General features: G+C 35.5%; 5 protein-coding genes across 6 annotated transcripts in view; 4 read left to right on the top strand and 1 right to left on the bottom strand.

Moving 5' to 3' along the window:
• Positions 1 to 885, bottom strand: part of LOC113704384 (upstream activation factor subunit UAF30-like) — a 2095-nt gene extending 1210 nt beyond the window's left edge. Inside the window, exon 1 of the mRNA XM_027226270.2 lies at positions 497 to 885. Within this exon, the coding sequence (XP_027082071.1) occupies positions 497 to 736 (240 nt within the window). The 5' untranslated portion in view covers positions 737 to 885. The remainder of the gene's footprint in view (positions 1 to 496) is intronic.
• A 22501-nt stretch (positions 886 to 23386) lies between these two features.
• LOC140012644 (zinc finger BED domain-containing protein RICESLEEPER 2-like) lies at positions 23387 to 24020 on the top strand. The gene is made up of 2 exons (XM_072060920.1): positions 23387 to 23897; positions 23983 to 24020. Exons 1-2 carry the CDS (start codon positions 23387 to 23389, stop codon positions 24018 to 24020), a joined length of 549 nt encoding a protein of 182 aa, XP_071917021.1.
• Positions 24021 to 25934: 1914 nt separating this feature from the next.
• LOC113703467 (uncharacterized) lies at positions 25935 to 30963 on the top strand. Its single transcript, XM_027224837.2, has 4 exons — positions 25935 to 26016; positions 26249 to 26478; positions 29970 to 30101; positions 30541 to 30963. The coding sequence occupies exons 2-4, from the start codon at positions 26257 to 26259 to the stop codon at positions 30625 to 30627; spliced, it is 441 nt and encodes a 146-aa protein (XP_027080638.1). The 5' UTR covers positions 25935 to 26016; positions 26249 to 26256; the 3' UTR covers positions 30628 to 30963.
• Positions 30964 to 37280: 6317 nt separating this feature from the next.
• On the top strand, positions 37281 to 41007 carry LOC113703384 (chitinase-like protein 2). Its single transcript, XM_027224726.2, has 3 exons — positions 37281 to 38065; positions 39628 to 39787; positions 40325 to 41007. The coding sequence occupies exons 1-3, from the start codon at positions 37675 to 37677 to the stop codon at positions 40737 to 40739; spliced, it is 966 nt and encodes a 321-aa protein (XP_027080527.1). The 5' UTR covers positions 37281 to 37674; the 3' UTR covers positions 40740 to 41007.
• A 3613-nt stretch (positions 41008 to 44620) lies between these two features.
• On the top strand, positions 44621 to 54850 carry LOC113703582 (polyubiquitin 11-like). 2 transcript variants are annotated; one of them, XM_027224985.2, is made up of 5 exons: positions 44621 to 44759; positions 45393 to 45626; positions 47747 to 48223; positions 53695 to 53709; positions 53877 to 54618. In XM_027224985.2, the coding sequence occupies exons 2-5, from the start codon at positions 45393 to 45395 to the stop codon at positions 54552 to 54554; spliced, it is 1404 nt and encodes a 467-aa protein (XP_027080786.1). In that variant the 5' UTR covers positions 44621 to 44759; the 3' UTR covers positions 54555 to 54618. The 2 variants fall into 2 exon arrangements, with proteins under 2 accessions (XP_027080786.1, XP_027080785.1); XM_027224984.2 differs by lacking the exons at positions 44621 to 44759; positions 45393 to 45626; positions 47747 to 48223; positions 53695 to 53709 and adding an exon at positions 53007 to 53277 and having other exon boundaries at positions 53844 to 54850.
• The last annotated feature ends 17071 nt before the right edge of the window (positions 54851 to 71921 follow it).

Below are 71921 nucleotides of genomic sequence, written 5' to 3'. Positions count from 1 at the left end.
TCCCTTCCTGTTTTATGGATAGCCATTATGCCTACAGACCTTGTATTTACAGTACTTAAATATACACATATGCATTTAAACAGACAAAAAGTAAATAGTTGCAAACTACCCAGGCACTTCTCTTATTATACTTTTTCTTCTTCTTTTCCCCGAATACACATACTCTATTGCTTCACAAGGACATCAACATCGTTGTATATTTGCCTTTACATTGACATTCTTAAAAGACAGAAATTCACAAAGAAAATTTTAAAAAATCAGTCTCAATAGACTACAATCATGATATCTCTGCACGTCTTTGTCCAGAGACATATTATTGCCTGATTCCGTACACAATCAACAACCAACAGAAGTTGAGCCAATAAACAAAAAAAGCAAATGTAAAAAAAATTAGTCACAAATTAGAAGGTAATGAGCAGATAAGTTAAACAATCATCTAAAATTTTTTATTAAAAAAATCCACTGAAATGGAAAAGCTACTCGTATATTATTAGACCTGAAGCTTTTTGGATTTGACGTAAACCCAGACTTTCTTGACGGCGTCAGTGCGGGAAGTTTCGGGTGCACCAACGAACTGGCGGAGAGCAGGGGAGACAGGCTGCGTCTTCAGGATGCCATTTCTGCGGCCAGAAGTTTTGGCAGCGGCGGAGCCGGCAGTGGTGGAGGTGACGGAGGTCTTAGCGGCTGCCATGAGTGCTCTGCAGCGGTTTCCGAAAACCCCAGCGGTCGACGCCATAGCGGTTGCTCGATTTCTCTCGCTTCGGTAATCGGAAAAACCCTAGAAAGAGAAGAAAGAGAGTGGAGTGAGAATGTGAGGGGACTGGGAGAGTGAAGAAGGCAGAGTGGAGGGAAAATGTGAGAGAAGACAAAAGGGCGAGTCTTTCGGGCTTTTTTAAACTGTTTTTCAGGTCTCAAATTTGTACTTATTAGCTAATTTTAAATGTTTGAATTGAGAGTTTTTGCAAAAAAAAAAAAAAAAAATCTCGATAATTTTTTATTTACTTTTTCATTCAAATATATCAAATCGTTATTATTTACTTTTTTAGCTTATGTAGATCAAGTCATTATAATATATTTTTTTTTTTTGTAAAAACTCTATGAATTTTACAATCCAAATGGGCTTTTGGTATTTTGTGTTGTTTTATTTCTTAGAATTTGCTTGGTTTTTATTTTTTCTCTCTTTTGTTTTTGGTATTTTAAGAAAGAATTTGGGCATTCAAAGGTTGAGAATTTTGAATTTGGTTGACCCTTTTAGGAAAAGAGATGATGAGAGTTTTTGCCAAAAAAAAAAATTTCTCGACAATTTTTTTTATTTACTTTTTTACTTTATATATATTAAGTCATTATAATTTATTTTTTTAACTCATGTATATCAACTCAGTATAGTATATTTTCTGTAAAAACTCTACGAATCTTACAATCCAAAGGGGCTTTTTGATATTTTGTTTTGTTTTATTTCTCAGAATTGGCTTGGTTTTTATTTTCTCGCTTTTGTTTTTGGTATTTAATTTTTAAGAAAGAATCTGGGCATTCAAAGGTTGAGAATTTTGAGTTGGGTTGACCCTTTTAGGCAAGAGATGAAAAGTATTTTACAATGTTGGTAGAGCATGTTGATCATATCATCTTTATTTTAGGGTTAATTTCAATAAAGCCCTTGAAAAATACATTTTCTACACATTACTCCCTAAACTTAAATTGAAACAATTAAATTTTCCAATGAGGTACAATTGGGTTGGGTATTCACACATGATTTTCGTACAGTGACTAATTTATCCCCACAAGTTCTTAGTTACCAAGGCTCCGTTTGAATTTGAGAGTTTTTGAAATACTTGTTTTTCATCTACAATGCTACAGTAATACACAAACAAAAACAACTCCAAAAATACTATATCCAAACAATATATCAAAAATAACTTCAAATATACAAAAATATTTTAATATATATATTTATATATAAATAATGTATACAAAAAAATATATTTTGTTTAATAATTATATATATTTATATATAAATATTAATCCAAAAATTAATATTCATATTTTGTTTAAAATAAATATATATACTTATAAAATTAATAAAATATATACACAAAAAATAAATATATATTTATATATAAATATTAATATATTTTGTTCAAAATATATTTATATATATTTATAAATCTATTTACATATATATTTATGTAAATATATAAATATATTTATTTACATATATTTATATAAATTTATAAATATATTTTTTCAAAAACTAAAATTAATAAAATATATATACAAAATATAAATTTTTAAAAAAAATAAAATTAATGAAATATATATACAAAAAATTAAATATATATAATTATACATAAATATTAATATTTTGTTTAAAATATATTTTTATATATATTTTTGTATATATTTAAGTAAATATATATTTATTTATTTATATATATTTATATAAATTTATAAATTTAATATTTCAATTTTTGTATAATACGTATATTAATATATATTAATATGTATATTTCAATTATGTATATTACATTATATATATATAAATTATAGTAATATTAATATATTTCAATTATGTACATTAATATGTATATTATATATATTATATCAATTGAAATAAATATTATATATTTATATATAAATATAAATATTTTGTTAAAAATATATTTATATATAAATATATAAATATATTTATTTATATAAATATATTTATTTATATATATTTATATAAATACATAATATATTTATTTCAATTTTGTTTTATAATATGTATGTTAATAGATATTAATGTGTATATTTCAATTATGTATATTATATTATATCAATTGAAATAAATATATATATTTATATATAAATATATATTTTTTGTTAAAATATATTTACATATTATTATAAATATATTAATATATATACATTTGTATAAATATATAAATATATAAATATATTTATTTATATATTTATATAAATATATATATTTCAATTTTGTTTTATAATATGTATATTAATATATATAATATGTATATTTATATTATATATATTAATATGCATATTATAAAATAAAATTGAAATAAAAAATATTATATTTATAAATAAATAAATATTAATATATAGAAACAGAGCCAGTGTATATTTAAAAAAAATTCCAAAAAATTGTAAATTATAAAAATACTCAGTATTTTTCATATATTTTAAAAATACCTCTAAAATCAATCCAAAAAATATCTACAGTAAATTTTTTTCATATACACAGCTATAGTAAAGTTTTTAAAAAATACGTCCGAAAACAGCTAATTCAAATGGGGGCCAAAGTTTTGATCACTTATGCTTGATAAAAAAAATTCTAAAATAATCTAGTTATTCCCCATATCACCAAAAATACAAATTTTGTACAGTTTTTGGTTTATTATCATTATTGTGATTTATTTTAATATGTATTAGTATATGACTTTATCATTTTTTGTGCATTTGTTACAACTACAAACATATTAAAAAATATACAAAAAATATTAATCACACTCTACTTTTTATTAAGGGATAATATCAGAAACCTCCCTTCAGGTTTCTCTTAATATCACTTTACACCCTTGAAATTTTAGAAATATCACTTACCACCCCTAATAAATGTAAAAAGACTATATTAACCCTCATTTGACACATAATTCACAACATATCAAATAAATGGAACTCAAAAATTTAAAAAAAAAGAAGCAAAAGTCGCTTTCTTATTTTTTCCCTTTTCTCCCTCATTCTCTCTTACCCATTTTTTTGGATGACTATGCAATATTTTATTTGTAAATTATAATAAATTGAATTTTATTTATCTTTTATTTTTTGTGATTGTGATAAAATGAGGTATGATTTATTTCCTTATTTTGAGTTGATTTCTATAATGAATGGTACAATTTAATCATTTGAGTAAAGGTTGAGAAGATGTTGAAAAAAATATAAGTTCATAAGAATGGATTTTGAGCATATAAAGTTAAATTGATGCAAGTGCATTTCTTTTCAAATATATTTTTTTTCAAATTTATATTTTTATGGGTTATAGCATTATGATGTGATAATACTATAAGAGATTGTTTTTGGGGTGGTGGTTTTCTTGAAGTGAATAAAATGATTTAGGAATATTTTTATTTAGCAAGTGAAAAGGGTAGTTTAAGAATTTAAAAATTTTGTGAAACAAATAACAAAAGTAAGGGAGGTAAGTGATATTTTTAAAATTTTCGGGGTGCCAAGTGCTATTAAAAGAAACCTCAGGGGAGGTTACTGATATTATCTCTTTTATTAATCGCATTCCTACTATCATTTTTATTATATAATTTTCATGTACTAGATTACTATATAGTAAAATAAATGACTAGTGCGATTAACTTTTCCCATAATATAACTTTTAGGTACGATATGTAGACACCAGATTTTTCTTAATCTCAAGTCTACTATTATTTTTTTGTTTTTACTTATAAATTTCTTAATTAATCATATTAACTTTGTTTTTAGGTTTGTGCAGAAAAAAATGGAAAAAGAAAAAAAATGAAAGTTCAAAATTAAGAAATAGTAGAGGTTTGTTTTCTTTTCTTTTCTTTTGCTTCTAACCCAATAGAAACCCCAACAATAAACCCAACACTAAATCCACTCAAAACCCAATTCCTAAATGAACTCACTCGAAACACAACAAAAGCCCACCCGAAACCTAGCAAAAACCTGGAAAGAAACCCATTTTTTCCCCTTCCCTCAATAAATAAATAAAAAGAGTGCAACTCTTCATGTGCACGCGCGCCACTTCTTCTTCACGTTGCAAACGAGAGACCAGTACAAGCTTGGTGCGGGAATTTGCTTTCTTGGTAAGAATTTTTTCCTTTCTTTGTCCTTTCTTTTTTCCCAAGTTTGTTGGTACAAATACAGCTCTTCATATCCAAATCCTATCTTTTAACACCTAACAAAATTTGATCAAAGGGTAAAAAAAGGGACACATCATCCCACTTCATCCTAACCCTCATTTCTAGGTTTTAGGGTTTTTGTTTCACATAAATATGTAATAACAAAGGTTTGGGGTTTCTAGAGAGGGGATTTTAGTGAAATAAGCAGCCACACAAGATTTGTGATGGGAAGCAAAAGAAAAAGAGCAAGAAAGAAAAGAATTTTTTCTGGAAAAAAGAAGACATAGGGCTAATGAACCAACCCTGCTCATCCCTATTTTTCTACTTCATTTGAGGTCTTTGGAATGACATTTCTTTTTCTACATTTTCTAAGATCATGGTAGAATGATTTTTGTTTTGAGAGGTTTCAGGGAAAGCAGCTCTAAGGCCTTCAAATTGCGGCTTGAAGTCACCCTCCTCATAACTCTTGACATCAATATTAGTCACTTGGATTTGCTCCACTTCAAAACTTGTATGTTTTTCCTAGGAGTTTCCACGCTCGATCTGATTCCATAAGCATCAGTGGTAACTGTGAGGACTTGTAAAATCCCTCATATTTTCTTAAAATTCCCTTTTATTTTGAATCAATTACTTTATGATAGTTTTACAACTCATTTACTCCCTCAATAGTTGGAATAAAGAATAGAATTAAGAGTTTCCCCTTTACTTTCATCGTTAGGGTAAATTAGGGTTTTTGCGTCTTTTGGTAGTGTGATTAATCGGTGCAGAGTGTGTACTAAATTTGGTGGTTAAGAGTGAGTTTTAGATAAGAAAAAGTGTGTGATTAGAAGTGATAATAATAAGTTAGTGAATCATAAGTTACAATACTAGTACGGGCGAGTTAAGGAAAATCGATTTGAACCGACATGTACCGGTTGTTACTGATTGAATACACCACTTGAACACTACTTTATTACCTTAATCTCCTTGCTATTATTTCAGAAATATCAGCCCTTCATTAGCTTTAAGTGGCCGAAAATGTTGACCAAGAAAAGAGGAAAAAGAAGAAAATTTTGAGCTTTAATCTCGCGGTGACACTTGGCAACCATCCATCCAACTTTGACCAAACAAATTCCTATTTTCTTATCTTTCTCTTGGCTTTATTTCTTCTCCATTTCCTTCATGTTGGCCGAGCTTGAGGAGAGAAAAACAACAAGAGAGAAAACTCCAACTTTCACCTTGAATCCATCCTTATTTGAGTGAAAACAACCAAACTAAACCGATTAAACTTCTCTTTTGGTGGTTGGAAAATTTTGTGTGGTAAAAGTTTTGGAAGAAAGGGGTGTGATTTTCACTTACAAGCAATTATTGGAAGGTATCATGACTGCCTTTCCTTTTCTCTTCCTTAATCTTGTTTAAATTTGGATAGAAACTTATGTTCTTGGCTTATTATGGTTAATGATTCAGTTTTGGATGATATAATGGAAGGGTTAGCTAGGGTTTACATTTTTAGCCTTGATTATGATTGTCTACCTAGTAATTGATGGTATTGAACTAGTAATTGATGGTTTTGATGATATCGTACTTGATAGTAATGAGCTAGAATATGAATTTTTAGAGTAGAAGTGAATTTCCAGCTTTGATGATGAATCTGCCATGTTTCTGACTTGCATATTCGTCCATGATAGAGGCTGAATCAGGTCTTTCTCAAAACATGAAAGTTGTAGGGAATGGAGTTAACTATCTTCCTGTAAAATTTCAGCTCAATCAGAGTACTATATCTTATGAAATAACTAAAATACCTCTGACTGCCAAAAGCCTTATTTCACCGGCAGCTTTCTGTTTTCACTGAGATGTCACATTTTGACCATGAAAAAGCATGAACTAGGTGTTGATGTTTTCATAAGAAATGTATCTCTCTATCTTAGTTTCGAAACGTCATAAAATATACCCCAATTCGATAAGCGTAGCTTCAGCTGTGACCAAAACGCCAGAAGGTGTCAAACCTGTTACTTAGTTATTCTTCTTTAATACTAGTTTCCAACTTTGATTTTAAGATTACATTGCTAGAATTGCTTTGTATTTGGATGACATTGAGCCTAGTTGAAGGGATATTGTGTTAAAATTGTTTATGTGTGAGTTTGGGTTGAGTTGAGGAAAATAATGAAGTCATAAATGGCTGAAAAATAGATAAATATAAAGGGCATGCCACCCAAATTTTCACTCGAGAGTTTGGCGTGTGTACTCGCGACTTGAGCGAAGATTTGAGGTCGAGTTGAACTTAGACACTCTAAGGTATTCGAATCTTCTTTCGTAGAGGTATATAAACTAAAATTCGGCCAAAACTCATACCCTTGCAAAAGTGAAAATAGCGACCACTCGGAATATGTTTTCCTCGTCCTTTAGCCCACTTTTCGAACTTAAACGTTTTAACCGCTTCCTTACCAAAACTAAAAGAGCAAGCATGAGTTTTATAGAGTGTGATAAGTAATATGAATATTACCCAAATGAGTTTCAGTTACTTGATTTTCGTTAAACGAAACGTTTAAGTTTCGAACCTTAATTGATTTCAAAGTTCTTAAACAATGTTATATCGCAGATTTGGACTCCAAACAAGGAGTAATGCGTGAACGTGATCCGAAAAAGCACTAAATCTTTGGTAAGTGCTTCTAATTACATGATTGAATTTGACACTTGTTTTCAATACTTGACCAATGTGATCGAATGATATTTAATTGGTATGGTAGGGCAAGGGTGTACTTTATCGCATTTGCCCTAATGTGATATATTGTTGTTCATTGATTGCAATTGAATCGATATACATGTATATGATTCGTATCTTGTCTGAAATTCCAGAAGCCCTGTGGCTAGTTAATCGAGTCGAGCCGGTAAGGGTTTAGTCGATTAGATAACGAACCCTGGGTCTTTAGTTTTGTCGAGTGGAATGTTATCTTCTCGACTAATCGGTATACTCGAGTATTACCACCAATGTTTATCTTGGACTTCGGCCCGACAAGGGGTTTGGTCGGTGGACGGAGATTGGAGTTAAGTGGTGTACTATTGAACTAGTTACCTTACTTGAAAGTTGACAGAGTGTCAACTACTATTTGATCAAGCTATGGTGAAGCTAGTTTGCAAAAGCAGCTGTATCTTTTTAATTGAAATGTTGAATACTTAATGTTTGGCCATTCGAAGCGTTATTGCTCATTTTCTTGACTTGTGATGCTCGTTACTTTGCCACTTTGATACTTTTACTTTAAATTAATGGTCAATTTTCTATTTAGAACCTCACTGAATTTTAGCTCACTCTATTAGTTTTATTTTTCTTACAGGGGGTACGAGTGAGGCGTGAGACTGGTACTGGCTAACGTAGCCTAGTTTTGAAAATTTTGTAATTGTACTCGCACTAGTCGCTCGATTAGTGTTGAATGTATTTAGAACTCAAATCTTTTGATGTATATGGGATTGTATGGAAGTTTGAGACAGAAATGAATGTATTTGTACGTTCCAAACTTGAAAATTGTTGTTTCATTTATGTTCGAGGTTGTGAATTGTTTTATCCAAAATAAGTGAGAGAGTTCTGGCGAGAGTTGGACAGACGGTCCGCTAAACTCTGGGGTACGCCCTAGGGAGAGGTGGGGTCGTCACAGGTGGTATCAGAGCCTAGATTTGAATTGATTTGGGTAGATTGAACAATTTATACCTGATATAACTTGGTTATGATAGTCTAGGGTTTCACACTCGAGAATAGGTGTGTAGCCTCTATTTATTTATCTAACTTGCTCATTCTTGAGATGTTACTTGTAATGTAGGTTATGGAGGGTAAAGTTGCAAGTGGGGGTACTAGGCCATCTCAGCCTGTACCTACCGGTCAGGAGCACCTTGAGGGGCCAATATGTCGTGTACTTACTTATCAGGAGCATTTCGGTGGGCCCGTATGTCGGTGGCCTCCAGCACGTAAGATCCGACACTGCGACTGCTGGAAGATTTATTCCTACCCTGATAGGGTCGTACTCGCGATTGCCGATGAGAGAAGACGATTTGATAGCGCCAATCGTAGGTGCCAGACGGAGATAGAGCGACTACAGGCAGTCCTCCGAGTCCAGGGTGCCAGGATCCGAGAGCTTGAGATTTCGGTTCTTGAGGAGCAGGAACGGACTAATGCCTTCAGAAAGCAGGCTCAAGCGGCTAATGATCGCCTTGTTCAGGTAGTTAGAGACGTGAGAGACCGGACCGACCATATCTTGACAGAGTGCGGGGCCTCAGTAGAGGATGTGGTGCAGAACTTGGCCGAGGAGGGTCAAGGGAACGTGGTTCCCAGTGATCCCGAGGAGGAGCCGGCTACACCCGCGGAAGAGGCAGAGTCGGTTGGGTAAGTGATTGACTAGACTAGGGATCTAGGATTTGAGGGATTTTGTGAGGTAGTTAGGGACATAGTGGGATGACCGTCACCTTTTGTTTTTGAATTTGACGTGTCCAAATTGATGTATATAGGGTTTGCTTTTGTTTTATGTCCCTTGGTTTGTACAGTACTTTCTAACTTGTTATGTGACTTATTTTGCTATGTATATGAAGGGAATGTTTATTTGAAATGTATTTTAGTGTCCTTCCTTTATGATTGGGAAATATTTTATTTGAGTTTAATGGCTACTTTATACTCATTTTATATTTATATAGTCTATTATTCAAGAAGCATGGAAGATAGAAGAAGTCAGGATAGTGGGACTACCCGAGAGCGTGGTTCTAGCCGTGGCCGTGGGGTAGACAGGCACAGGAATCAGTGCGAGAATTGAGAGAGGAAAGAGGTGCAATGGTTGAGCCGCAACCTGGACTCTGAGCGGAAGGGGGGATCAGGTGGCAACGACAATTCAACAAATGACTAATATTCTTACTCGACTAGTAGAGCAGCAGGGTCAATCCCCTATTAATCAACCCAAGGATCCTGAAATGGGACAAGATAGGGACCTAGATAGATTCCAAAAATTTCTCCTCCTAAATTTCTGGGAGGGGCGGATCTTGAGGTAGGTGAAAAGTGGTTAGAAACAATGATCAATATATTCGCTGCTTTAAACTATGCGGAGCATAGACAGGTGCATTTTGCTACCTTTCAGTTTGAGGGACCAGCCAAAACCTGGTGGAATGTAATTAAAGTTAAGTGGGAGAGAAAGGGAACTGCATGGACTTGGTTGAATTTCGTGCGGGAATTTAACGAGAAATATTTTTCACCGATAGTCCAGAAGAAGAGGGAAGATGATTTTATTAAATTTCTTCAGGGAGCCCTAAGTGTAGCTGAGTATGAGACTTAGTTTACGAAACTATCCAAATTTGCTTCCGAATTGATAGCTACGGAGCAAAGGAGGGTAAGGAGGTTTGTACAGGGACTCAATGTGAAAATACAGGAGGCCTTGGCGGCGACCCAAATTAACACTTTTACGGAGGTTTTGGAGAAAGCCCAGAAAATAGAAATTGCCAGGGCACAAGTAAGAACTTTCCATGCAAAACAGAGAGGGACGCCTGGTGGGAATCAAGGGCCGGCACATAGTGATCGGAACATGCCACCTCCTAAAGCCGATCAAGGAGTTGGAGGTGGAAGATTTACGGGTACATCGAGAGGAGGTACTCCGAGGGGAGCCCCAAGTGGAAGGGGACAGGGGAGAGGTGTCTCGTAGGAAGGCCAGACATCCGTCCCCCGAGTATCGTGTGGGTACTGTGGGAAATCTAACCATACCGAGAATAATTGTTGGAGAAAGGCTCAAAAGTGCTTAAGGTGTGGAAGTATTGAGTACCAGATCGTCAATTACCCACTGATTGGTGATGCCCAGTCGGCTGGCAAATCAAACCCTAAATCAACCAATGTAGGAGGGACCAAGTCAAGGGTGCCAACCAGAGTGTAATTTTTGGACCAGTAATCGGTACTTGAACCATCGGAGGTAGTGAAAGGTACGATTCCTGTTTTTCATCGTTTAGCCAAAATTTTAATAGACCCTGGTACAACCCAATTTTTTGTTAGCCCCGCATTTATGTTTGAAATTGATGTGAAAGCCGAAAGACTACCATATGACCAAGAAGTGAAAACCCCTACGGGTAACCAATCTTTTCTTGCCAATGAGGTGTATAGAAACTGTGATATTTGGGTTGGTAAGCAGAAATTAGTAGTTGACCTTATAAGTCTAGCCATTAAGGGGTACGATGTTATTCTATGAATGGATTGACTAGCTCATTATCATGCTCGGATAGATTGTCGTATGAAAGTGGTTGAATTTTACATATCGGGTGAGGCAACTTTAAAACTAGACGTGAGAGGTATTCTAGGTTCATCTGCTCTTATTTCGAGAATTAGGGTTAGGAAATTGTTAAGTAATGGGACACGGGGATATCTGACGTTTCTAGTTAACACCCCAAGAGAAAAGTGTAAACTAGAAGAGATGCCGGTGATAAATGAGTATTCAATGTGTTTCCAGATGAGTTGGTGTCTTTGCCACCCGAAAGAGAAATTAAATTTAAAATTGATTTAATACCTGGAACTAATCCCATTTCAAAAATTCCTTATCGAATGGTGCCCGCCGAACTTAAGGAGCTAAAATTTCAATTGCAAGACTTGTTAGAACGAAAATTTATACATGAGAGCGAGTCACCTTACGGCGCTCCAGTGCTATTTGTCAAAAAGAAGGATGGGAGTTTAAGGTTATGCATTGATTATCGAGAGTTGAATGCAATAACCATTAAGAATAAATATCCTTTGCCAAAAATCACTTTTAACACTCGATATGGGCATTTCAAGTTTGCGGTAATGCCGTTTGGCTTAACCAATGCCCTAGCGGCATTCATGGATTTAATGCATCGAGTGTTGAAACCCTATTTGGATAGGTTTGGAGTGGTGTTTATTGATGATATCTTGGTGTACTCTAAGACAAGGGAGGAGCATGAGCAACACTTGAGAATAATATTGCAAATCTTGAGAGAGCGCCAGTTGTTTGTTAAGTTTAGCAAGTGTGAATTTTGGCTAGAGAAAGTGGCGTTCCTAGGCCATATAATTTCAAAAGATGAACTTACTGTAGACCGAGCTAAAGTGGAAGCTGTTGCCAAATGGAAACGGCCGGAGAATCCTACTGAAATTCGAAACTTTTTGGGTCTAGCGGGGTACTACCACTGGTTTATAAAGAATTTCTCAAGAATTGCGGGACCCCTAACTAACTTGACAAAGAAACAAGGAAAATATATTTGAGATGCTAAATGTGAAAATAGTTTTCAATAGCTTAAGAGGCAATTGACCATGGCTCCAGTATTAACTTTGCCAAATGGAAAGGATAGCTATACAGTTTATACCGATGCTTCGAGAGAAGGATTAGGGTGTGTCTTAATGCAAAATAGGAATGTGATTGCCTACGCTTCTAGGAAGTTAAAGTCTCATGAACAAAACTATCCAACCCATGGCTTAGAACTTGCAGCAGTTGTGTTTGTTATGAAGAAATGGTGGCATTATTTATACGGGGTGACCTTTGAGGTATATACAGACCATAAGAGTTTTAAGTACTTATATTCTCAGAAAGAGCTAAATCTGAGACAACGTCGGTGGGTGGAGTTCTTAGAAGACTATGATTGTACCATTAATTATCATCCAGAAAAGGTCAATATTGTAGCTGATGCTTTAAGTCGAAAAGCTCAATTAGCAGGTTTAATAGTGGGAGAGTGGAGCTTGTTAGAGGATATCTGTGAATGGAAGCCCCATCTTGAACCAAACAAAGTGATTTTTGAAAATATTGAGGTAAAGTCGATGATGTTGGACAGAATTAAAGAGGGCAAAACAAAAGAGCCAACGGTACAAAAGTGGGTGGAAAGAGTAAAGAAAGGAGAATTGTCTGATTTTAACCTAAGTCTTGATGGGATTCTAAGGTTCCGAAATCGCGTCGTTGTATCCAATGATGAAGAACTGAAAAGGGAGATTTTGGAGGAATCTCACCGTTCTAGGTACACGGTGCATCCAAATAGTGGCAAAATGTACCAGGATCTCAAAAGTCTATATTAGTGGGATAATATGAAGGTAGAGATTGCTCAATTTGTACAAAAGTGCCTTACATGTCAACAAGTGAAAGTTGAGCATAAAAAACCGTCAGGTCTATTATACCTTTTAAAGATATCTGAATGGAAGTGGGAGCACATAACGATGGATTTCGTATCAGGGTTGCCACGAACTCAAAAAGGTCATGATGCGATTTGGGTAATAGTGGACCGATTAACTAAAACTGCACATTTTCTGCCAGTTAATATGAAATACTCCTTGGAGAAATTTGCCAAACTCTATATGAACGAAGTCCTGAGATTACACGGGGTACCAGTAAGTATAGTATCCTATAGAGATCCTAGGTTTGTATCTCAATTCTGGCAGAAGTTGCAAGAGGCTCTAGGAACTAAGTTGAGCTATAGTACAGCGTATCATCCTCAAACCGGTGGACAGTTTGAGAGAATCATTCAAACTCTTGAGAATATATTGAGAGCCTGTATAGTAGATTTTGGAGGGAGTTGGAACCAATATCTAATACTGGTTGAGTTCGCGTATAATAATAGTTGTCACTCTTCTATTCAAATGGCTCCATATGAAACATTGTATGAACAAAAGTGTCGATCACCTATTTATTGGGATGAAGTAGGAGAGAGGAAGATCACAGATCCGGCCACAATAGCATGGGTTGAGGAAGCCTATGAAAGGGTAAAAGTAATTCGTCAGAGGCTTCAAACGGCCTAAAGTCGACAAAAGAGCTACGCTGATCATCAGAGGAAGGATTTGGAGTTTGAGATAGGAAATAAGGTGTTTCTTAGGGTTACTCCATTGAAAGGAAAGATTAAAACAGGAAAGGGGAAAAAATTGCAACCATGATACATAGGACCTTTTAATATACTCCAGCGGATAGGAAATGTGGCTTATCAACTAGAGTTAACCGCTAGTTTATTTCGGATCCATGATATTTTTCATGTTTCTTTGTTTAAGAAATATCACCCGGATCTGACTCACATTTTACCACCAGAAGATATTGAACTGGACGAGTCTTTAACCTATGAGGAACGACCCATTCGAGTACTGGATAGGAATGTAAAGGACTTGAGAAATAAGCAAATTTCACTGGTTAAGGTTCTATGGAAACACCATGAGGTGGAGGAAATAACCTGGGAGCTGGAAAAAGACATGCAAGAGAAGTATCCTGAACTGTTTACGACTAAAGGTATGAATTTCGAGGTCGAAATTCTTTTAAGGGGGAGAGAGTGTGAGAACTTGTAAAATTCCTCATATTTTCTTAAAATTCCCTTTTATTTTGAATCAATTACTTTATGATAGTTTTACAACTCATTTACTCCCTCAATAGTTGGAATAAAGAAAAGAATTAAGAGTTTCCCCTTTACTTTCATCATTAGGGTAAATTAGGGTTTTTGCGTCTTTTGGTAGTGTGATTAATCGGTGCGGAGTGTGTACTAAATTTGGTGGTTAAGGGTGAGTTTTAGATAAGAAAAAGTGTGTGATTAGAAGTGATAATAATAAGTTAGTGAATCATAAGTTACAACACTAATATGGGCGAGTTAAGAAAAATTGGATTCAACCGACGTGCACCGGTTGTTACCGATTGAATACACCACTTGAACACTACTTTATTACCTTAATCTCCTTGCTATTATTTCAGAAATATCAGCCCTTCATTAGCTTTAAGTGACTGCAAATGTTAACCAAGAAAAGAGGAAAAAGAAGAAAATTTTGAGCTTTAATCTCGCGGTGACACTTGGCGACCATCCATCCAACTTTGACCAAACAAATTCCTATTTTCTTATCTTTCTCTTGGCTTTATTTCTTCTCCATTTTCTTTATGTTGGCCGAGCTTGAGGAGAGAAAAACAACAAGAGAGAAAACTCCAACTTTCACCTTGAATCCATCCTTGTTTGAGTAAAAACAACTAAACTAAACCGATTAAACTTCTCTTTTGGTGGTTGGAAAGTTTTGTGTGGTAAAAGTTTTGGAAGAAAAGGGTGTGGTTTTCACTTACAAGCAATTATTGGAAGGTATCATGACTACCTTTCCTTTTCTCTTCCTTAATCTTGTTTAAATTTGGATAGAAGCTTATGTTCTTGGTTTATTATGGTTAATGATTCAATTTTAGATGATATAATGGAAGGGTTAGCTAGGGTTTACATTTTCAGCCTTGATTATGGTTGTCTACCTAATAATTGATGGTATTGAACTAGTAATTAATGGTTTTGATGATATAGTACTTGATAGTAATGAGTTAGAATATGAATTTTTAGAGTAGAAGTGAATTTCCAGCTTTGATGATGAATCTGCCATGTTTCTGAATTGCATATTCGTCCATGATAGAGGCTGAATCAGGTCTTTCTCAAAACATGAAAGTTGTAGGGAATGGAGTTAACTATCTTCCTATAAAATTTCATCCCAATCGGAGCACTATATCTTATGAAATGACTAAAATACCCCTTACTGCCAAAAGGCCTATTTCACAGGCAGCTTTCTGTTTTCTCTGAGATGTCACATTTTGACCTTGAAAATGCACGAACTGGGTGTTGATGCCTTCATACGAAATGTATATTTCTATTTTAGTTTCGAAACACCATAAAATGTACCCCAATTCGATAAGCGTAGATTCAGTTGTGACCAAAATGCCAGAAGGTGTCAAACCTGTTACTTAGTTATTCTTCTTTAATACTAGTTTCCAACTTTGATTTAGGATTACATTGCTAGAATTGCTTTGTATTTGAATGACATTGAGCCTAGTTGAAGGGCTATTGTGTTAAGATTATTTATGTGTGAATTTGGGCTGAGTTGAGGAAAATAATGAAGCCATAAATGGCTGGAAAATAGCTAAATACAAAGAGCATGCCGCCCAAATTTTCACTCGAAGGTTAGGCGTGTGTACTCGCGACTTGAGCGAAAATTTGAGGTCGAGTTGAATTTAGACACTCTAAGGTAGTCGAGTCTTCTTTCATAGAGGTATACAAACTGAAATTCGGCCGAAACTCGTACCCTTGGAAAAGTGAAAGTAGCGACCACTCGGAATATATTTTTCTCGTCCTTGAGCCCACTTTTCGAACTTAAACGTTTTAACCGCTTCCTTACCAAAACTAAAAGAGCGAGCATGAGTTTTCTAGGGTATGATAAGTAATATGAATATTACCCAAATGAGTTTCAGTCACTTGATTTTCATTAAACGAAAAGCTTAAGTTTCGAACCTTAGTTAATTTCAAAGCTCTTAAACGATGTTATATCGCAAATTTGGACTCCAAACAAGGAGTAATACCTGAACGTGATCCGAAGAAGCACTAAATCTTTGGTGAGTGCTTCCAAATATCTGATTGAACTTGACACTTGTTTTTAATACTTGACCAATGTGATCGAATGATATTTGATTGGTATGGTCGGACAAGGGTGTACTTTATCGCATTTGCTCTAATATGATATATTCTTGTTCATTGATTGCAATTGAATCGATATACATGTATATGATTCGTATCTTGTCTGGAATTTCAGAAACCCTGTGGCTAGTTAATCGAGTTGAGCCGGCAAGGGGTTGGTTGATTAGATAACGAACTCTGGGTCTTTAGTTTTATCGAGTGGAGTGTTATCTCCTCGACTAATCGGTATACTCAAGTATTACCACCAGTGTTTATCTTGGAGTTCAGGCCCGGCAAGGGGTTTGGTCAGTGGACGGAGACTGGAGTTAAGTGGTGTACTATTGGACTAGTTACCTTACTTGAAAATTAACGGAGTGTCAACTACTACTTGATCAAGTTATGGTGGAGCTAGTTTGCAAAAGCAACTGTATCCTTTTAATTGAAATGTTGAATACTTAATGTTTGGCCATACGAAGCGTTATTGCTCATTTTCTTGACTTGTGATGCTCGCTACTTTGCCACTTTGATACTTTTACTTTTAATTAATGGTCAATTTGCTATTTGGAACCTCACTGAGGTTTAGCTCACTCTATTAGTTTTGTTTTCCTTACAGGGGGTACGAGTGAGGCGTGAGACTGGTATTGGCTAGCGTAGCCTAGTTTTTGAAAATTTTGTAATTGTACTTGCACTAGTCGCTTGATTAGGGTTGAATGTATTTAGAACTCAAATCTTTTGATATATTTGGGATTGTATGGAAGTTTGAGACAGAAATGAATGTATTTGTACGTTCCAAACTTGAAAACTGTTGTTCCATTTACGTTCGAGGTTGTGAATTGTTTTATCCAAAGTAAGTGAGCGAATTCTGGTGAAAGTTGGGTAGGCGGTCTGCTAAACCCTGGGGTACGCCCTAGGGAGAGGTGGGGTCGTCACAGTAACTCTTACTTCTCTTCTCCTTTGATTCAAATTTGTATGAAAATCTAAGTCCATTATATAGGAGTTCTAAGTTCTTGCTTTTGACTAGGCTAGATGATCTATGTTATTCTCTTGTTGATGCCCACTTCATGATTACCAAAGCTTATAATGGCCTCTTTAGTCATCTGATGCATTTCATTTATACTAGGAAAATGCCAAAACTAGGAAATTGACTTTTCAAATCATAAACTAGGGATTTTCTTTGTTTTGCGAATTTGGGGCTGATTTCATGTTTTATGTTCCTCTTATATGAACGTTTTGGATCCAAATATTGACAAGTTTTGCTCCTTACCATCTCAGTAACCCAATCATGTAGTTTCCATTGACCTTTGTTTGGTTTTAAGAAATAACATGGGAGTGGAATCAATGTTGTGGTTTTGAAATTTAGATGTTATTTTGCATGTTTTATATTATCTCTAGATCTTGTTTGATGTTTCACATGCTTTCATGAAGTTGTAAGGATCATGTTCATGCCAAAATTTAACCTTAGAAGTCTTTGACAAATTTTTCGGCGAGAATTCCAGCCAAGTGCCCGGAAATTTTCCAGTTTTCGATAGAACATTTCTTTTTTTTCATTTAGTTATTGCCTGTCCTTTTAAATTTTTTCCATTTTGTCTTTCTTGTTTTGATCTTCCAAAATTACTTAGTTGCTTATGGATCTTGTTTGAAGTAAAGAAATAGGCCAATGTTAAAAATGGGGCCAAGCTTTATACCATTTTAAATTAGGCTTGTTGATAATATATCATTGGGTTTGAATTCTTAGTGAGCCAAAGTGTGGTTCTTTAGTTTGGGTTTACTTTCATCTTTGAACTAGGCTCTCCATTGAATTTTTGCCTGGGCTAAGACACTAAAGCCTAGACATCTGGCCTAGTTAATATGTGATGGTTTGGAAGTTGGCTTATTTTATTGTTGGCCTTTTCTCATTAAACCATTTTCTAGGATTTTCTTTCAAAAAAAAAAAAAAAGGAAAAGCAAATGAAGAGGATACTGTTCATTCATGTTGTTGTAAAATTTTAGTTGTTTTTATTTTGAATCGGTCACAAGAAATTTGCATTTTGGCCTCCTAACTTTTGAATAATTATACTAAAGCCCAAAAAATTGTGAAAATGAATAAATTTCTTCCTTTTAAAGTCTCGATCTCTTTTATATATTTTATGCATGTTTTGGGTGAATTAATTCTGTTTTTAAGTATAATTAGGGTTTAAATAAAATTTGTTAAATTTAGATTTTCAATTTGGCAACTTTAGAAATTAATGCAAATAGTTTTGGTTTGATGGCTCCAAAATAATTTTTGGTGGTTAATTAGCTCAAATATTATTATATTATGAATAATAGGATAGTAAAAATTATTTTTGCAAAATTTGCATTATAGCCCCTAATTTTTAATAAATTAATACTTTTACCCCAAAAATTTTTAATTTTTTCATTTTAGTCCATAAGAATATTTGTTGCTTTTATTATTAAGATTCCCTTGGTTCTTTGATTCTTCATGCATTGCTTGGAGTGTTAATTTATTAGATTAAATTTTTTATTTTTAATAATTAATTGTCAATTAAATTGGTACATTGACTTGTTTGTTGATTTTAAAAAATAAACAACTCTCCCTTTCCCTCACTTAGCTACTACTTTAAAAGGGAGGTACCACTAATATCCTTTAAATTTCTTTTATATGTTCCTATATGCTCCTATGTGTTTATATATTTCATGTGTTTTTCTTTTATTTATTTATTTTAAGCTTTTATTCATTTTTATGTTTGTTAAATTTAAGTCTTATGATTACTTGGAGGGTATTTAAATGCCCAAATTGTAATTGATAGGTTGTATCCTCTTGTGCAAATGTAATGAGATAGGCAATCTAATAGGTAGGTTTTATTTTTGCAAAAAATATAATTAGCAAGATAAATATAATAGGTAGGTTAGATAGGTTTATTATCTTATATTTCCCCTTTTAGATTGTAGTTAGCACTCCCAATGTAATAGTTAGATCTTATGTGCTTGTGTGCTTATATGTTTATGTGCTTATGTGTTTTATTTGCTTTTCCTATGGTTTTGCATTTAGATATTATGTCTACGTGTTATATGTTCTACATGCTCTATGTACTTATTTGTTTTAATTATACTCCATATGCTTTATTTATTTATAATGAGTGCATGATGTCACCACACTAGTCCAATGCTAGTTGTGGCTTTTCTTCTCGATTTTTCACTAGTCCAACGCTAGTGAGAACTTGTAGAAATAGGCTAATCCAATACTAGATCCTTAAGCCATCTATACATTAAATTCATACTTTGGTGTGATATTTATTGCATTTCATGCATTTTTTTCATTTTTATGTTATTTTCATTTGCGTGATATGTCCTCTTATATTCCCTTATCCCTATATGCGCAAACCATATCATTTAAACTTGCATTTCATTTAGCTAATTAGAAAATAAGTTAATCCATTTGTTTTTCTAGATTAGAAAAGTCACCCTTCAAATATGGAAAATGGGTGAGTATAGCTTCTTAGTCTTAGCATGTTATTACCTCCTTTATGAGAAAGGAAAATTGTGTCATAAATTTTTGTCTCCCGAACCCATTATATTGCATTCCTTTCTTTTATACCATGTTTGTTTATCTATATATCATAATTTTCTTTTCTTCGAATTTTATGTTTTGCATTTTCGTGACCTTTTCAAGGAACCATTCTTGAGCTTCACAATTAATGTGATTGATACTAATTAAACTTTGAAAAGACATCTCATTCCTCCTGATATCTATAGGTATAGGTTTGCATCCATATAGAAGTATTCAAATGTGATAAGTTTAGATATTAGATTAGGAAAATTTTTGACTAAATCTCGTATCTAGCTCTGTTTAGGTTGAAAAAATACCTTAAATTTGAGTCAATCAAATCTTTGCCTTTCTTTTTTTCAACCATCAACCATGACTCCTAAACCCTTTTCTCTCATTTTAAAAAATCTGGAGTCGTCTAAAAAGGTTTTATTTATTTTCAATTGTTTAATATTTTTTTGGGTGACTTGATACGCCTAAATTTGATACCAAGTGACAACTCTCCTTTTCTAAAAACTTTTTTAGACTATTACTTTAGGGCCAAACGTTTGCATTTTCTAAATCTCATTTTAGACCCTTTTTTATTTTCTAAAATTAAAAACTCATTTTTTAATACCTTTCCTTTTATTTCAAAAGACAAGGTGTGGCACGATGCATTATGCTTTACACTTTTAGTATTTCAAATGTATTTTTTATCTCTTTTTTCTTTGAAAAAGTTCACGAAATCATGTGCCTTGCACATGATTAATTTAGCCTAAATTTGGGCTCCGCCCAATTGTATCAAATTGAAATGGTTGTTATAGCATAAGAATAAATTGGTTCAATCAAATATCCATCGGGGCAATATGCAAAAAAAAAATATTTTTTAATAGAGTTTATTGGAATTAACCAAGTAATCTATTGTCAATCTTTTGTGCTCAAACCTTGGCAATTTACTTGCCTTCAAGAAAAGAATAGGGTTAATTACAAAACACACCCTTGACAATGACATAAATTTTACTTTACCTCCATGCAGTGTCCAATTGGATAATTTTGCACCTTAGACCTTTTCAGTTTTGCCACAGTTATATGGTGAACCCAGCAAACCCTCAAATAGAATCCAACTTTAGCATCTTAATATGCATATTTTACATAGATGCATATGTGTCCTCAATGAAGGGAATAATTTGGCAAAAAATGTGATCCCAAATGTACAAAAATGAGAGGGAAAAAAAACCTTCAAAAAAAAAGATTAGAATCATGATTGGAAATAAAGTAGCTGTCGAGCTTATATTTTTGCTCAAATATACAAATTCTTGACTTGATTGAAGGTGTTTTGCATTCTCTTTTCTCAAATATACAAATTCTTGATTTGATTGAAGGTGTTTTGTATTATCTTTGCAAAATGTGCACCTTGCATGACAAGATCAAATTTAATTTATGGTTGTATGCATTGTGAATAAACTTTGGTAGAAGGTATAGATTTACCTGCTTTCCTCAAAGTTAATTGTAGGCATATCAATGGATCGGGTCTTACCTACATCCAACCCAGATCCAATACATTTGGGTAGGGTTTGGATTTAATTTTCAAATCCAGACCATTCTCAGACCCAGACCCTGTGAAAGAGTCATGAGTTTGGATAGGATCTTGTTTTTTAAAATCCATATTCAAACCCAAACCCATATCAAACCCTACCCAGATCCAGGTATACTTAATTAAATAATAAATATTAGTAAATTTATAAAATAATCTAATATTCTATGGCTATTGGATGTAAGACTTCATGACCGTTAGATTAAATGATTCGCTCTTAACCTAATAAAATACTAATTAGTTCCCCCTATGCCTATCTATTGTGTGCCTCCATTGTCTTTCTCTACCTCTCTATTTCGTTTCTTTAGAAATCTTGCAAACTATTTCTTTTGCCCTACCATATCTCAGTTTGTCTTTATTGTTTTACTCTACTAAGTTCAAAGATTGGTAAGTTCAAAAAATATTTCATATGAATATATGATGTAATTTGGTAGTAACGAATCTATTGTAATGTTCTCAATTCGTCTATGTACACATTAAATAGTTTGTGCACGATATGTTAAAGTAATAATAAATGCATGATATTATAAAGCATTGGTTCGTTTTGCTTTATGAAATAATAGTCATCTACTGATTACTTTATTCATAGTACTTGCAAATTAAGGTATATTACTTTTATAGGCATTGAATCATGTTAATAACCAATCTATTATTTTTCTAGAAAATGGCAACGGATCCCACTCTTAATATTGGAGATGAAAATAAAGTGGTCATCTTGGGAGATGAAGAAAAACACATGCCTGTTGAAGGGAAGAAAAAATTAAATTCAAAGGTATGGGATGATTTCGATAGAAGTAATGGTGTTGCAACATGCAAGCATTGTAAGCAAAAATTTGCAGCAAAAACTACTTCTGGTACTAGCCACTTAAAAAAGCATATTGAAACTGTTTTGCTAGGAAGAGAAAAAACCAATCGTTACTTTTTACAGCAAAGAATGTTAATGATGGGACTGTAAAACTTGAGCCTTACAGATTTGATCAAGAAACTAGTAGAAGAGACATGGCCACGATGATAATTAAGCATAATTATCCATTTAATATGTGTGACCGTGAATTTTTTGACATATTTTGCAATGGTTTAAACCCAAATTTCAAGGTTGTCAGTCGAAATACTTTAAGGGTAGATGTGATTAATTTGCATAAAGAGGAAAAGAAAAGGTTGTACAACCACTTGGATGACATCGATCTCTTCTAAAGTTACTTGTACTACTAATATTTGGACATCAGACCACTCAAATATTGGGTATTGTTGCTTGACTGCATGTTATATAACTGAGGATTAGGAATTGAAGAAGAAAATTATTGCATATCCCCATGGTGGTGAAAAGATTGTTTAAATAATCTCTGATTTGATAATAGAGTGGAATTTGGAGAAGAAAATTTTTTCAGTAGTAGTTGACAATGCAACTTCAAATGACTCTATGGTCAAATACTTGAAATCTTGGCTTGTTGACAAGTCTATGCTATCTTTGGAAGGGGAACTACTGCATGTTTGATGTAGTGCACATATATTAAATTTGATTGTCCAAGATGGATTGGCTGAAATTGGAGGACTGCTTAGCAAGATTCGAGGAACAGTAAAATATTTGAAAAAGTCTGCTTATGTAAATCAAAAATTTGAAAATGCAATTAACCAATTTAAGTTGAAAGGTAAAAGGAAAGTGGGTTTGGATGTTCACAATAGGTGGAATTCTCGCTTCACAATGCTTGATACTGCATTACCACTAAGGGAAGCTTTTGATCGTTTAGACCAAATAAATAAGAACTATAAGTATAATCCATCTCAAAAGGAGTGGGAAGTTGATGTTGTTGTTCATGGTTGTCTAAAACACTTTTATAATGCAACTCATCATTTTAGTGGTACCAAATTTCCAACAGCAAATGTGTTTTTTCCTGATATTTGTAGCATTCAACTTCAATTGATGCAATGGGAACAAAGTGAACATGACTTTCTTAGACATATGGCTGCTCCAATGAAAGAGAAGTTTGAAAATATTGGGAAGAGTGTAGTTTGGTGTTAGCAATAGCTGTAGTGCTTGATCCAAGGTTTAAGATGGATTTGGTGGATTATTATTATAGACAAATTCATGGACATAACGCTGAAAAATACATTCAACGGGTTCGTAGTACTTTTGTTGATTTGTATATGGATTATGGAGGTGAACTTTTACCATCATTAGATCTTTGGAACAGTGAAAGTGTTGAGAAAAGTAGTTCAAGTAATGATGCATTGAGTGACTTTGATGAATGGTACTTCGAGTCTTGCTCATCTAGCCTTCATGCAAATCAAAATTCAGAATTCGATCAATACTTGGAAGAGCAAAAGTTTCCAAGAAAGGACAATTTTGATATTTTAGAATGGTGGAAAGCTAATTGTCCAAAATTCCCTATTTTGGCAAAAATGGTAAGTGATATATTCGCTGTTCTGGCCACTATAGTTGCATCAGAATCTGCATGTAGTGTTGGTGGTAGAGTGATTGATGAGACTCGTGCCAAATTACTTCCAGATGTGGTTGAAACATTAGTGACTATTGATGATTGGATTGAATCAAAGAAAAAAATGAGTAAGTATATATAAATATTCTTATTCTATTATTTATTTGCTATCGGTTTTTAGTCAAATGACTTTTGTCTCATTCACTATTTTAGGGCTCGATTGCGAGACATCTACCAATATTGAGGCTTAAATAAGAAAAAGAGGTACAAAATTACATTTTTTCAATAAGGTTGAATATTTATATATGTTATGATTGTTTTCTTTTTTAAAAACTAATCGTAGTTGTAATTGGTGTAGACTTTTTCAGGAAAAGGAAAAAAAGGTAAAAGCAAACAAATGACAGATTGGATGTAGATGCTATTAAATCTTTGAACATATACACAAGTAGTCAATTATAGTTCTTTCTTTAACTTCATAATATTGCATTCAACTTGTTAAATGTTATTTTTATTATTCGAAAACAAAAATTGGATGATATTTATATTATTTATGAACTCGATACATTTTTAATATATTTTTACTTTAGTATGTTCAAAAAAATATTTATGGATACCCAGATCCATGAGGGTTTGGATATGGATTTACTTTTTCAGATCCAAAAATGTTTGGATCTAGATGGGTCTAACTAAATTAAATGGGTTTGGATTTAAATCAAAGGAATCTAACCCAAACCCTACCCATTGACATGTCTAGTTAACTACACATAAGGTATAAATGACATAGTAAATGTAAAAAAAAAAAAAAGACAAAGTAAATATAATATATTTTCTATTACTAGACACTTGCTCCACCAGAATGTAAAGTGCAATATTTTCTCCCCATTCACTTTCTCTTTTTTAGGTCTGATTAAATAGACAACCAAAGAGTCTCAAGATGGTTTCTCAGCAACTGTCATGGACAGGAAATTTTAGAAACGTGACAAAACTCATGGAGAAACATTATATATGTGTTCATTTTTACATTTATAGAGTTAATATTCACATATATTATTTCAAAATTGTAATTGCTGAGATTGTCCCATCTGTCCCAACTTATGTACAAAAAAGTTTTGAAGTAAACATGGGGTTAACTGCACTAATCCTCAGTCAACTATGCGTTGAATTGCAGTTTACTCATTGAACTTTATTGCACTTAACACTATTTTTTGATTTGTGCAAACAAAAGTACTCCTACTATCTTAGCTATTTTCCCTTTTTTTCCCCAATTTTTTCCTCTTTTAATCTCATTTTCTACCTTTTCCTTTTCTTTATGTACCATTGTCTCACGCTACTAGCTATTTCCACCTTTCTGCAAGACACTTTTTTTTTCCTTTTGCAAACTTACAATATTTACTTAAGTCATTCTTTTTTATCTTTGCAATTCTTTTTTGGGTTAATGTCAAACTCTATATTAAAATAAGATATATGGTTCATATATTGCAAACCATATCCAACTAAAATTAAATTATTTAAATACATAAAAGGTAACTAAAGCCTGCAATTAATCAACTATTAATGATCACATGTAACCAATAAACATATGAAATATGATTTTTATCCATGTTATAATTAAGCTTTATTTTTATTACAATGCATGTATATGGTACTTTTACTATTTATTTATTTTTCTTTAGCAAAATGTAATTACTATTTTCTTTTAACTTTTATATGTGCTTAAGTAATTTAATTGTCAGACAAAGTGTAAGAAACATATTCTTGTTTGGACTTACATATTTTAGTGACCTATTAATAGTGCAAAATCAACAAATTACTAAACTAAAACACAATTTGAAGAATGATTTGAAAACTTAAAATTGTTCTGAGCATATAAATCATAACAGCACAAGGAAGGAACGTGCTGTTGGTTTGCAGGAAGGAAAGAACAAAGAAAAAGTAAAGGAAGAAGGAGAAAGGGAAAAAAATGGGAAAAAGGAACACACTAAGAAAAGAAAAGAAAACCAAAGCAATTAAGATATTAATTTCTTTGTAAAGAAGGGGTTAAGATGCTAATTAAGATAGTGGGGCTAACGTTATCCCAAGATACTTATAAAGAAGGGGTCAAATGCTTATAAAAAATGGTCAAGAGGGGAAAACTCCAGTGTATAATATAGGGGCTTGTAGTGCAATTAAACCCCAAAGGTCAATTGCACGAGATAAGGCCACCCCCGGCTATTTTCCTGGCTCTTTTTCTTCTCCCTCTGACTTGCTGTAAGATTTTCATTGTTCTTTCTTCCATTTTTCTGAAGCAAAAGAAAGAAAAAAATCCCATCCTGGTTTTGCAAAGTCTTCCAAATTTCCATCTGCATTCTTTGCTACAGTGTTCCAACTGCCATTTTATTATCTAAAACCATCATTCTTCAACTTCACGTCACTGTTTTTCTGTCTTTTACGGCAGTTCATTCATGGTTTTTTTTTTTTTATTGTCTTATTGTTTCTGCAGGGGCTAAGATGATGAATTCAACATTTTTGAATTCGCCTTGCAATGCTGGACCGATCAAGTTTGACTGTGTCGGTATCTCATTCACTCCAGCTGGCTTAGCGGACTGCAGTTTCTCCTGTTTAAGGCCATCTTCATCAGTTAGACTAAGACGTCGAAGCTATAAAATCAGAGCAAGTGATGCAGAATATGAAACTGCTGTTGTGGCAGGAAACATGCCCGAGGCATCCCAGGTCTCACCCAAATTTTGTATTTTATCCCTTTTCTTTTACTTTTTCCCAGAAGGGTTTTAAACTATAATGTGCTGCATGAATTGTTCTTATGAATGCTTGGTCAATGCTGTTTCAATGTTCTGTTGAATTTCTGAATTTTTCTACTCTTATATTATGGCAAGAGACTTGATATTAGCAGCTACATCTCCACTTAAGTTGTAAACTTGTAACTGCAATAAATAGAAAAGGGAAGTGCCATTAACAATTACAGCAGTGTGTGTCAATATCAGCTCCCTTTAGATTAATTTGCTAGAAATTGATGCCATGTAGAAAGTTGAATTGAATAGAATTGAGTTGGGATGAATAAGTATTTGGTAAAATTATGCGAGGATGATGTTGCCTGATGAAAGTGGTAGCTGAGGAGGAGAAATGTTGAGATTAGTATGATGAATCGAGGTTTCTGATACAAGATGGATTGAGAAGGTTTGTTTAATTATTTTAAACACAAATATAAATAACTAGTAATGGGCGATTAATCACGTCCCAGGGATTTTTTGTAAATTATAGGTGAAAAGGATGGAATTTTCTCTTTTGAAAATGAAAATTAGTAAATTACTGTTAATGGAGCAATGTGATGAAAATGAATCTGGTTTGCCTTTTCCAAGAGAAAATTCTACACCAGGTGAATTTGGAGCGATTGCGTTGAAATTGCTTTGGATTACTAGTTTCTGCCTCCAAACAAGGCAACAGGTAAAGGAGGACTAGCAGTGGAATTTAGAAAATGGTTCTAATAACGGTATAGAGTGGAAAAACTTTAATTTACCACAAATACCAAATCATTTTCAGCATCTAGTTCATTTTGCAAATCTTTTCTGCTTGGGATGGAAAAGTAAGAGATGTGATGCTGTTTTTCTAAGGGCAACCTCATGCTATCTAAACTTTTTGGACAATGGTTTAAGGGAAAGAAACAACTCTATTTCTCAATAGTTGGGAGTTACAAAATGCAAATTATGCACCTTAATTGAATTAAAAATGCAGTTTGTGAGCTTCTGTCAATCATCAGAGAACAAACTATTAACTAATTAACCAACTAAAGAGATATATGGCAACTGACAACGGCAAAATATTATGCGATTCACGTAGGGATTGAGGAAATCGTTTAACAAGAAGTAAGCTGTGTTTCAGAACTTACAGACTAATTAGTGACTCTTGATGAATATCAAGGTTGTCCACTTTGAATCTAGTCTGTCCAGTTCCCCGTAGTAGGGACTGAAACCACTTCTAGTAGTGCTTCTTTTTGAGTTTTAGCATAATCTGTAGGAAAATGCTTTCAGCGTTAAGTTCTTTTAATTGAAAAGCTAGCTTTTAGTATATGACTGGCAATATCCCCATAATAGACTAACTATCAAGGAAATTCAAATCTGTAGGAAAATGCTTTCAGCGTTAAGTTCTTTTAATTGAAAAGCTAGCTTTTAGTATATGACTGGCAATATCCCCATAATAGACTAACTATCAAGGAAATTCAAATTAAAAAGCAGATAAACATAATTCTTGTCCAATTCACCAAATTAAGTATACCATATTGAGGAGCAAAGTCACTTGAGATCATCAGTGGAAGGCCCGTAGTCCATTATGAACTAATTGTGAAATTTCCTTTGAACTTGATTATATCTTAAGGCTGTGAGATATTGCATTACTGTGCATCCTTTCAGCTGAAGGGTTTTCCTGGTCTTCTTACAACTAGTTTCTGTACAAGGGAGAGATGAAAAGATGTATAATCCCCAGCAAGGTCCCCATTTTGTTGTCTTAACTACAATGCAAGCGAGATCTACGAGGGGCTTGAAGTATAGCTTGACAAATTTTTAATCCTTGATCCATTCTTCATCCTTCATACTTGTATACCTAATTACCATGGATGTCCTTTAAGTGCTATGGTTATCCTACAGCTGATCCAAGTAGTCTCAAAGTAGAAGATGAGAGCAGTGGATAAAAAATGGCTCAGTAACTATACCTGAGAGCAAATGGACTATGATTAATGTGACTTATTGTTTTGAACAAGGCTCTTTCATTCATTCATTTTGAGGATAATATTTGGGTTTGTAGGTAATAGAATGCCAGATTTCAACATTGTATGCTCAAAACTTTCTGATGTAAGCATGAAATTTTCCCGAATATTAACCTAGACTACAACCTACCAGGGGAACTAGAGGATATTGAATTAGAGTACTCAATACAAATTTGTAACTTGAGTTATAGCTTCAGTATAAGACAAAAATCTATAATAAATTTAGAAGGATAAGCAGATTTTCAGAGATTATGAACCCTCTTCAGTCTAACATTTTCAATTATTTATTTATTTGGTTTGTGAAAGGGGAAGGGGCAGGAAGAAACTTTTATTAGGTGGTAACCTAAATCAATAAAAAAGAAGTTTACGGCTGTAATGTCATTCTTTAGTTCAGGTTCATTGGTCCACTTCTGTGTCATTGTGCCTTTTTCTGCTTCAAGCCAACCTGGTAACTGCCTGAACTTGGATTTCTTGTTTATTCTGCTTTAGGGTTTTCGCAGAAATAAAGATGCTTTTAGACTTTTAGAAAGTTTAGCAAGGTGAAGCAGAAGCTTTACTAACCTTACAGCCCTAAAGTTCAAATTTAGTTCCATTAGTGAAGTATATTGAATCCAGCATGTCACTTCAAAGAATTGGGAGACAGAAAATTAAGCTGGTTAATACTTTTTCAACTAGTGTATTAATACCTGCTGCTGAGCTTCCTTGATCTAATTTAGAAATGTAAAAGGAGATTTCAAGTGTAGAAAAGGTGATTACTTTGGCTAAAGTAACATGCAAAATGGCATGGAATTGAATGAACATGATGTAGGCTTCTGCAAGGGGAAAGAGGTGAGGAGACTTCCTGGTGGTTTCCCACAGGGTAGGCAGTAGCGAGGAACAAAAATGTCCTCGAGACCTTTTCTCTTGGCAAGTAAAGTTTTCATACTAATAGGTAAGCTAAGGTTTTAAAAGCATATAGTTTAATATGTATACATGCAACCAATTTTTTGTGGGACGTCAAACTATTTCCAAAAAATCCACTGTCATTCAGTGGGGTACGAGCCAAATCAACCATCTAAGATATCATTCTATATGTGCACCTCTTTTCTTAATATTTTGTCCTTTTGAAAGCTAAACTGTTGAGCAACATGTTGAGTTTGTATTCCTTGTAATGAGGAACATGAGTAAAGAACAGTCTAAGATGTTCTATCCTGGCTGTATCTCTTTCTCTACACACAAAGATTCTTGGCCACAAAACCAGCTACTATGTAAAGTAAATATTAGCTGCATTCACATGATGGTGTGGACATTTGAAAGGAGATACTTTTTAAGCAGACTTCTTGCTTCTTTGAGGATCTGAACTGGTTGTGTTTTTTCCCATCCTTTAACTTAATGATACTGTAAATTTCAGTTTTGCTGCATCTTTCAGCTACAACTTAACTCTTTACTTGTTTCATTTATCTAATAGGATGAGAGGGGAATTATGTGTGAACCTTGCGGGGGCAGAGGATGGTTAGTTTGTGATTTCTGTAAAGGACAGAAGACTAATGTCAAAGCGGAAAATAGGAGGATATATCGGCGATGTCCATCTTGTAGAGCTGTGAGTGCTTCCATTCCCAATATCTCGTTTCTTGCACCTTAATTTTTCTGCTTCAGAAGAAAACAAAGTTAATTAGGTCATGAACTTAAAGATAATAATACAATGGCATCAAATTTGATAGTGGGAAGTAGATTTACTTCTGCAATCATTTGAGTCAAAGGTTTCGAGTATTAATTTTGTACATGTCAGTTCTTAGTATTCAAGTTCATAGATTGTTATTTTGACAAAAAAAAAAAAAGTTCATAGATTGTTATAGGTCCCTTAACTTTGCATGCAGCCATTGCATCAATAAAGCTGTGGAAGTTCTGTGTTGAGGGGTTATTGTTCAGTTGACGGTCGAACCTTTTTTCCTCTCATTGAGGTTCAAATTCACAGGTTCAAGCAGATTCAAATTCATGATACTCTGATTATCTGCTGAGTATATTTACATTTTTCACAGGTTGGATACATCCTCTGTTCGAAATGCAAAGTTTTCAAGTGTGTCACATTTCCAGATGCTAGTGATGGTGTGGATCTAGTTCTGTGACCCTAAAGTTCATTCCAATTTGCTGGTGCCATTTGGCATACTTTTCCAGTTAGATTCATTTAGAGTCATATTCAAGAACCACAGATTCCACTTTAATTCTCTTTTACCACCTCACTTCAGAAATTTTTGGCTACCTCTATTTCTAGTCCTTTATAAGTGGTTTGAGGGATTTTTGGGTGGGATATTATGTATATTGGTAGCAATGTCTTGTTAAAACATATTGCAACTATTGTATAGTCTTTGGGTTCTCTGCAGTTGTGCAGATAAGCCATGATAGACTCCTGATCTCCTGACTACATTAGTTTTACAAGTAATTAGCATTTGGTCTTTTTGATAGATGGCTTGCTCTCAAAAAGAAACACAACTCTCTCTAGTTTGCCTGATATTTATCTGTTTACTGCACTTATCTTCTATGGTAATGAATTCATGATTTATGAGAAGTATTGTATCATTAGAAGAAAATTTTGAAGTTAATTTATTTACTTACTAGTTTGAAATAAACATGATCTGTGGCCAATTGCAAAAAGATTGCCATAAAGAGAAAGAAGAGTAAAGAAAACTTCAAAACTGGTATATGTATGTACAACTGTCACTTGGGCCTTTTGGACCAAATAGGAAACCTCAATTCCCCGGGTCCAGTCACCGATTCATCTACCAAGTTTGTCATCTTATACCTTCGGGCTGGGGTTGATGGGGCTGAACTCAAGTTTTTTATGTTTGTCATGCTTTTAAAGGACAACTTACTCATAGTAAAATAATACAACTAATTAGAACAAAAGTTTAAGCTTTGTTTATTTTGAAGGAATAGGAGGAGAAGGAAAAGAAAGGAGAGGAAATGGAGAGATAAGATTTTTTAATGTTGGATTGTTCTTTGAGAGGGGAAAAAAAATAGAGAAGGAAAGGAGGAATAAAATTTAGTTATTTTTCATTCGGTTTGTCTAACGGGTGCCCACATGGCACTCATTAAGATATATTTCAGGTGTTAGATGTTTAGAAATATAAGATTAATTAAGAAAAGTATATAAATTCAAGGGAATTAATTAGAAAAAATGTATAAATGCAAGAGAAAATAATAATTGCTAGTGTGCATATATACATGGTAGGTTAGGTGGAATGTAGGTGTGTTAACGTGTGCCCATAGGATATTCGTTAGAAAAATTCTTCATTCCATCTAAAAGTGGGTAGAAATGGAGGGAAAGAATACTTAAATTAATGAAATTTTTAAAATTTTCTAATACATCTATTTTTTTAAAATTTAGACTTTTCAATTATGGATAAAAACTTAACTAACACTTAATATTTTCCCTTCCTTCCCTAATCCAAACAACAATAGAGAGTGTGTTTGGAGAAACTTTTTTGTGATTCATTTGCAATAAAAAAAGATGGTTGAGAAGATGAAAAAAAAAAAAGTGGATTGAAAAATATAGGGAAAATTGTTCAAAATGTTCCTCACATTTCGCCAAATGAATTTTTTTGTCCTTCACCTTTAAAATAGTAACTTTATGTTAAAATTAAGTCGGTAAAATTTAGTTCCAACCTAAAATTTTATCTTTCGTACATAAAAATGACTACATATGGATTACATAGTGATTTCAAATTAAAAAGTTATCTGACTTAAATTGGGACAAATTTTACTAACTTGAATTCGTAAGGGACGTAAAATGAATATTTTAAATGTAAAGAAAGAAAAAAATTATTTGACAAAATGTAAGAGACATTTTGAACAATATTTCCAAAAATATATTTCTAGTGCAATCAAATAAGCATTCATCTCAAATAAACACTCATCTCAATTCTCAAAAGGAAATGATTTGAGAATCAGGGGAAAAAAAACTTCATGTTCACCTTACAAAAATAAATAAATAAATAAATATTTGCAAATAAACACTCATCCCAAAAGGAATGATTTGAGAATCAGGGGAAGAAAAAAAAACTTCATGTTCACCTTACAAAATAGGGATAATTTCAAAAACCTCCACTGAGGTTTCTGACATTTTCACTGGCCTCCCTTGAGGTTTTAAAAATTACACTAATCTCCCTTGAATTTAAAGTTTTGGTAACAAATCAGTCCAATTCAGAAAAAGTACTATTAAAAAGTATTTTGAGGAGTGAGATGATAATTTTCTTCCATATATGCCCTTTTCTAATTGTCCTCAAGTTGTATTAGTAAAGAATAAAATAATTAATATAAGTCAAGGGATATACGTAAAATTTGGAAAGATGTAGCAACAATAGTCTCTGCACATAGCTAGTGCAAATTGTAATGGCCATAACTTTTTGTCATTGGCAACTACATATAAAAGACACAACTAACTCTATAATGCTATTAAATTATTAGTATAAGCATCCAAATTTGGGTAAAAAAATAATCTTTTTATTTTAGTTGACGAGGTAAAAGTAAAAGTATTGGTGCAAAAAAAAAAGTCTTAGTCAACAAATCAACAACAAAAGGCATGAATAGTTTTGTCTTAACACAAGATTCAACAAAATAAGTCAATCAGAAAATTCTTTTATTTTTCTTGCTCATAAGATCTATCTGTGCAGATTATATAAGGTTGTCTGTCCTGCCCATTGTCAAGTGATATTAATCACTAAAATAGCACCATCTTATAAGGATGGGATAATTTCATAAACATCCCCTGAGATTTCTAACAATTTCACCAGCCTCTCTTGAGGTTTGCAAAATTACATAAACCTTCCCTGAACTTAATGTTTTAGTAACAAAATTAGTCCAAATCAGAAAAAGTGACATTAAAAAGGTATTTTAAGAAGAGAGATGAAACTTTTATCCCATAACTACCCCTTATACATGTATATAAGTTGTATTAGTAAAAAAATAAAAATAATTAAAAATTAGAAACAATTAACACACACGCATTTCATTACTTATAAAGTTCATATTCAATACATTAGATAATACAAATAAGTAATAAAACTACACTAATGATCATAAGATTCAGTAAAATAGACCAATCATTGCTCTTAACATTAGTTTGCTATGATTCTTGTGATTTTGAACATAAAATTTTTTTGACTTTTGCTTTTCTTTTCCCTTCTTTCTCCTTTACTTCCACAAAATTACTTTACAACTATTATAATTTTAAGAGTTTCAAAGAAAAATTTCTCATGAACAATCTTCTTTTGCCATGTGTTTTTTCTTTTACTAAAGTTCTTCCTCTCATATTGTGTACAACTGGTTTCTGATCGTTATCAAGTTTTATCAATCATAAAATAGTGCCATTTTGTATATCAATTGGTCTTATTTTATAATTGCAAGTCACCGTTCATCATCAAAGATATTCTCAATAGTTATTTTCGTTAATTAGTTATTAATAGTTAATTAGTACTCTAATTACTCAATTGTTATACATTACTTTCTATAAGACATAATGTCCTAGGGTATATGAGTAATTTCTCCCCATATGGTGTAAGTAATTGGGCCCACAATTCTACCAAAAGAGGTAAGTGTAATTTTATAAATATTAGGGGAGGCTAGTGAAATTATCAAAAACCTCAGAAAGAGGTTTCTGAAATTATCCCTCTTAGGACAGCAATTGATGCCCTTTTTTTATTGTAATTATCGTTGCTAATTTGAGATGAAATAATCATTTTTTGGTTTAATTAGTTTATCTTATTTATTTAGTGCCCTAACCTTTTTTTTTGTCAAATATCTATTTGTAATAATGCATAATGTCTTAGGGCAAAGCAGTACTTTCACTATATCTTAGATAAGTAACAGGTGGGTAACTTTAGAAACCTCCCTTGAGGTTTTTGACAATTTTATTCAGCTCCCCTAAGGTTTCAATAATTACATAGACCTCCCTTGGTCTAATCAAATGACTAAAATATCCTCCACTTAATAGTTAATTCATAAAGGGACATTTAAAATCGAAAATAATCCTTATATTCTACTTGTCATTTCCTAATCTCAAAAAACAATCTCCATCAATTTCTAATTTTCATCTCTTCTTCCCTCCCCCTTTCATATTATTCTCTCTTTTTCTCCTACGATCGCTTCTCCCTCTCACCAAATATCGCGCTCCATTATTACCAACCACACCACTATCAATTTTTTACCATCTCTAAAATTTATTTGTATTTTTTATCTTCCTGTCTCTTTATTATTATATAAATTTTAGACCCTTTCTTTTTTTTTTTCCCAACAGTTTTACTCTTTACAAATGTTAGCCAATTGAAGTTACCAAATTAGCAAGGTGCAAACTATGGATTTTATTGTCAAACTAGGGAAAGATGAAAAAGGTGACAGTGATATAGGGAAAAAAATGAAATTGAAAGTTGGAACATAAAGAAGTTACTACTATGTTTGTTAAGCAAAAAAGTTCAGCAATTACTCATTGGTTCTCTCTTTTATTTATTTATTAATTGTGATTTTACTATAAATGTAGAATTTTGTCTCTATATCTAAGAGTGCTAGAGCAATGATGAATTATGTTCTTAGGGACATGGGGCATTTTTTAGTTGGATTAATCTTTTATACATTGACAGTATATATTATCACCATTGGATGCATGACAACTTATCTGAATTTAAATTTAAAATCCAAATTTTACTCACGTGTCATGCATCCAACCGTGATAGTGTATACACTATCAGTGTATATAAAATTTAGGGATAATTTCAGAAACCTCCCCTGAGGTTTCTGACAATTTCACTGACCTCCCCTGAGGTTTCCACAATTACACTAACCTCCCTTGAGGTTTCTGATTTTGTAACAAAATCAGCCCATGACCACAAAAGTAAACATAAAAAAGTGTTTTCAGGAAAGAGAGGAAATTTTGTTCCCATAAATGCCCTTAAGGTAGGTGTACAAGTTATATTAGTGAATTAATGAAAACTAATAAAAATCAGAAATAAATAAGAAAAAGTGAGGGGATGGGTATGGGAATCATAAAATTTTACTTATGGATATAAACAATTGGGTAACGCAACCGACCCAATTAACCCATCTACCACCACTCAGGTCATTTCACAAATACATTCATCAGACAAAGCTTTCCTCTTGTCACAAAAATTCAAAGCAATGTGGTACATGTTCACAAGCAAGCAGGTTAAAATCCCGCCTGCATAATAACGTTGAAACCCGCAAGCGGGATTCTGTGTTTTTTCTATTTCAAGGTTAGCTCGCATGCGGGTTAATGTTATATTTGAGCGCGAGAAGAAAAAATTGGTAATTAGCCTCTTTGGGCATTATAAGTAAATATTTAAATTAATGGCAGTTTTATTACACCAATATTATTGTATTATCATTATTATGATTATTGTATTATTTCTTATGCAAATATAACATTTAATTATTTAAATTTGATTTTATTTTTACAATTTATAAAATTTTTATCACTTATATAATATTTTTAAAACCCTAATACATCTAAATTTGATTTTATTTTTCAAATTTATAAGATTTTTATTTAAAAAAATGGGATACGGATAAGATATCCGGTTGGTTCGATTTGCATAGGTGCATATGAGAATATCCGAATACTCTTTAAACCCGCATGCGGGTTTAAGGAGATTATGGCAACTCTCTGACACACTAGTTACCCGTCCAACTTGTGTGTATTAAAATATATTTAAATATTATATTTCATATTTTTGTTATTTAGAGTTTAACAAAACATTAATATTGGGTAGATTTGAGGGATATGCATAATTTTGCATATTTGTAGGAATATTAGAAAATGGAAAATTTGGGTAAATTCCCAAATTTTGGAGGTAAGGTGTAATCCAAGAACTAAAACAGTCATTTATAAAACATTAACAGTAATAAGGTGCAAACCAAAACTGCAATCCAAGAGTAATATCATTACAAATTTCATAACCATACATTAAATAAATAGAAATGCAATCCAATACTATCCAAAAACACCATCTGCCTTATCATATTTTAGTCCTATAATAACACAAAATGTCTTGGGTATAATAGTAATTTTGCATTATATGATGTCAGCAATTGGGTCCCAAGTTCTGCCAGGGGAGGTCAGTGTAATTGTGGAAACCTCAGGGGAGGTCAGTGAAATTGTCAGAAACCTCAGGGGAGGTTTCTGAAATTATCCCTAAAATTTACTCTTCTTGGTTTAGTATTGGTAGTGGTGGTAGTAATTGCATAAAGCAAGAATTAGCAAGTAATGAATTTTGAGATGAGTTGGAGCGACTGGATTTTGTTTGTTTTAGTAAGTATGACACGTACATGAAATTAAAGATTAAAACCTTATTTTGTTGTGTCTTGTTCTCTGAAGAAGGGTATTTTAGGATATTTAAGAAAAATTATAGGCTATTGGATCTATATTGTTATGTAAATCTTAAAAGCGAGGGAGGTAAGTATAATTTTTGAAACTTGAGAGAAGATCTCTGTAATTGTTGAAAATCTCAAGGAAGGTTTATGAAATTATCCCAAGTAATGGATCCAAATTTCTAAGAAGGAAAGTTAGTGTAATTTTTAAATCCTTAGGAAAGGTCGTAAAAGTGTTAGAAACGTCGGGAAGGTTTTTGAAATTATCCCTAGAAAATAAATACAAATGTACCTAGTAGCGTAGTAGCAGTGTAAGACTCCAAAACGTAAATGAACATTCTTAGCTCATCTTAAACGAGTTCAAGACTTTCATTTGTCGGCACAACTCTGACTCCGGATTCCCATATCCGGATCCATAAAACCAAAAAAAAAACAAACCCCCAGTCTGAAGAGTCCTCAGGACTCAGGAGCTGTCGGTGGAATTACTGAATTAGTTAGTGGGTCACTCCCTCACCATCTCCCCTTTGCTTGATTCCAAATCCAGCCTGGTACACGTTCACCATCCACCCTCCATTCCCCAACCCAAACCCCATCTCGACCGTCCATCTCTCCATCCCCAGAAAACGACACCGCATCTAACCACCGCTTTCCTTACCTTGCATCACACTCTCTATAGTCCAAGGCCCCTTTCCAACATCATTCCAGCTCTTCTTTCCCTTTCATTTCTTCAATTTTATAGCTCCAAAAATCCCAGCAGAAAAAACCGACCGTTTTAATCCCTGCTGCATTGTAAAGAAATGTTGAATTTCAAGATGTTTTTGCCGGTTATTTGTCTAATTTTGATTCTTTCACCGGCGATTTCCTACGCCGACGAGTCGGCGGTGCCGTCGAAAGTGGTGAAGGTTGTGAAGGGGAAGAAGTACTGTACAAAGGGGTGGGAATGTTCGACCCCATCTGTTTACTGTTGTAATCTGACGATCTCGGACTATTTTCAGACTTACCAGTTTGAGAATCTGTTCTCCAAGAGGAATTCGCCGGTGGCTCATGCCGTTGGGTTTTGGGATTACGAATCTTTCATTCACGCAGCTGCTCTTTTCCAGCCTTTGGGATTTGGTACCACTGGAAACAAGACTGCCCAGATGTTGGAGCTTTCCGCATTTCTTGGTCATGTCGGTGCCAAAACTTCTTGTAAGTTCCTCTCCTTTTTTTTGATGGATTTAAAGTTTTGTTTGTTTTTATATATATGCATAAGAATTTACCATCCATTTTACCTTTTTTTTTTGGTTGTCGGTTTCGAAGGGGTTAATTCAAAAATGGATGGCTAGTACTTAATATCAAATATAATATCATGTTTGAAAAGGTAAGGAGATGATATGGAATTATAGCGTGTTTTCCCTAATTTAGTTGAGTTGCGTTTGGTTCTTCATGAGATTTGGAAATGGAAATTTGTTGTGTTTTTTAGAAACTCTATTCTTAATTTAGAGAATATGACTCCATCTTTCATTTCATTGATTCCATTTCTTTCAAAGAACAATACACGAGCTTGTAGGGATGCTGTCTAGGTTGGACATGTTTGTCGGTGGATGTAGATTTGTGGCTAGAATTATTGGTTTTAAGAGACTTAGTGTATCGTGTGGAATTACTCAGATTCTTACTGATCTTGGAATGCGTATTACCTAGATTGAGTGTATGGATAGAAGTTCTTTCTTTTTTGGGGCCAGAATTGAGATCTGACATGATAGTTTGTGATTTAGTGCTGTTTTGAACTGATTTATTTGGATCTAAAAGTTTCATTATAGGAGGTTTATATCTGTTGTTTTCTTTGCATATAAGCAAAAGATGGATGTGATGGTACAATCACTGTAGTTTTCTTTTCGCTGTGAACATTCTTTTGAACGAGTTCTAGTCAAAATAAAAAAGAATCTCAGATTAGTTTAGTCATTTCTTATTCAGGTACATTTAAGACTCGTAAAGTAGCATGAAAACAGAGTATGCAAGTGTTACCATATTTTGTGTATGTGATGCAAATTATTTTCAGCATTGTTACTGAGCACAAGAAAATTTTTTAATTCTTGATTTTCATTCTCCTATATATGTAATGTGTCGTGACTTTCAAGGAAATATATTTCTTTTAGAATTGTAAGATTTAGTACTGAAATCCCCCCCCCCCTTTTTTTCTCTTTCTTTCCATCCCCATTTCTTAAATCCCATCCTCTCCCTTGCTAAAAAGGAAAAAAAAATTAAAAAAGGAAGTGCAAAATTTAGTTAGCATTGCCCATTTTTTAACACTTTCATTGCTCGCCTATTCTTAGCATTGCCCATTCTTAGCTCGCCTATTCTTGCATTTAATGCTCCTATATCTCACCTTCTTTGCAAGTACTATGTGTGTATATATGATTAGTATCTCTATCTATAATACTATTATAACTAAGTCCTACTGTTATGTGGATATTTTTTTTACCATCCCTACTGTTTGCTAGTATCTGTGAAGACAGACTTAGAAAATGTGTAACAATGAATAAAGTTGGAAGTGTGGTGAAACAAATAAATCCTTAGGCAAATAGCTTTGTCTATCTAAACTTATGAGATAAATTTCTCCAATCAGCATCCAACTAAATGGTGCCTTGAAGCTGAAATTGAGATTTGAGGAAGTTGCTCACGAGGGAGAAATTTTCTTTGATTTTTGGTTGCATTGACTTCATTTTCTTGCTTAAGTCCATTTAAAGTTGATGCTTCTGATAATGGTGCAGGTGGTTATGGGGTAGCCACAGGGGGGCCCTTGGCTTGGGGTCTATGCTACAACAAGGAAATGAGTCCTAGCTCAATATACTGTGATGATTACTTCAAGTTAACCTATCCATGTGCTCCTGGAGTTAGTTACCATGGTCGTGGTGCACTACCTCTTTATTGGTATGTGGTGGTGTTCTTTCTTCCCTTACTTGATTGTTACTTTTTACAGGCTAAGTGAGGTCTTTGACATGATCAGAGAGAGAGACAGTGAGAGGGAAGAAAAAAGCAGTACCAGTGATTTAGATATGCTATTTATGCCTCGAAATTTCAGTTGGATGTGGAACTAAATGCCATTTGCTTTCTGCAAGCTTTGTTGATTGTTTTATGGAAATAGTCCTTAATTATCATCTGCCATAATTTAGTTCACTGATTCCTACTGAATCAAGCTTTCTTAACAAAGACTACACAAAGTTAATTTGTTTTCCATTCTAACTGTCCCTGTTTCTTAGAATTGTAAAGTCTGTAATGCTCGCATGATGATTATAGATATTGAAGGGCTCCATGCTTAGAATTTTTTTTTTGTGCGGGTTTTTTTTTTTGGGCCGGCCGGGGCCGGGGGGGGGGGGGGGAGGGGTTCGGTATTTTAACTCTATTGCATTTTAGTAATTGCTTCAGTCCTGCATATTTTTCTGACTGTATCCGTGTATGTTGTCTTAGGAACTACAACTACGGGCCTGTTGGTGAAGGCCTCAAGCAAGATCTTTTGAACCATCCTGAATACATTGAACAAAACGCGACTCTGGCTTTCCAGGCTGCAATATATCAATGGATGAAACCCCAGAAAAAGGGACTACCTTCTGCTCATGATGCATTTGTTGGCAACTGGAAGCCCAACAAAAATGATACTGAAGCAAAACGAGTTCCTGGTTTTGGGACAACCATGAACCTCCTCTATGGAGATTCTGTTTGTGGTCAAGGTGATATTGACAGTATGAATATCATTATCTCCCATTATCTAAACTACCTTGACCTTTTGGGAATTGGGCGAGAAGAGGCAGGGCCTAATGAAGTACTCAGCTGTGCTGAACAGAAAGTGTTCAATCCTTCCTATACCCCCTCAACTTCTTCTTGAAATGTAATGAATCTTAGCAGCCAGTGTCATTTTGTGGACCAAATTATCTCTGGCAAAGAACCATATAATAAAAAGAACAATTATGATTTGCCTTGATTGTGTGAAGATCAGTTAGTTGGAAACAAAGCATGTTAAAAGCTGTTTGATGTGTTCTTTATATAGACTTTTGGCATAATTTTTGTCCTGTAATATTTGTTAGTATAAGAGATTTGTTGAATTCATGTACTGTATCATGTATACTGTAATATAATCATGAAAGTTTGTGAAAGTTGTGAAAGTTTCAGTTATTTTCCGTCTCTAGCTTTGCCTGTTGTGCAGAAATATGATGTACCTAGGAAAGAGCTCTGCAATTAGTTTTGATAGGAATTTCCCATTATTAATTTTTTCCCTACTATTTGTCAATTCTGCAATGCAGAAAATCAATCACCACTCATAATATAAGCACTTATCATTATGTAATATCAATACTATCCTTGTTGAGTACCGAAGTTTACCCTAATTTTAACCCCTATTCTTAGCTCTCGTTATATCCCATCCATTTCCAACTCCTTGAACCGATGGGAGTATTTCTTGGGGACGTCAAAATCGCCTTTCTGAACAGCAGCTCCCAAGGGTGAAATTTTTGTGGACTTAACAGCCGTAGTCCTACTTCCTCTTGCCAACCCGGGGCAGCTCTCGTCGTTCAGGATTTGTCTAGCGCGTTATACCTCTCTGTGTGGTTAACAAGTTATTGTATGGATGGAATTTATCCAGCGTGTACTCTTGGGTAGCGGCTACGAATTTCCTTGTCAACCCAAAAACAAAATAAATAACGGTCACCTCTATCCGTTGCATTTGGCAGAAATCGAATTATCTTCGTCAATGACATAGTTATTCCTTACATATGGAGCAAAGGCAGATGTTAGAACCAAAGATGGTTTCCTGCCGCTTGAGTTGGCTCTTGAGTCCTTAGCAGAAGCGTTTCTTGGAATATTCATGAAGAATCAATTTATACTCTGCTGTTTGATATTTGTGGACTTAGATTGCATGCTTGGAGTGTTAAAGCTTGTTCGTAGGCTTGTAAACTGTTCATCTGCCGCTGAGTTTTCTGATTTCATAAGCCGTTAAGGAATGAAAGGGGAAGACAATTGAGTTGGCCACTTTGCTTGTTATAGCGCCTAAAAAGTCTCTTTGGATTGAGAATGTGCACGTACCCTCTGATTCGGCTGCTAACCTCTTCAAGAAGACGATATGACATTATGTTCTTGATCATATTTTATCACTTGCAAATGAGGAGCAATTATTAGGGCTTCGAATCCTCTTGCAAATGACCAGATCATGTATGATCAACAAGACTCTTTTTTGTTAAAAGGAAAATAAATTTTTTTTTTTGAGTTATCTATTTTAATTGATTTTGAATAAACTTATAAATCGATTATTATCGGTTTATTTAAATTTGGATTAATAAAATGCTAGAGACACGTGGTGGCTATACAAACAAGGGACAGTGGGAAGAGACTACTTTGGGGACAGGGATTCGAAGCCAATTATTAGGGGGCAGAGGACCTGGCCGGCTAAGCACAATTATAGTAAGAAACTGCTGCAGACTACAATGTTATTGGTTTGTTGCTTGAAATTTTTCCCAGGATAGGGGCTGATGACACTTTCATCGTCAAGGCTGTGGTGCAATTGCTTCTTCTTGCAATATTATTTTAAGAATTAGCTTTTTATATACCATCAGTGATTTTTTTGCGCTAGAAGTTTTGAATGTTTTTAGACGTATGTTATATGTGCATGAGTTGAATTTTAAATTTAAATTTATATTGTGTGACATAATCTAAATGTGTTAATCTAATTATACCCTCATGATATATAAAAAGGTTATCCCTGTTTTAAACCAACAATAATTCTGTAGAATGGTATATTGGTTTGTACCAACTCATTGTTTTAAAACAGCATAACAATTCTGCAGAATGGTACAGTGGTTTGTACCAACCCCTTGTTTTGGAAGAAGCACGTGAGCTGTAAATTTCACAGTGAACACTTGTCCGGCGGCAGTATGCCTGTTCCCCCCAGGAGCCAGGAGACGTTCAATGACACCCTACTCCCGGTTGCCTTGCTATTACAGCTAAAAGAGACGTAGAAGGAGTTGCTCCGGATATACAAGTCTCCTGTGTTTTTGTTTAATGAATTGTTACCATTGGGATAGCTTCAGGAACCTCCCTTGAGGATTTTAACAATTTCGTTTAACTCTCTCGAGATTTTTAAAATTACGCATATCTTACTTGTTATTTAAAATGATAATACTATCTTTAAATATTTTAATAAAATTCTCTTGTTTGGTATTCTTATATTTAGAATGACTTTTAAAATTATTTTTTCATTCTTTTTCCTTCTCATTCCTTTTTATTTTAATTTTTTTACCAATAAAACTGTAGAACTTTTACTATTATTTCTAGTTTCTATTATAATCAAATGTCGAACTAGTGATTTTTTTATGAGTTAACTTTATATGTAATCCAATATATTTTTTTTACTAATCTTTGTTTTCTATTTTTTGGTATTAAAATTAACAATAAATCAAAAAGAAATGACCCAAAATTAGTGGTGGGCAAAATTATCCGCTAACTCGAAAACCCGTCATATCCGATCCGATCGGATCCGAAAATTAGGATATCCGATTTTTATTATTTGATCGGGTCAAAAGAGGGTCGGGTATCGGCTAAGATGCGGGGCGGGTTAGGGTCACATAATTAAAAATCCGCGGGTACCCGATCCGTCCCGCATATATATATTTTTTATTTTTATACACACACTATAAAATAATAAGTTAGAACTAAATAAGTAATTTTATTGAACAAATTGCATTACAAATATGAGATACTATAGTTTATTTACAAGATTCATTTGTAAAGGCCATGATCTTATATTTTATAGAAAAAAGTTTAATTAATGTGGAACATATATATTAAAAATTGTGCTACTTATTTCAAACTTTTATTGATTTTGAATTCTTTTAATTTTTTTCCTTTATCTTATATTCTCTTCATATGCTTGTTTCTTGGTGGGAAACCTTTTTTTAGAAAAAAAAAATTATTAAATCTTAGATGAATGTGTAAAATATAAAATTAAATTGGTATAAATTATTTTTTTAAAAAAAATTAAATGATAAATGGGGCGGGGCGGGTACTCGCTGATCCGACCCTATCTCACCGGGTACCCGTTATAGGGTACCCACTGATATGCGGGGCGGGTACCCGACCCGCGCCCACCCCTACCCAAAATCACTACTAAATTTTGATAATCCTACTATTCGAAAAATTCATAAACTCTAAATCAATTATTTCAAAATTTTCTTTTCTATCTTATAAATCTAGATCTATAATAAAATACCTTCAAAAGTATCCTATCATAGTGATAAAATTATTATTATTATAATTGTTTATCAAATAGTAGGATGAACATGAAAAATTCGACACTTTTTTCTTATATTTACACTGGATAATTTTATAATTGTATAGAAAAGTAAATTAAAACTCATTACACAAGGGCATTTTTGGGTATTCATTTAAAAATTTGACTAAGTCATTATTATTTTAAAGTTTTATTACTAAAACTATCAAATCACAGGAGGTGGATGTAGTTTTTTAAACTTTAAGAGAGTTCCGTGGTACTGTTAGAAACCTTAGGGGAGGTTTAGGTTTCTTAAATTATCCAAAAAAAAAAAAAAGACACGTTGCTCAATAATCATAATAAAACCTTCCCGTGAGGACAAAATTTGGTCACGAAGTATCTATTGGCGTTTTGTTAAAGTTCAAAGCCACAGAAACCTCTTTAAAGTTAAATATGTGGTCCGTTTTGCATAATCAGAAGGGGACGAAATTAACAGTTAACACTGTGGCAATCTACATACTGACTACAGTACCTCTTTAGCCTCTTTTTCATACAGTATATAAATGGCGTCTCTCGCCTTCACTTCTCACTCGTTAGTCTACCCATCTTCTTCTTCATCAATCTTCTCTCAAATTCTGCCATCAAAAGGTAATCATTCCTTCTTTGACAATCTATATTATTTTGTGATGCGAAGCTGGTGAAGATCCCAATTCCCGATTCCAGTCAACGGAGAATGTCCGTGGAAGAATAGGGAGGAGGAATTGTACTATATTGAGAATCAAGGAGAGTTACAGGAAATGTTTGCTTTCTTAATTGCCTTCCCTTGCTGTTACTTATCCTATCAATTATTAATTAAGAAGTAACCGCAATTTTGACCACCTCGGCGATGCTTAGTAATTAATTACTATCGTAACTAATTAACTATTACAATCAATTAGCTGCTGCTAGATGTGACTGACTGACTATTATACAATCAATTAGCTGGTAAATGATCACAGCTTAGCATTATTGAACGGTTAATATCTCATCAATCAATCTAGTCATTTCCTTGGAACTGCATCAGTTTGCTTCTTTTCGCAGTTTGTTTATGATTGTTTGCTGCTTGATGATTTTGATTTAGATTTTTTTTTCTCTGTAATTTATGGATTCCACCCCTAAATTGAGGAATTAGGTGCCGAATTTAGGGTTGAGGATTACAGCTTTTTTTTTTTTTTTTTTTGGCTAGCAATTCCGATTATTTATCTTTTGGTATCCCCCGCCCCGCCCCCCCAACGGATGCAGATGTCCGTGAAAGCTCTGACACTCAAGGTTGAGATCCCTGGCACTGGCGAGCCAATTACCCTTGAGGTTGAAAGCTTCGACATGGTTGACACTGTCAAGGCTAAGATTCACGCCAAGCAGGGTTTTTCCGCAGACAACCAGATGCTGTTTTTTGCTGGCAAACAGCTTGAAGATGGGCGGACCCTTGCCGATTACGATATTCAAAAGGAGTCTATCCCTCATTTGGAGCTCAAGGTGTGTTTGCTTTCTTAATTGCCTTCCCTTGCTGTTATTTATCCTATCAATTATTAATTAAGAAGTAACCGCATTTTTTACCACCTTGCCACCTTAGCGATGCTTAGTAATTAATTACTATCATAACCAACTAACTAACTAACTATTACAATCAATTAGCTGCTGCTAAATGTGACTGAGTAAGTATTATACAATCAATTAGCTGGTAAATGACCACAGCTTAGCATTATTGAACGGTTAATATCTCCGCAACAGATCTTCTGTCCCATATCCTGTGTCACTCTCTGTCCCACTTTTTATTATATTGCTATTTTTCCTTCATAAATATCATATTTTAGTTCTTTTTTGTTTCCTTAAGATCCAATAACTATTAATTTAGTAAAAAATAAATACAACAGTTTCAAAAAAAAATATATAATAGAAAATTAAAAAATGCAGCAGAAAATTTATAAAAAATCTTTATGTAACAGTTTCATAAAAAGCAATATGTAACAGTTTCATTTTTTATGTATTTTGATTTTTTGAGTTTGTTAATCCAGTCATTTCCTTGCAACTGCATCAGTTTGCTTCTTTTCACAGTTTGTTTATGATTGTTTGCTGCTTGATGCTTTGATTGATTTTAGTATATTTTTTTTAAATTTTCCGGTAGTTGACGGATCTATTGGGATTATTTGGTTGAACGAGAAGACTTTCCATTTTTTTATTTTTAATATAATTAATCCAATTTAGGCTGGAATAAAAAAAAAGAAGAAAGAAGGAAAAGATTTTGATTTAGGTTTCTTTGTTTCTGTAATTTATGGATTCCACCCCTAAATTAAGGAATTAGGTGCCGAATTTAGGGTTCGGGGGTTACAGTTTTTTTTTTCGTGCTAGCAATTCCCATTATTTATTTTTGGTATTTTTGCTAGCAATTTTGGGTTTAAAGATTTGAATTTGATTAGATCTGATCGAATTTGCTAGCATCCCACTGTTTCTCCACCATCATTAGTTCATTTAAAAAATATTTGCTATCCAACATGATACTAGGGCATACTTATCTAAACATCTTTACCTATATCTACTTTTCATGAGCCACTTTGCTTACCTTTTCTCTTGCTATGTGTCTCAGTTTATCTGAAAGTGATCACCCATAAATACCTGGTAATAGTATGTACACCATAAGGTTTGATTGTTTACCCAAAAAAATAGAACCTTTTAAAATTTTCTGTTCTTTTACTTGCCTAAACCTCCTCACTTATTGTGGAAAGTTTCTCATATAGTTCGTATAATGAATACACCGTTCTTTTTATTCTGGAAACTCATGGCTCCTGATTATCTTCTACCAGCAATTCCTTCCAATAATTGGTTGGACAGCTATCATTTACTTTCTCATGAACACTTGTTGTGCAAAATTTTCTTCCACTTTCCTCCAACATATCTAACTCAAACCATTCATACAGATTTTCAGAACAAACTTTCTATTTTATTTTTTTTATAGCATTTCAATCGTGTGCCTAAAACAAGTACAAGTAAAATTGTTCCACACCATTGTTAAAATATGCAAATTATGTGATAAGCTTGCAATATTATTACTTGGGTATGTCTCAGCTCAGTCTTTGCCCCGGATGCCCCTATCTCCCACTTTACAATTCGGATTCATCTTCCCTAAGCTTTTTTAGATTTCACACTTCCAAGACTACCACTATTTCTTCCTTCTCCTCATTATAATTTCTGTAAGGTGACAGCATATTTTCACCATTTTTCTTCTTTGCCCACTTTTCTATTCTGCTATGTTATTTTGCCATATGCCATCTCGCCCTATTTTCTAGAGTTATGGATAAATGAATATTGGCAATTATTTTGGAGGGAATGCAAGGGACTTTGATTTAAAAAAAAGAAGAAGAAGAAGGAATAGATTTTGATTTAGGTTTTTTTTTCTCTGTAATTTATGGATTCCACCCCTAAATTAAGGAATTAGGTGCCGAATTTAGGGTTGAGGGATTACAGTTTTTTGTTTGGCTAGCAATTCCGATTATTTATCTTTTGGTGTTTGTGCTGGCAATTTTGGGTTGAGGGATTGGAATTTGATTAGATCTGATCGGATTTGGCTTTTTTTTTTTTGGTTTTTTTCCCCCTAACAGATGCCGATCTTCGTGAAAGGTCTGACAGTCGAGGTTGAGAGCTTTGACATTGGTAAGCCAATTACCCTTGAGGTTGAAAGCTTTGACACTGTTGACACTGTCAAGGCTAAGATTCACGCCAAGCAGGGTTTTTCCGCAGACAAGCAGAGGCCGTTTTTAGCTCGCAAACAGCTTGAAGATGGGCGGACCCTTGCCGATTACAATATTCAAAAGAAGTCTATCCCTGATTTGGTGCTCAAGGTTGGTGGCGGAATGAAAATTTTCGTGAAAACTGCTACTGGAAAGACCTTAACTCTGGAGGTGGAGAGTTCTGATACCATCCAGAACGTGAAGGCAAAAGTTCTGTCTATGGAGGGAATCACACCGGAAGAGCAAAGCTTGGTTTTTGCTGGTGGGCCGCTTGAGGATGGTCGCACTCTTGCATACTATAACATTCTTCACGAGTCCACTCTTGACTGGGTGTTCTCTACTCGCGGTGCTTAGGAGGCTAACTTTCACGTGGTGGCTTCTAAACGACAATACGCTGATTGTCTTGATTTTAGGAATTCTGTTTGCTTTGCTCGTGTGTCTTTGCTATCATGTTGAAGACAATCTTGGTTTCAAGACACTCTTGAATTGGGCTGTTTGTAGTTCTTGTTTTTTTGGGATTGGCTTTCCTCGTGTACCGAGAGAACTTATGAGGAATAAACCCAGTCTTGTTTTAAGACTGTTTTGATTAAGAATAAACTAGTCTTGTTTAAGAATAAACCTAGCCTTGATTGGGCTGTTTGTAGTTCTTGTTTTTTGGGATTGGCTTTGCTCGTGTGTGAGAGAACTACGAGGAATAAACTGCAGCATGCCCAACTAGGCATAAATTATTCAAACCTGCAGCATGGCTTTATATGTATCGAAGTAATTGCATAAATGGTAGGAGAGCAAATAGAAGTAATAAAGTTTGTAATGTTAACAAAAAGGGATAATTTGAGAAACCTCCCCTGAGGTTTTTGATAATTTCACTGAGCTTTCCTAAGGTTTGAAAAATTACACTTACCTCCCTTGTTTTGATAGTTTTAGTAACAAAACCTTAAAATAATATTGATTTCGATAATTTTTTAAATGAATACCCAAAAATGCTCTTTTGGAATGAGTTTTAATTTATTTCCCGATACAATTATAAGATTATTTAGTATAATTATAAGAAAAATGTACCAAAATTTTCATGTCCATATCTGCTATTTGATAAACAACTATAATAATAATAATTTTATTACTATGATACGAGATTTTTTATGGTATTTTATTATGGATTCAAATTTATAAGATAGAAAAGAAAATGTTGAAATAATTCATTTAGAGTTTATAAATTTTTGGAGTAATGGGATTATCATAATTTTAGTAGTGCTTTTGGGTCATTTCTAAGTATAAGCATACCGGATAAGAGAATTTCATTAAAATATTTAAGGGTAAAATTATCATTTTAAATGACAGATGAGGTATATATAATTTTTCAAATCTCAAGAGAGTTCAATGGAATTGTCAGAAACCTTAGGGGAGGTTTTTGAAATTATCCCTAAAAAAATTAAAATAAGCTTTAGAATGACAGCTATGTACAAATCTTCATTTTGACATTTATTTTGAACAGTGATGAACCATATTGAGAGCACAAGAAAAATTTTCTTGTTCAAGAGAGATATATATGTTTTCATTGTGCATGATTTTGTTATAATAGAAGGATTGTAAATAACTATCCAAACACAAATCCTTTTATCTAGCGTTATTTTGTTAAATTAGCAAGCATTAGGTTAAATAAGGATTTCAACATGTTCATATGTCATTACATAAAATTTTTTTCTGAACTCACTACAAGAACTATAGCAAAGAGGATCTAATAAATTCAATAACGAATTGTCCTATACTAATTGAACTGATAAATAAGAAAGCATTGCAGCATGGAGCTTGAAAAGTAAAATACATCTTTCCCCCATCCAGAAGCAAATTTTGTTTATGCTGCCCATGGCCAAATTTGCTAAGTTCTCCCGTGACAACTTGACCTTGAAATTATAACCATAAAATCTTAGTATACATTCCATTGAAGTTAGTAATGGGACTTGACACCTATACATGGAAATTAGAATTGGGTCAGGCGACATTGATTGATCCCATAACAAACAAGATAAACTGGACTAACCTCAAAACTCGTAATATTCATACAAAACCTTAATCCCTAGGACCTTTTTCCCTCATAATATTCATACATGAAAATTGTGACTTTTTACTTGAAATTAATACATGGAAATGTTCCTTTTCTAAATTTATAACGGATATATAGCCAAATTTAAGTGTAATTTCAAATTCTTAAGAATTTTAATGACACTCCTTTGTTGTTATTATTATTATTCGCATTTTTCCTAACCCTTGCCCTATGTAGTACTTTCTTTCGCCTTCACCAAAACAAGCTTGACATACAAAACCGGCAAACACATCTATTTCATGTTCTTCTCTTTTACAAATTATAATTTCAAATTTGATAAAATATATACTACCAATTAGTTTATTTACACAAAAAGGGGAAAAAAATTTTAAAAAAAGAGGAAAATCAAATAATCAGGTCGCTTTCACTGCTTACAAGGGAGTACAATGATGTACATACAGTATGTAATCGGACGACTCTTGTAAGCCTGTCTTTGCTTCTTTGAAACATGAAGAATCAAGTTGCTGATTGAGTCGAATATCTAATCAAGCATCACACTGATTTAGTTTCTTTTTCTTTTTGAAACAAAGGATCAATCTCGATTAGATCCAGTAAGAGTACGGTCCAATCTAATCCAAGCCAAACAGTTCAATAGAGCACATCTATTCCACTATGGTCAAGTGTTGTACAGCTTCATAGTTGAAACTCTTCGTTCATCAGTCTCTTCCCTTGTTTTTTTTGCCTAAAACCCCTCAAAACTATAAGAACAACTAACTTCAATTTCATCCTAAGGTGGCAACAACAATAGCAGCAAACCCAACCTTTTTCTTGCTCAAACTAAACTTACTCTAACCGGTTCCAACTTTTCTTAATTCTCACAAAATCCCACCTCCAGTTTTCTTCCTTCAAACACATAGTAGTGACAAATTCTCCTCTAACATCATTCTCCTTGATGCCTATGGCAAAGATCAGTGCAAGTGCAACACAACAATCAAGTTAGCTTAAAAGAGATGATGATGGAATGCCATCATCATCATCAATGGAAATCCAAGAAAAAACAAGCCGACTAATGGAAAAACTTGCTTTTGTCATCTTGTCTAATGCCCTCGAAACTAGAGTGCAAAGATTAATTCTTATTTAATACAAAACTTCCTCATTCTGTTTAATATAATTTATTGCTATCATTGTTTCAACAAAATCATCATTAAGGATGACCTTGTTGATAAAGAAACTTAATTTAAGACTAGATAATCAAGAAAAAACTAGAAACAAAAAGGAAATACGCTACAACTATATAATTCTATAAATGACACTCATCGAATAACAAGTTTATTTTTTACTTACAAGTTTTTTTCCCAACCTAAAAATTCTGGCTTCAAATTAGTAATGACTTTTACCCATTGCCCTGTTTGGGACATTCTTTATTCATTTAACGACCCAATCCAATTTATATTGGTATTTGCTATCAGCTCCTTAAGATGATAACAGCCTTTGCCAGTTACCTTCTCTCAATTGCGCCGCAAAAATATGGACAAAAATGCTCATGCTGAGTTGTACTTCTAATAGACCTTCTACCTAATATACCTTCTAATAGAACTTCTAGAATAGTTGGCCATTAAAAGAGTTCTAAAACTCTACTTGAGAGTTAGGTCAAGGAGTGGTGGTTCATTTCCTTCTGAATTTTTCTTGGGTCTCTTCAGTCCCTTCTTCCTCTAGTATAGAGTAAGAGTAGGTCTATCATATCCGAAAAAAAATAAGGGAAGTTCATCCCACTTTCCATCCCACATCGATAGAAGTAGATAAATAGGAATTAATTCTAACTCCCACATAATGAAAAAAAGTAAAAGGTCCCAAGAGGAAAATAATCCTATTTGAGCACTGTACATCGCTAACATCAGGAAATTAAATCATTGAGAATCTTGTAACCGGCCAAGCTGCTAAAGTCATTAAAGTGGTGATGAATCCCGTCAGTAAAATAGGTCCCATAGAAAGTCCGTCTGTTCCTAATCTCCAATCGAAAGATGAAACATAAATCATGGATCAAACAAACCCTATCAGGGATTTTCTTAATTTAAAAAGGAACCTCATAAAAATACCATGGAATAGGGGTTGATCCTATTCATGGAGATTCCCTAAATATTTCATTCCAAAAATAGAAAGTTCGACACAATTGTGATTTTTTTTTTGGAAAAAAAAGTGGAAGTTCATGCCACTTTCCATCGAAGAAGCAACCGTACTTCTAATAGGCTTTCTGGCTGCGGTGGGAAGTTCATCTCACTCTCCACCTTAGAAGCAACCCCCAAGCTTCCATTGTTGTTTTGCTAAAAGTTCAAAACAACTGATTTAAGGGCTGTGATCGTTGAAGGTGTACATGAATGGAAATGCTTCATTTGTGTTCTTCATCGGTAGGAAGTTCATCCCACTTTCCACCCACCGCACAAGCAACCCCGGAGTAGTTTCCATTGCACATACCATCGGATTGCTTCATTGCGCATACCACTGCATTGCGTGTTGGTTTTGCGTAATGAAAAGGGGACGAAATTAACACTCTGACAATCAACAGTGCTGACTACAGTATCTCTTTAGCCTCTTTTTAATATACTAGTATAACGATAGTTACTATACCATTTTCCCGGATGCTAAAACTGAACACTTGGGTACTAAATTTATATATGTATATAAATATAATGAAGGCTTGAATCCTTTTGTGTTTCGTATTGCCGCGGAACTACTATGTTTGCCTCCACTTTTCCTTCTTCGAAATTATTATCCCCTCACGTATGAGATTTATATTTATTATTTGTTAAAATTTCGGTACCTTCTATGCGCACATTTTCCGTCGAATACCAAAATGGGAGAAATGAAGACAAAAGTTAATTAAATTCAAATGAAGAATTGCACGTACAGTTGCTGTGGTGTAGAATTTTTCTCAGGCCTGGCGAGTACTCCTTGCCAAGCGCGTGGTCTGTGCTTCTTAGTCCAAATGGTTTTGGACCACAAACAATTCAACCATGGCTAGACCATGATGTGTAGGAACGGTCAATGCGTTCCTACCATAAATAAAGGTATCCGAGCTTTAACACATACACTATGAGGTCAACGACGGAATGTCAGAAAGAAAATATTGTAGCCGCTTTTGATTTGTATACTTCTTCTTCATCAATCCTCTCTGAAAATTCTGCCACGTTCTAGAAAAATTGTTCGCGGTAGCCTCCCTCCCCAAACGCAACCACTTGCTTAATGTGGAAGTAGAAGTCTTCTGTTTTTCTCTATATATGGGCGTCTCTCACCTTCATCTCTCACTCGTTAATCTACCCATCTTCTTCTTCATCAATCTTCTCTCAAATTCTGCCATCAAAAGGTAATCCTTCCTTCTTTGACAATCTATATTATTTTGTGATGCAAAGGTAGTGAGGATCCCAATTCCCGATTCCAGTTAATGGAGAATGTCCGTTGAGGAATATGAAGGAGGAATGGTACTATATTGATAATCAAGGAGAGTTACAGGAAAGGTTACAATAATAAAGGGGAGATAAGTTCACTAGCTTTCTTAATTGCCCTCCCTTGCTGTTACTTATTCTATCAATTATTAATTAAGAAGTAACCGCAATTTTGACCACCTCAGCGATGCTTAGTAATTAACTACTATCATAACTAACTAACTATTACAATCAATTAGCTGCTGCTACATGTGACTGCCTGACTATTATACATCCAATTGGCGGGTATATGATCACAGCTTAGCATTATCTAATGGTTAACATTGATTGGGGTTGAGGGATTACAGTTTTTTGTTTGGCTAGCAATTCCGATTATTTATCTTTTGGTATTTGTGCTGGCAATTTTGGGTTGAGGGATTGGAATTTGATTAGATCTGACCGGATTTGGGTTTTTTTTTTTTTTTGTTTTGGTTTTTCCCCCTAACAGATGCCGATCTTCGTGAAAGGTCTGACAGTCGAGGTTGAGAGCTTTGACACTGGTAAGCCAATCAGCCTTGAGGTTGAAAGCTCTGACACTATTGACAATGTCAAGGCTAAGATTCAAGACAAGGAAGGTATTCCCCCAGACCAGCAGAGGCTGTTTTTGGCTGGCAAACGGCTGGAAGATGGGCTGACCATTGCCGATTACGATGTTCAAAAGGAGTCCAGCCGTCATCTGGTGCTCAGGCTTGGTGATGGAATGCAAATTTTCGTGAAAACTCCTACTGGAAAGCCCATAGCTCTGGAGGTGGAGAGTTCTGATACCATCGACAATGTCAAGGCAAAAATTCAAGATAAGAAAGGGATCCCACTGGCTGACCAGAGGCTGATTTTTGCTGGTAAACAGCTTGAGGATGGCCGGACTCTTGCAGATTATTACATCCAGGAGGAGTCAACCCTTCACTTGGTGATGAGGTGGAGGGGAAGAATGGAAATATCTGTGGAAACTTTGAGAGGGAACACCTTAACTCTGGAGGTGGAGAGTTCTGATACCATCGAGAACGTGAAGGCAAAAGTTCTGTCTAGGGAAGGAATCCCACCGAACGAGCAAAGGTTGGTTTTTGCTGGTACGCATCTTGAGGATGGTCGCACTCTTGAAGACTATGAAATTCCTCACAAGTCGACTCTTCACTTGGTGTTCTCTACTCGCGGTGCTTAGGAGGCTAACATTCACGTGGTGGCTTCTAAACACGACAATACGCTGATTGTCTTGATTTTGGGAATTCTGTTTGCTTTGCTCGTGTGTCTTTGCCATCATGTTTAAGACAGTCTTGGTTTCAAGACTCTCTTGAATTGGGCTGTTTGTAGTTCTTGTTTTTTTGGGATTGGCTTTCCTCGTGTGCAGAGAGAACTTAGGAGGAATAAACCCAGTCTTGTTTTAAGACTGTTTTGATTAAGAATAAACTAGTCTTGTTTAAGAATGAATAAACCTAGCCTTGAATTGGGCTGTTTGTAGTTCTTGTTTTTTGGGATTGGCTTTGCTCGTGTGAGAGAGAACTACGAGGAATAAACTGCAGCATGCCCAACTAGGCATAAATTATTTAAACCTGCAGCATAGCCTTATATGTATCGAAGTAATTGCATAAATGGTAGGAGCAAATAGAAGTAATAAAGTTTCCAATGTTAAAAAAAAGGGATAATTTGAGAAACCTCCCCTGAGGTTTTTGGTAATTTTACTGAGCTCTCATAAGATTTGAAAAATTATACTTATGTGAGAACCCGTAATTTTCCATTTTCTAGGTTTTATTATTTTTCATGGCTTGTTTTCTGCATTTTCGTGAGTAGGAAAAATTTCTAGATATTTTTAAGGAGCAGATATAGTTTTTAGATGATTTTTCTAGTATCGAATAGGTTTTGAGAAATTAAGAGCGTATACCGGACGTGGGACCCACTAGTGCGAAAAGTTCGGAAAAATTTGGCCAACTAGATTAAGTTTTGGATACTGTAATTAATTTACCGGGTGTTAAGAGATAAGTAGAGGATGCTAAGTGGATTGGTATGAGGGAGACAAAAGTTAGGCAAGCATTAAATGAGGTGACAAGTGTCACCATAGGATTGGTTCTTACGTAAGACCACTATTCACCTTTTTCTATTTGACCAAATAAATCACAAAATTAACCAAAATTTCACCATTTTCTCTTCTCTAGTGGCCGGCTCTTACTCTCAAGAAAGAAAGAAAGAAAACTCTCCAAGTTGCTTCAATCTTTGCTCTAATCTTCTAAATCAACCATTAGATTTTGTTTTTGTTCCATAGAAACACTTAAAGAAGTGTTAGTGAATTGATTTGTGGAGTTATTTGGAAAGCTAAGAGGACCTATTGTTCTCTCTCTCTTGTTTCTAAGGTGAGTTGTGAAGAACCACTTTCCTTCCTCTAATGATGCCTAATTTATGATTAGTGGTGGTATGTGATGAAATTTTATGGATTACATCTTGATTTGTGGTTGAATTAGCGAAGTTTTTTATTTATTGGTGATTTTCTGTTTTAATATGAACATGATTGTGTGGCTATCTATGATGATTGGAAATGATGTATAATGACTCTAGAAGGTGGAAAAAGTGGATAATTGCAACCAATTTTTGGTTTGGAAGGAATTGTAGAAAGTTAGGGTTTTCTTGGGAACATTCTGCCCGGTTTTGTAGCTCCTAGTTAGAGGCTAAATTGGCCTTGGCTTAAAACATGAAAGTTGTAGGGAATGATATTTTAGAGGTGCCTGCAAAATTTCAGGTCAATCGGAGTAGTGTAGGATGAGAAAAGTCGAAATTACCCTTGCTGTCCTGGTTTTATCCGAATGTAAGAATTGCGCCTGTAATTGATTGTTTTGGTTGGAATTGCTTCAGAATTGGTTGTTGAGACCTTCTGATGAAATGTAGCCCTGTTTCTTAGCTTTCAGATGGTTTTGGAATTTCTGGATTTGGACTTGGATAGCCTGATTTATGATATTTTCGCTAGAATGCGTTCTGTGAATCTGTTTTTGTGATTCTGGTGTAGTATCTTGCATTTTTGACCTGGTTACACTCGAAACTGGGTTGAGTGACCTTCTGCAATGTTGTAGCCCTGCCTTTTAGCTTCGAAACGGTGTATCTTACACCTTCGTCCAGTAATCGTAGTGCCTTGGGTGCCATTACCGCAAAAAGAGGTCAAAAACTATTTTTTTCAGGGCAAAGCTAAATCCATTTCCGGATTTTCTGGTTTTCTCTAATGCTTGTATATGCTTATGAAACCTTATTGGGGTCGTATTTGGCATTGATTTATGACTCGTTATCGAGTCTCATTGTCCTTGTTTGCATGTTTTAGGGCGTGACGTTGGTGCACGACGTTCTTTTGACGGAAGTGCATGAAACCTCATTTGCAAGCTTGGTGAGTGTACTACTCACTTGTGTGTTACTATATGGCTTTGAATGTGAATTGCTTGAAGTGAATTGAATGTGAATTGATTGAAGTGAGAGCGTACTTTATCACTCTCACTTATTGTTTACCATGTTATTGGAATGTTATACAACATGTTTCATGAAATGAAAGTACATGGCTTGCTGTCGTTTGGACGAGTATCCAACGACAACAATTGTTATCTTTGAGCTCAACCCCATTGGTAGTTGATTGAATCGAGCCGGCGAGGGTTTGGTCGTGCCAATTGATGTGCCTTGGGGAAATGTTATATGGAATCTTGTAGTATGAGAGACTCTCGATTCCGGTTTACTCGAGTAATACCAAAGTGCAAGTGTTTGGAGTTCGGGCCCGGTAGGGGTATGTTGGGTGGAAGGAATGGAAGTAAAGTGGAGTCTACGGTTGGTTACTTTTGAATTGACGGAGAGTCAATGAAGTTCGATCAAGAAATGCAAACGAGGGAAAAGGGCTCTTGAGAGCCACCCGTATCCTTTAATCACCACATGTGATGTGTGCCTTTGCTTGCTTTTTATGTATTGAATGAAAAGCTTGATGCTTATATGTACTTGGTGGCTTGAGTGATAGTATTCTTACTGGGCAATTAGCTCACCCCGTTCCTTTTGTTTTCCTTACAGGAATCTGACTGCTTTTGGAATGACTTTTGATAATTGGTTGCCGAATGAACTAGATGAATATCCCTTTTGTATAGTTTATGAATTGAAATCCTAAATGTGCCATTGGGGCCGTTTTCACTTTTATTTTGGCAACCGTACATGTATTAATTTTGAGTAATTTTCATATGTCATTTTGGCTTGTAAATGCTAAATTTCAAGATGTGAAGGTTTGCTTGATTTTTGGTTGGGTTCTGAAGGGTCGGTTACTATTCATGGCCGACTCCGGATTTCATTTTTTTTTATTTTGGGTTATTTTGCCAGTTTGACTTGTTTGCGCGCGTTATAAGTTCCGAAACGCAATAGATCGCTCTAAACTGCACCGTTAGTCCTGGCGAGAGTTGGGCAGGTAGTCTGCTAACCCCTTTGGTTCGCCTTAGGGGAAAGTGGGGCTGTCACAGGTGGTATCAGAGCCTAGGTTTGAATTAGCCTGGGAGTAATAGAAATGCTTGATTCGAGGGTTCTTTATTTATGGCCTTTAAGCTTATTTATGGTTAATTGCTCTTTTGGTGTAGGATGGCCGGACAGGGTGAACCTAATGATAGTCCTCCGGGCGAGAGACCTCGTGGAGCGCTCCTCGTGATACCATACCAGATACGGCCAGGAGGGGCCGTTATGCGTTGGAACCCGTCTAACCGTCTCCGACGTTGTGAGTGTCGACATAAGTATACTTACCCTAACGCTCTAGTGTTTGCCGTGGCCGAGGAGCGTAAGGAGTTGGCCGGAGAGAATGCGAGACTTGAGGCCGAGGTGACCCAACTTAGGGCGGCCAATGAGAGACAGGCCGAGCGCATTGAGGGTTTGAAGGACGACGTACTTGAGGCAGAGGATAGGGTTGATGACCTCTGCGCTCAGCTTAGGGAAGTCCAAGAGCGCGAGACTAAACGAGCTCGCAAGGTGAAGGTTCGAGCTGCATCGATCTTGAATCTTTGCACGGATGTGGTCGAGGGCGTGAGTGGCGAGGACTCATGTGCGGGGCCTGAGGCTGGGGTTGGATCCACTCCGTCGGGTGGGTCTAATAGCTCGTCGTCGGTCTAAGACAGGACTTCTAGGGTTTGTTTTGGATAGTTGGTTTTGTATATAGGATGGATAGGGAGAAGGGCCTTCGCTAATCGTTTTGTACGTTTAGATTAGCTACGTGTATATTTCTTTTGTTGAGGCCATTCCCTTGGGGATTGTCCATGTTTGTACTCGACTTGACTGAACTTGACTTGACTGATTGTTAATATGTGTGCTGTTTGCCTTGCTTGGAATGTATATATCTATTTGGAAAGGTTTTGAGTTTTACTTACATGCATTGTTTTATATTGGTTTAGTACCTTTGTCTAGACCAAGTAAAGTTCATGGAAGGCACACGTAGTGGACGGGGGCGTGAGCGCGGTAATAGACAACCCACACCGGATAGGGGTACTGGGGAAACCTCTTCTGGACCTAACCTTGACCCCAATGTGCAAATCGCTGCCGCTATGCAGCAAATGACTAACCTGTTCGCACAAGTGGTGCAACAACAAGGCCAGAACCCAAACCCTAATCCTGAAAACCCTGGCAATCATGTCGAGAGCGAAGACAGAGCTCTCGAACGTTTTCAAAAGTTTGCTCCACCCAAGTTTATTGGGGGGCCCGATCCAGATGTTGCCGAGAGGTGGCTCGAGAAGATGGTCGATATTTTTGCGGCCTTGCACTACACCGATGAACGGCAGGTGACTTTTGCCGTATTCCAGTTAGAAGGGGCGGCCCGTTCCTGGTGGAACGTGATACGACAAAAATGGGAATGAGAACAAACGCCCAGGACTTGGGTGAATTTTATTAGGGAATTCAACGCGAAATTCTTCCCTCCTCTAGTTCAGGAGAGGAAGGAAGATGAATTTATTCGACTCCGCCAAGGGGCTCAATTAGTGGCGGAATACGAGAGTCAATTCACCCGCCTGTCTAAATTTGCGCCTGAGCTGATCATGACGGAGCAACGGCGAATTAGGCGTTTCATTCAGGGCCTAAACGTCGAAATCCAGAAGGACCTCGCAGTGGCTCAAATTAATGCTTTTAGCGAGGTCGTAGAAAAGGCTCAAAGGGTAGAGAGTGCTCGATTGCAAGTCCGGAACTTCCAGGCGAAGAAGCGGGGCTTTCCTGGAAGCAGCTCTGGACAAGGGGATAAAGGTACTCCCTCCAAGTTCGGATGCGGAGCTGGAGGTGGACGACAGTTAGGTTCCGGCAGAGGGGCTCAGTCTAGGGGTGGCCCAGCCGGGAGAGGCCAAGGCGGAAACTTCCAAAAGGGTTCAGGTTCGGCGTCTCGCGGGCCCTGTGGTTACTGCAGAAAGCAGAATCACTCCGAAGAAAATTGCTGGAAGAAACGAGGCAAATGTCTGCGTTGCGGAAGCGCAGACCACCAGCTTGCTACCTGCCCACTCTTAAAGCAAGACGGAAGGGGAACTCAAACCACGCCAAAGACCAATTCGGGACCGAATAAGGGGAATGAGGCGAAACCTAAGGTGCCAGCTCGAGTATATTCCTTAGAACCTCAACAGGTCCCAGATTCCTCAGAGGTCGTAGAAGGTACGATCCCTATTTTCCACCGTTTTGCCAAAGTTTTAATTGATCCTGGTGCCACTCATTCCTTTGTTAACCCTGATTTCATGTGTGACATCGATATAAAACCTGCTAGTTTACCATACGACCTAGAAGTTAGTACACCTACGGGGAATCAACGTTTGGTTACTAGTATGATTTATAGGGATTGTGAAGTGTGGGTAGGAGAGAAGAGATTATTAGGGGACTTGATAAGCTTGGTAATTAAGGGGTATGATGTAATATTGGGTATGGATTGGCTAGCCAGGTACAATGCCCAACTGGATTGTAAAACAAAAGTGGTAGAATTTCGCATTCCTGGTGAGGCGACCTTAAGGTTGGATATAAGGGGTCGATTAGCCTCATCTGCTTTGATTTCGGGCATTCGGGTTAGGAAATTTCTAAGTAGAGGGGCGCAAGGATTTTTGGCCTTTTTGATTAACAACCCCGCAGATAAAGTGAAGGTAGAGGATGTGGCCATAGTGAAGGAATTTCCGGACGTGTTTCCTGATGAGTTAGTAGCCTTACATCCGGAAAGAGAAATTGAATTCAAAATAGACCTGCTACCAGGATCCTCACCTATCTCAAAAATACCATACCGAATGGCTCCTGCTGAGCTCAAGGAGCTAAAGTTACAATTACAGGACCTTCTGGAGCGGGGATTCATTCAAGAGAGTGGGTCTCCTTGGGGAGCTCCTGTACTTTTTGTGAAGAAAAAGGATGGTGGGTTAAGGATGTGTATCGATTATTGGGGCCTGAATAATATTACAGTGAAAAATAAGTATCCACTGCCCCACATAGATGAGTTGTTCGACCAGCTGCACGGAGCAGTGGTCTTTTCAAAATTGGACCTCCGACAAGGGTATTACCAGTTATTAATCAGGAGGGAGGATATTTCAAAAACTGCCTTCAACTCGAGATATGGGCATTACGAGTTCGCAGTTATGCCCTTCGGACTGACCAATGCTCCTGCCGCCTTCATGGACCTAATGCATAGGGTTTTAAAGCCCTACCTGGATCGATTTGTAGTGGTCTTCATCGATGACATCCTGGTCTATTCCAAGACGCGTGAAGAGCATGAGCAGCACTTGAGGGTTGTTTTACAAACCCTAAGAGACCATCAACTGTACGTCAAGTTCAACAAGTGCGAATTTTGGCTGGAGAAAATTGCTTTTTTGGGACACATAATTTCTCAAGAGGGTATTTCAGTTGACCCGGCGAAAGTAGAGGCTGTGACTAATTGGAAGAGGTCAGAAACCCCCACAGAGGTCCGCAGCTTTCTAGGACTGGTTGGATATTACCGGCATTTTATCAAGGACTTCTTCAAACTAGCCGGTCCTCTAACCGATTTGACGAAGAAACATGGTCGGTTCTTATGGAACGCCCGAAGTGAGACAAGTTTTCAAGAGTTAAAGAAAAGATTGACCATGGCTCCAGTTCTAGTTTTACCTAACGGAGGTGACGGGTTTGTCGTGTATACCGATGCGTCACGAGAAGGTCTGGGTTGTGTACCAATGTAGAACCGTAATGTGATCTCTTTTGACTCTAGGAAGTTGAAACCTCACGAGCAAAATTACCCGACGCATGATCTGGAGCTAGCTGCCGTTGTTTTCGCTCTTAAAAAGTGGAGACACTACCTATATGGGGTAACCTTCGAGGTTTACTCCGATCACAAAAGTTTGAGGTATCTTTTCTCACAGAAAGAATTGAACATGAGGCAGCGACGATGGATGAAATTTCTGGAGAATTACGATTGTACTATCAACTACCATCCCGGAAAGGCAAACGTAGTGGCCGATGCTTTAAGTCGCAAGGCGCAAGTAGCAGGATTAATGATTAAAGAGTGAAATTTGCTCTAGTCGGTTTGCGAGTGGAAACCCTGCCTTGGGAGCCATAAGGTGATTTTTGGCAATATTAAAGTGACTTCCACCTTCTTGGAAAGGATTAAAGAAGCTCAAAAGGAAGATGCACTGGTGCAGAAATGAGGAGAGAAAGTGGGAAAAGGAGAAACCACTGATTTCAATTTTGGTCCTGAGGGTATTTTAAAATACCGAAACCGAATAGTGGTGCCGAAGGATGAATCGTTGAAAACGGAGATTCTAGAGAAAGCTCATCGATCCAAGTATACAATCCATCCGAGTAGTAGTAAGATGTATCAAGACCTGAAAGGAAACTATTGGTGGGACAATATGAAGAAGGAAATTGCTCTGTACGTGCAAAAATGTCTCGTTTGCCAACAAGTTAAAGTAGAGCATAAAAAACCATCGGGCTTGTTACAATCCCTTGAGATACCCGAGTGGAAGTGGGAAAACATCACCATGGATTTCGTCTCAGGTTTGCCGCGAGCGCAAAGAGAGCACGATGCCGTTTGGGTGATCGTCGATCGATTAACCAAATCAGCCCATTTCTTGCCAGTAAACATGAAGTACTCCATGGACAAATTGGCTCAACTGTACATGGACGAGATTGTAAAGCTACACGGCGTTCCAGTCAGTATCGTCTCCGATCGAGATCCACCGTTCGTATCACGGTTTTGGCAAAAGTTCCAAGAAACCCTGGGGACGAAACTCAACTTGAGTACGACCTATCACCCTCAGACGGATGGACAATCGGAACGAACCATTCAAACTCTCGAGGACATGCTACGAACTTGCATTCTGAATTTTGGAGGCAACTGGGGTCAACACATGACCTTAGTAGAGTTTGCATACAACAATAGCTACCATTCGTCGATTCAAATGGCTCCATATGAAGCACTATATGGACGAAAAAGCCGATCACCAATCTACTGGGATGAAGTTGGCGAAAGGAAGGCACTGGATCCAACCACTATTCCTTGGATGGAGGAAGCTCAAGAAAAGGTGAAATTGATACGACAACGACTCCAAACAGCTCAAAGCCGACAAAAGAGCTATGCGGACAATCGAAGAAAAGATTTGGAGTTCGAAGTTGGAGACCGTGTTTTCCTCAAGGTTACAACATTACGGAGTGTCACGGCGGGTAGAGGAAAGAAATTGCAACCGAGGTTCGTCGGACCTTACAAGATCCTGCAGAGGATAGGCGCGGTAGCATATAGAGACTAGAGCTGCCGTCAAGTCTCTCTCGAATTCACGACGTTTTCCACGTCTCGATGCTCAAGATGTACTATCCCGACCCCTCCCATATCTTACAACCAGAAGAGATTGACGTAGACGAATCGCTTGCTTACGAAGAGAAACCTGTCCAAGTGCTTGACCGAAAAGTCAAAGAATAAAGAAACAAGCAAATTTCGTTAGTAATGATACTGTGGAAAAATCATGGGGTAGAGAAAGCTACCTGGGAAGTGGAAGAGGAGATGCGAAAGAAATACCCTGAACTTTTCGTGAGTTAGGTGAGAAATTTCGAGAGCGAAATTCTTTTAAGGGGGAGAGAGTGTGAGAACCCATAATTTTCCATTTTCTAGGTTTTATTATTTTTCATGGCTTGTTTTCTGCATTTTCGTGAGTAGAAAAAATTTCTAGATATTTTTAAGGAGCAGATATAGTTTTTAGATGATTTTTCTAGTATCGAATAGGTTTTGAGAAATTAAGAGCGTATACCGGACGTGGGACCCACTAGTGCGAAAAGTTCAAAAAAATTCGGCCAACTACGTTAAGTTTTGGATACTGTAATTAATTTATCGGGTGTTAAGAGATAAGTAGAAGATGCTAAGTGGATTGGTATGAGGGAGACAAAAGTTAGGCAAGCATTAAATGAGGTGACAAGTGTCACCATAGGATTGGTTCTTACATAAGACCACTATTCACCTTTTTCTATTTGACCAAATAAATCACAAAATTAACCAAAATTTCACCATTTTCTCTTCTCTAGTGGCCGGCTCTTACTCTCAAGAAAGAAAGAAAGAAAACTCTCCAAGTTGCTTCAATCTTCTAAATCAACCATTAGATTTTGTTTTTGCTCCATAGAAACACTTAAAGAAGTGTTAGTGAGTTGATTTGTGGAGTTATTTGGAAAGCTAAGAGGATCTATTGCTCTCTCTCGCTTGTTTCTAAGGTGAGTTGTGAAGAACCACTTTCCTTCCACTAATGATGCCTAATTTATGATTAGTGGTGGTATGTGATGAAACTTTATGGATTACATCTTGATTTGTGGTTGAATTAGGGAAGTTTTTTATTTATTGGTGATTTTCTGTTTTAATATGAACATGATTGTGTGGCTATCTATGATGATTGGAAATGATGTATAATGACTCTAGAAGGTGGAAAAAGTGGATAATTGCAACCAATTTCTGGTTTGGAAGGCATTGTAGAAAGTTAGGGTTTTCTTGGGAACATTCTGCCCGGTTTTGTAGCTCCTAGTTAGAGGCTAAATTGGCCTTGGCTTAAAACATGAAAGTTGTAGGGAATGATATTTTAGAGGCGCCTACAAAATTTTAGGTCAATCGGAGTAGTGTAGGATGAGAAACGTCGAAATTACCCTTGCTGTCCTGGTTTTATCCGAATGTAAAAATTGCGCCTGTAATTGATTGTTTTGGTTGGAATTTCTTCGGAATTGGTTGTTGAGGCCTTCTAATGAAATGTAGCCCTTTTTCTTAGCTTTCAGCTGGTTTTATAATTTCTGGATTTGGACTTGGATAGCCTGATTTATGATGTTTCCGCTAGAATGCGTTCTGTGAATCTGTTTTTGTGATTCTGGTGTAGTATCTTGCATTTTTGACCTGGTTACACTTGAAACTGGGTTGAGTGACCTTCTGCAATGTTGTAGCCCTGCCTTTTAGCTTCGAAACGGTGTATCTTACACCTTCATCCGATAATCGTAGTGCCTTGGGTGCCATTACCGCAAAAAGAGGTCAAAAACTATTTTTTTCAGGGCAAAGCTAAATCCATTTCCGGATTTTCTGGTTTTCTCTAATGTTTGTATATGCTTATGGAACCCTATTGGGGTCGTATTTGACATTGGTTTATGACTCGTTATCGAGTCTCATTGTCCTTGTTTGCATGTTTTAGGGCGTGACGTTGGTGCACGGCGTTCTTTTGACGGAAGTGCATGAAACCTCATTTGCAAGCTTGGTGAGTGTACTACTCACTTGTGTGTTACTATATGGCTTTGAATGTGAATTGCTTGAAGTGAATTGAATGTGAATTGATTGAAGTGAGAGCGTACTTTATCACTCTCACTTATTGTTTACCATGTTATTGGAATGTTATACGACATGTTTCATGAAATGAAAGTACATGGTTTGGTGTCGTTTGGACGAGTATCCAACGACTACAATTGTTATCTTTGAGCTCAACCCCATTGGTAGTTGATTGAATCGAGCCGGCGAGGGCTTGGTCGTGCCAATTGATGTGCCTTGGGAAAATGTTATATGGAATCTTGTAGTATGAGAGACTCTCGATTCCGGTTTACTCGAGTAATACCAAAGTGCAAGTGTTTGGAGTTCGGGCCCGGTAGGGGTATGTTGGGTGGAAGGAATGGAAGTAAAGTGGAGTCTACGGTTGGTTACTTTTGAATTGACGGAGAGTCAATGAAATTCGATCAAGAAATGCAAACGAGGGAAAAGGGCTCTTGAGAGCCACTCGTATCCTTTTATCACCACATGTGATGTGTGCCTTTGTTTACTTTTAATATATTGAATGAAAAGCTTGATGCTTATATGTACTTGGTGGCTTGAGTGATAGTATTCTCACTGGGCAATTAGCTCACCCCGTTCCTTTTGTTTTCCTTACAGGAATCTGACTGCTTTTGGAATGACTTTTGATAATTGGTTGCCGAATGAACTAGATGAATATCCCTTTTGTATAGTTTATGAATTGAAATCCTAAATGTGCCATTGGGGCCGTTTTCACTTTTATTTTGGCAACCGTACATGTATTAATTTTGAGTAATTTTCATGTCATTTTGGCTTGTAAATGCTAAATTTCAAGATGTGAAGGTTTGCTTGATTTTTGGTTGGGTTCTGACGGGTCGGTTACTATTCATGGCCGACTCCGGATTTCATTTTTTTTTATTTTGGGTTATTTTGCCAGTTTGACTTGTTTGCGTGCATTATAAGTTCAGAAACGCAATAGATCGCTCTAAACTGCACCGTTAGTCCTGGCGAGAGTTGGGCAGGCAGTCCGCTAACCCCTTTGGTTCGCCTTAGGGGAAAGTGGGGCTGTCACAACTTACATCCCTTGATTTGATAGTTTTAATAACAAAATTTTAAAATAATATTGATTTGGATAATTTTTTAAATGAATACCCAAAAATGCTCTTATGGAATGAGTTTTAATTTATTTCCCTACACAATTAGAAGATTATTTAGTATAATTATAAGAAAAATGTACCAAATTTTTCATGTCCATATTTACTATTTGATAAACAATTATAATAATAATAATTTTATTACTATGATACGATATTTTTTATGATATTTTATTATGGATTTAAATTTATAAGATAGAAAAGAAAATGTTGATATAATTCATTTATAGTTTATAAATTTTTGGTGTAATGGGATTATCATAATTTTAGTAGTGCTTTTGGGTAATTTCTAAGTATAAGCATACCAAATAAGAGAATTTCATTAAAACATTTAAGGGTAAAATTATCATTTTAAATGATAGGGGAGGTATGTTTAATTTTTCAAATATCAGGGGAGCTTAGTGAAATTGCCAAAAACCTCAGGGTAGGTTTTTGAAATTATCCCTAAAAAAAATAAAAATAAGCTTTAGAATGACCGCTGTGCACAAATCTTCATTTTGACATTTATTTTGATCAGTGATGAACAACATTGAAAGCACAAGAAAAATTTTCTTGTTCAAGAGAGATCTATATGTTTTCATTGTGCATGATTTTGTTATAATAGAAGGATCATAAATTACTATCCAGACACAAATCCTTTTATCTAGCGTTATTTTGTTAAATTAGCAAGCATTAGGTTAAATAAGGATTTCAACATGTTGATATGTCATTACATAAATTTTTTTTTCTGAACTCACTACAAGAACTATAACAAAGAGGGTCTAATAAATTCAATAACGAATTGTCCTATACTAATTACACTGATAAATAAGAAAGCAATGCAGCATGGAGCTTGAAAAGTAGAATACGTCTTTCCCCCATCCAGAAGCAAATTTTGTTTATGCTGCCCATGGCCAAATTTGCTAAGTTCTCCCGTGACAACTTGACCTTGAAATTATAACCATAAAATCTTAGTATACATTCCATTGTAGTTAGTAATGGGACTTGACACCTATACATGGAAATTAGAAATGGGTCAGGCGACATTGATTGATCCCATAACAAACAAGACAACTGGACTAACCTCTAAACTTGTAATATTCGTACAAAACCTTAATCCCTAGGACCTTTTTCCCTTTTAATATTCATATATGAAAATTCTGACTTTTTACTTGAAATTAATACATGGAAATGTTCCTTTTCTAAATTTATAACGGATGTATAACCAAATTTAAGTGTAATTTCAAATTCTTAAGAATTTTAATGACACTCCATTTTTGTTATTAATGACAGTGTATACACTTCAAAATTTGATTTTGAAATTCAACTTTTGCACACATGTCGTGAATCAAACGGTGATAGTGTATACATTGTCAGTGCATATAAGATTTACTCTTATTATTATTCACATTTTTCTTAACCCTTGCCCTATGTAGTACTTTCTTTTGCCTTCACCAAAACAAGCTTGACATACAAAACCGGCAAACACATCTATTTCATGTTCTTCTCTTTTACAAATTATAATTTCAAATTTGATAAAATATATACTACCAATTAGTTTATTTACACAAAAAGGAAAAAAAGTTTTTTTAAAAAAAGAGGAAAATCAAATAATTAGATCGCTTTCACTGCTTACCAGGGAAATTTTCTCTCATTTTCTCTCGGTTGAGAGTTTTCCCTTTTTCTCTCTCTTGGGAACTGTGCCATTCTCCCTTATTGGGTGTTTGTGTATTAAAACAGAGGAACAACCTGAAAGCCAGAAACAATCCCTTTGCCGATTAATGACCGTCCACTTTAACGTTCAAAAGCCTTCCGACATTGTGAGGGTTACCATAAATGAGATACCGACAAGATCATAGTCCCAGTTTCTGATTGGTGAAGCCAAAGCGGTAGTACATTGCGGATTCCCCACTGCTACCTCTGTCGGTTTTCTTTTCTCCAAGCTGAGATAGGTAACTTTAAGCTTTTTTTAAGGATCCTTTCTGGTATGCATGTACTCTTGAGGGATAGTGTTATAGGCCCTTTCCTCGCTTTTTAAGTTCAGAGTTCTTTTTCCTGGTGTTTTTTGGAAAAAAAAAATTTAATTTCTGAAAATAGAAAATGCTTTAAAAAAAAAGGAAGAAATTTTTATTAAAAAAAGTGGGGGCTGTTTCCAGTTCTTCTGGAGTTTCAAGGTTATAGGTCGTTGTGTTTTTCTAGTTGGTAGACTAATGCAGTATGTTTGGTCTTTCGGGTTAGTTTCTGAGACAGAATAATCCTGAACCTTTAACCTCAGTGGAACATCACAGTGGCAAACTTTGATATTTGTGTGTTACGTTGTGGTTAGTCCATCTTTGTTGCTGTCCCATTCTCTCAACTGGTTTTGTTTCTGTGATATTCCCTTATTGAATCATAGTCGAGGACATATGGCTGAGGAAATAACTGAAATTCTGCAAAGATTTGATCTTTCCACCAAAGAGAGGGGTGAAACAGAGATTGACTTAGGAGATGTAGGCCCAAGTGTAAAGGAGTGTAAAGAAAGTCTAGTGGGAAAGATAATGGGTGAGAAAATCATCAATTATGTGGGAGTGCGAAACTTTGTGACAGTAGCATGGGGTTATCCTAAAGGATTAAGGGTGGTGGAGGTTGGTGTTAACACATTTCAATTTTTCATACCCAGCGAGAAAGATAGAGAAAGGATTTGCAAGGGAGGGCCATGGATTGTTGATAACCAGATTATAGTGGTTAAACCATGGTTTGAAGGTTTTGAAGAGGAGGGAGCGGATTTTAACATGGCACCATTATGGATTCAAATTTGGAATCTTCCTGTTCACTGGTTATCCAAGGAGGTGGGGAGGAAGATAGCATCAGTTTTTCATGGAACAAGGGAAGTGATTATACCCCAAAGTGGAGGGAAGGAAGGGAGGCACATAAAAATGTTAGTCATGGCAGATATTTCACAACCCTTAATGAGAGGGACTACCGTGAAAATGGAAGGAAAACTGAAATGGTTAAGCTTCAAATATGAAAGAGGACCTGATTTCTGTTATACCAGTGGTAAAATTGGACACAACGAGAAAAATTGTTCAGCTAGTATAGTAGGGGGTAAAGGCCAACAACACAATCAATTTGGACCATGGATGAGGGCAAGAGTTGGGAATATGTCGCCTCAGAAGGAAAGGAGAGGGAAACAGGCTGCTAGTATTTCCCCAAACAAGCAAAGGTGGGGTTTCAAAGAGGGAGAACTGGTCCCAAAACCAAGTGATAAGGAGCTGAGTGAGAGGGGTCAGGCAGCAGAGGAGGGGAATACAAGTACGGTATGTGGTCAAACAGTTGGGATTGTCCAGGCAAATGAGATATCCCCAAATAAGAAAAGATGGGGCTTCAAAGATGGTGAGCTGGTTCCAAAGTTCAGTGAGACGGAGTTAAGAGAGAGGAACCAGGCAGCTGAGGAGGAACATGGGCAAACAGCAGATGTCAATCAGGTAAATGACAAAGATGACAAAGCAAAGCAGGCGCAACTACAGTTTGAAACGAGATTGTGTGGAGGCCAGCTCAATGTAGTGCTGGAAAAGTCGGTGGAACAATCTTCTAAGGAAGTAGAAGTGGAGAACAAGCAAGTGGAGGCTCAACTAGAGGAGGGGGAGGAAAGGTGCAACCACAAAAGATCTACACGCACAAGAAGCAAGTTGAATACTCCACTAATAATCAGGAAATCACACAAAGGGAGTCAGAAACAAAAGCCAAGTAAACAGGCCACAGGGAAAAGGAAAGTGCAGCTGCTGGATGAGGATATGATCGATGTTGAAGTGACTGAAATAGTGGCAAAAAAAGGAAAATTGGGGACTGATCAAGAGATCTCTGTGAGCAAAGCTGAAGGGGTGGTGACCAGCCTAATCTGGTCACCCATGGATAAATGAAGGCTCTGGTGTGGAATTGCCAAGGTGCTGGGAGCCCCTTGATAATTCCCCAGTTGAGGGAGGCTTGCAACCTCCTCTCCCCACATATGGTGTTCTTAAGTGAGACCAAAAACAGATTACAGTTCATGGAAAGGATAAGAAGACAATTAAGATTTGATCAATGTGAAGTGGTGGAGTCTATGAATAAAGCAGGTGGCATGATGGTTTTGTGGAACGATGAGGTGATAGTGATGGACATTAAAACTACGGCTTTCACTATGGAATTTCAGATCAAGGATACAGAAAAGAATGAGGAATGGTGGTTCATTGGCATTTATGCTAGTACTGATGATCAAATTAGGAGGAAGCAATGGGAAGTGGTGCAACGAAGAAAGGTATTATGGGGTCATAAGTGGATCATCACAGGTGATTTCAATGACATTACCTCAAATGAGGAAAAGTGGGGAGGTAGGAAAAGAGAGCAGGGGTCATTCCAAGATTTTAACAACTTCATTGAACATAATGGACTCATAGACATTGGATTTGAAGGTAACCCCTGGACTTGGAGTAACCATTGGTCTCATGAAGGGGAAATAAAGCAAAGATTAGATAGAGCCTTGGTAAGTCATGATTGGAGCCAGATTTTCGACAGAACCATAGTCAAACACATTGAGACCCTGGGATCAGACCATAGTATGTTGTTAATAGACTCCAATCCTATACAGGTTAAGAAAAAAAATGATTCTTTTTTGATAAGAGATGGATGAAAAAAGAGAGGGTGGAACAAGTCATAAAGCATGCTTGGGAGGAGGCACAAACTGGTTCGAATATGTTCAAAGTGCATAGGAAAATTGCGAATTGCAGAGTGGCTCTTTTGAAATGGAAAAATACCTTCCAAGGCAACTCTAGAAGCAAGCTTGATGGCCTGAAAAAACAAATGCTAGACCTTCAAGGACAGGATTGCGAAAACAAAAAGGCTACTACTAAGGAGCTCAAGAGGAAATTAAAGGAGGCATATGATGAAGAGGAACTCTTTTGGAGTCAAAAATCTAGAGTGCAATGGTTGAAGGAAGGGGATAAAAACACTCATTTTTTCCACTCTAGTGTTAAAGGTAGGAAGAAGAGAAATAAAATGCAAAGAATACAAAGGGAGGACAAAACTTGGACCACATCTGAGGAGGAAATAGGAGAAGAAGTTGTTAAACATTACAACAAGCTTTTTACTAGCAAGGTAGGTACCCCAACTGAGTTGGTTCTGGAGGGAATATCACAGTCAATATCGGATCACATGAACACTGTTCTTACCCAACCAATCATGGAAAAAGAAATTAAAGATGCACTTTTCTCTATGCATCCAACCAAAACCCCGGGACCTGATGGCATGACACCAATTTTCTTTCAGAAATATTGGCAATTTCTTAAAAATGACATCATTTCAGCAATCAAAAGTTTCTTTCATTCGGGTTATATGTTAAAGGCTTTGAATCACACAACCACATCACTCATTCCCAAAGTCGATAATCCCACTGAGGTTAAGCAGTTTAGGCCTATAAGCCTTTGTAATGTACTCTATAAAACCATTTCCAAAATCCTAGCAAACAGATTGAAAAAACTTTTGGGAAACTGCATTAGCAAAAACCAAGCTGCTTTTATACCTGGAAGACAGATTTTGGACAATGTTATTATCTCTCATGAGTACTTGCACTACTTAAAAAACAAAAGTGAAGGATCTAATGGGTTTATGGCTCTAAAGTTAGACATGTCTAAAGCTTATGACAGGGTTGAGTGGGGATATCTGAAGGCAATCATGGTTAAAATGGGTTTTT

This window comes from Coffea arabica, chromosome 8e, assembly GCF_036785885.1.
Source record: "Coffea arabica cultivar ET-39 chromosome 8e, Coffea Arabica ET-39 HiFi, whole genome shotgun sequence".
NCBI lineage: Eukaryota > Viridiplantae > Streptophyta > Magnoliopsida > Gentianales > Rubiaceae > Coffea > Coffea arabica.
This window is presented reverse-complemented; position numbering and strand designations above follow the sequence as displayed.

Bases quoted from the DNA above. Each gene is read 5' to 3' on its own strand.
- LOC140012644 (XM_072060920.1), top strand. From the start codon at position 23,387: ATGGATTTGGTGGATTATTATTATAGACAAATTCATGGACATAACGCT. The intron at 23,898-23,982 runs GTAAGTATATAT...TCACTATTTTAG, and splicing joins TGAATCAAAGAAAAAAATGA to GGCTCGATTGCGAGACATCT.
- LOC113703467 (XM_027224837.2), top strand. From the start codon at position 26,257: ATGATGAATTCAACATTTTTGAATTCGCCTTGCAATGCTGGACCGATC. The intron at 26,479-29,969 runs GTCTCACCCAAA...TTTATCTAATAG, and splicing joins ACATGCCCGAGGCATCCCAG to GATGAGAGGGGAATTATGTG. The intron at 30,102-30,540 runs GTGAGTGCTTCC...CATTTTTCACAG, and splicing joins GATGTCCATCTTGTAGAGCT to GTTGGATACATCCTCTGTTC.
- LOC113703384 (XM_027224726.2), top strand. From the start codon at position 37,675: ATGTTGAATTTCAAGATGTTTTTGCCGGTTATTTGTCTAATTTTGATT. The intron at 38,066-39,627 runs GTAAGTTCCTCT...ATAATGGTGCAG, and splicing joins TGTCGGTGCCAAAACTTCTT to GTGGTTATGGGGTAGCCACA. The intron at 39,788-40,324 runs GTATGTGGTGGT...ATGTTGTCTTAG, and splicing joins GGTGCACTACCTCTTTATTG to GAACTACAACTACGGGCCTG.
- LOC113703582 (XM_027224985.2), top strand. From the start codon at position 45,393: ATGTCCGTGAAAGCTCTGACACTCAAGGTTGAGATCCCTGGCACTGGC. The intron at 45,627-47,746 runs GTGTGTTTGCTT...TCCCCCTAACAG, and splicing joins TCCCTCATTTGGAGCTCAAG to ATGCCGATCTTCGTGAAAGG.